At 39.8% G+C, this 68795-nt stretch overlaps 9 protein-coding genes across 13 annotated transcripts in view; 4 read left to right on the plus strand and 5 right to left on the minus strand.

Annotated features, from left to right (window-relative positions):
* Positions 1-326: 326 nt before the first annotated feature.
* Positions 327-3211, minus strand: LOC104918703 (lipopolysaccharide-induced tumor necrosis factor-alpha factor). Its single transcript, XM_019260441.2, has 5 exons — positions 3007-3211; positions 2792-2917; positions 2610-2699; positions 1351-1498; positions 327-1209 (listed from the first exon to the last, which is right to left on the minus strand). Exons 1-5 carry the CDS (start codon positions 3146-3148, stop codon positions 1101-1103), a joined length of 615 nt encoding a protein of 204 aa, XP_019115986.2. The 5' UTR covers positions 3149-3211; the 3' UTR covers positions 327-1100.
* Positions 3212-4315: 1104 nt separating this feature from the next.
* On the minus strand, positions 4316-6411 carry snrnp25 (small nuclear ribonucleoprotein 25). The gene is made up of 5 exons (XM_010730534.3): positions 6005-6411; positions 5114-5204; positions 4872-4977; positions 4699-4773; positions 4316-4600 (listed from the first exon to the last, which is right to left on the minus strand). Exons 1-5 carry the CDS (start codon positions 6233-6235, stop codon positions 4543-4545), a joined length of 561 nt encoding a protein of 186 aa, XP_010728836.3. The 5' UTR covers positions 6236-6411; the 3' UTR covers positions 4316-4542.
* A 208-nt stretch (positions 6412-6619) lies between these two features.
* Positions 6620-9493, plus strand: polr3k (polymerase (RNA) III (DNA directed) polypeptide K). The gene is made up of 3 exons (XM_010730533.3): positions 6620-6845; positions 6970-7057; positions 7906-9493. Exons 1-3 carry the CDS (start codon positions 6735-6737, stop codon positions 8031-8033), a joined length of 327 nt encoding a protein of 108 aa, XP_010728835.1. The 5' UTR covers positions 6620-6734; the 3' UTR covers positions 8034-9493.
* On the minus strand, positions 8261-15264 carry cdip1 (cell death-inducing p53 target 1). The gene is made up of 7 exons (XM_010730531.3): positions 15247-15264; positions 14624-14714; positions 13696-13742; positions 12409-12558; positions 12010-12147; positions 11279-11555; positions 8261-10156 (listed from the first exon to the last, which is right to left on the minus strand). The coding sequence occupies exons 4-7, from the start codon at positions 12482-12484 to the stop codon at positions 10045-10047; spliced, it is 603 nt and encodes a 200-aa protein (XP_010728833.1). The 5' UTR covers positions 12485-12558; positions 13696-13742; positions 14624-14714; positions 15247-15264; the 3' UTR covers positions 8261-10044.
* Positions 15265-17275: 2011 nt separating this feature from the next.
* Positions 17276-25159, plus strand: mgrn1b (mahogunin, ring finger 1b). 2 transcript variants are annotated; one of them, XM_010730530.3, is made up of 17 exons: positions 17276-17604; positions 18450-18568; positions 18736-18824; positions 18940-19086; positions 19665-19782; positions 19868-19934; positions 20124-20167; positions 20273-20320; positions 20773-20841; positions 20944-21103; positions 21203-21312; positions 21698-21912; positions 22102-22213; positions 22312-22357; positions 22478-22582; positions 22988-23033; positions 23286-25159. In XM_010730530.3, exons 1-16 carry the CDS (start codon positions 17517-17519, stop codon positions 23026-23028), a joined length of 1578 nt encoding a protein of 525 aa, XP_010728832.1. In that variant the 5' UTR covers positions 17276-17516; the 3' UTR covers positions 23029-23033; positions 23286-25159. The 2 variants fall into 2 exon arrangements, with proteins under 2 accessions (XP_010728832.1, XP_010728831.1); XM_010730529.3 differs by lacking the exon at positions 22988-23033 and having other exon boundaries at positions 17277-17604.
* A 3207-nt stretch (positions 25160-28366) lies between these two features.
* aanat2 (arylalkylamine N-acetyltransferase 2) lies at positions 28367-29883 on the plus strand. Its single transcript, XM_010730528.3, has 3 exons — positions 28367-28745; positions 28991-29145; positions 29285-29883. The coding sequence occupies exons 1-3, from the start codon at positions 28580-28582 to the stop codon at positions 29588-29590; spliced, it is 627 nt and encodes a 208-aa protein (XP_010728830.1). The 5' UTR covers positions 28367-28579; the 3' UTR covers positions 29591-29883.
* A 351-nt stretch (positions 29884-30234) lies between these two features.
* rhbdf1a (rhomboid 5 homolog 1a (Drosophila)) lies at positions 30235-55614 on the minus strand. Of its 3 annotated transcripts, none has more exons than XM_019260386.2 (19): positions 55226-55614; positions 38574-38718; positions 38328-38467; positions 37648-37755; positions 36138-36351; positions 35587-35793; positions 35301-35423; positions 35038-35201; positions 34648-34899; positions 34420-34531; positions 34249-34323; positions 33987-34148; positions 33799-33899; positions 33632-33695; positions 33071-33165; positions 32898-32973; positions 32582-32682; positions 31490-31643; positions 30235-31310 (listed from the first exon to the last, which is right to left on the minus strand). In XM_019260386.2, exons 2-19 carry the CDS (start codon positions 38688-38690, stop codon positions 30891-30893), a joined length of 2685 nt encoding a protein of 894 aa, XP_019115931.1. In that variant the 5' UTR covers positions 38691-38718; positions 55226-55614; the 3' UTR covers positions 30235-30890. The 3 variants fall into 3 exon arrangements, with proteins under 3 accessions (XP_019115931.1, XP_019115938.1, XP_010728828.1); XM_019260393.2 differs by lacking the exon at positions 55226-55614 and adding an exon at positions 55065-55208; XM_010730526.3 differs by lacking the exon at positions 37648-37755 and having other exon boundaries at positions 55226-55613.
* Positions 55615-62726: 7112 nt separating this feature from the next.
* Positions 62727-65357, plus strand: mpg (N-methylpurine DNA glycosylase). The gene is made up of 3 exons (XM_010730525.3): positions 62727-63119; positions 63884-64088; positions 64277-65357. Exons 1-3 carry the CDS (start codon positions 62898-62900, stop codon positions 64726-64728), a joined length of 879 nt encoding a protein of 292 aa, XP_010728827.3. The 5' UTR covers positions 62727-62897; the 3' UTR covers positions 64729-65357.
* Positions 65358-65468: 111 nt separating this feature from the next.
* Positions 65469-68795, minus strand: part of nprl3 (NPR3-like, GATOR1 complex subunit) — a 10943-nt gene continuing 7616 nt past the window's right edge. For both annotated transcript variants that reach the window (XM_027285586.1, XM_027285585.1), the window contains 6 exons: positions 68553-68709; positions 67985-68091; positions 67618-67747; positions 66746-66935; positions 66471-66663; positions 65469-65849 (listed from right to left, as the gene is read on the minus strand). In XM_027285586.1, the coding sequence (XP_027141387.1) occupies positions 65684-65849; positions 66471-66663; positions 66746-66935; positions 67618-67747; positions 67985-68091; positions 68553-68709 (943 nt within the window). In that variant the 3' untranslated portion in view covers positions 65469-65683. The remainder of the gene's footprint in view (positions 65850-66470; positions 66664-66745; positions 66936-67617; positions 67748-67984; positions 68092-68552; positions 68710-68795) is intronic.

The raw sequence follows: 68795 nt of genomic DNA on the forward strand, positions 1-68795 counted from the left end.
CAGTCATCTGCTGTACTTGGTCAATCCAAACATGAATGAATTGTGATGAACTGCTTTTGGCAGATTGACTCAAACGTTGAAAAGATATTGAATTAAGGTCCGCCTGGTTTTGTTTAGTTTATTCAAAAGGTGTAAGCATGGTAAAGTATACCAGAACACAATCTCTGTGTACAACATTACAGTACAACAACAAACATACAGACAGAAAAATAACATTATCCATCAGTACATCAGAATAAACCACTGCTCATTTATGTTATTCGCTCACTTCATACTGAATGCACAACAGTTGATTTGTATTCTAGTGACATCTGCTGGCTATATCCAAATCTAATCACAAGCAAGTAAAGTATGTGGTTTGACTGGTTTTCCCTTTTAGCTAATTGCCAAAGATGACTTCTGATATGAAGAAAATAAAATACAGTGTCAAAAAAAATATTATAGATAACACGATCCAGCACAGCAGAACAGTTTCTGGGCAGTGTGTGTTTGAGCATAATGATCGTATTGTTGAAGTATTAGGGATGCACTGTCAGGTTATCTGGAGCAGTGCTGACAAACTCATATGAATGTTGATGTAACTGTTATGGAAAAAGACTTATGAGATTAGTATTTTTTCTCATCATATGTAGATACTTGTATAACTCAACACCAAGACATATTGTAGTGCATACCTTGGAGAATAATGTAAATGTTTACTTAAGATCTCTGGCCATCTACAATGCTGAATATTGTTAATGTGTCACTTACAAGTAGCACTGTCTCCACTAGTTTTAAGACTGCTGTGACTTAAGACCTTAAGATCACACCTTACATCCTACAAATATAAAATAATGTACATTTACACTCAGGCTGACTATTAGTCAACACCACATGGTTCTCCTGAAGTGTACTCCATTAAAGTGATATCGTCTGAATGTTTGAGTTGACAAACATTGTCCCTCATCCTATATTCATTCAACATCCTGCACAATGGAGAGTATCATGACAGTGAATGCTAACAAAACTCTTCAAACAAGCCATGCTGCTTCACCATTGGGTCGATGTGTGATGCTCTTTCAGTCTGAGCTCTCACCGAGTTCTCACCTGCTGCTTTTCTCTCAGAGCTTTTTAACAGTGCTGATTGATGACCGACACTTAGGACATCTGTGTATGGTAGATTTGAACGTATCGAGGCAGAAGGGAATTAGGCAACAACCAGCCACACAGCTGTAAAAGAAGGAACAGGAACAAAATAAAATGTTGATAAGCACTGGAAGTTTATCCCACACTGTAACACACAACAAGGTCTGATTATAGTCCATCATAATCTATGCAAATATTTAACATGATAAGGAAATGGTTTCATACCCCATCACGACTGACATGAAACACACTAGCCAGGTCATACTGTTGACAGAGGTTTTTGTCTCTGTCACAACAAACTGCCGACACTCTGGACACTGTGTCCTACATGGACTTGTTGGAAGTTTTTCCAAGTCCAGAATCACTGTAGGGGCTGTTAAGAAAAGTAAGAATTCATTGTTATTTTTCCAATCAACAATTTCATTTCTCATAGAAAATAGTGAGTACACTTTATTAGCAACTACCTCCACTTATTGTCACTAACATAAATAGTGTACAGTATCTGTGGATTTAGAAGAATCAGCTGAAATGATTCTGGTCAAATCGCTTAAGGGCAGCAGGGGCAAGACATGATTACAGATATGAAATGAAAACACACAGTACTAATACCACATTGTAAACATATTATGAAGTAAAAGTTCTTCACTGAAAATCAAGTAAGAGTATGTAAGTATTTCACATCACTTCATTGTACGTCAAGTATCAAAAGTGAAATACTCAAATGTCAAATCTACTCTGTATCAGTTATATTATTTACATTTACATTAAGTCATTTATCTGATGCTTTTATCCAAAGCAACTTACAAAAAAGGGGAAACATATATACTATATATCATTAGATTATACTCATGCATTAATGTAAAGCTGATTCTACTGTTGTAGTTCTTGAACTCTTTTATATAGTATTGTGTCTAATGATTATTTTCATCTACTGATTATTTTGTCAATTTTCAGAATTGTAAAACATTTGACAATAGTTAGAAATGCTAGCACGTTGCCCAGAGCCCAAAGTGACATAGTGACACTTGACACATGATTACAAATTAAGTAAAACTATTAAAATTAAATGACAAGGAAAAACAAGTTCTATTTCAAAAGCTGGCACCATGAAATGTCTTTGTATGAAAAATTATGTTAATTGACTAATTGATTAGTCAATTAATCATTTCAGCTGTTCATGTATATAGGGTACTTGTATGTATAACAAAACATCATATAATATCAGCAAATTTTTTCTGAGCTTTTTATATGTTTTGTTTGTAAAATCTTAATTTGTATAGTAACTAGTAACTAAAGCGATCAGATAATTAATGTGAAAAGTACATTACTTAAAGTAGTGTGAAAAGTCACCAGTAAAATAGTTTGAATTTGAGCAGTACTTGAATAATTGGACTTAGTTACATTTCACCACTGCTTTCTGGGGTGTTGGTTTCACTAGACAAAAAAACAAAATTCAGTTGCGACAATGAGTATTTATGACTCACCAGGGATAGTTGGCGGGGCCTCAACAAAGAAAACATTTGAGCCAGGAAGTTCACCTGTGACAGTATTCTGATCAGGGGCGGAACTAACCTCTAACAACAAAAAAAAATAAAAATAAAGGTGGTTACAAAACCAAAGCATGGTGGAGTAAATGGAGTAGTAGCTGTAGTAAATTTGGACTCACCTTCCTTCTTACAATCGTTGCCACTGAGGAGGTTTTTGTGGGATTTTTGTAGTTCAGAAATCCTCTCATTTAGTTCTTTCAGTTTTTCATCATTGCTGTCAATCTCATCCTGAGTTGGGGCCTCCTCTGGCAGAAATAAATAACATACTCTGCACTAAGCAATGGCTTTCTTTGTTTGATATATAATATGCAAAATACTCTCTTATAAATGTTACCTGGTTGTCCAAATTCAATACGACCCCTCAACTCCTGAATTATGCACTGGATTTTTTTCCTTTCCAGAAGTTGTTGCCTCTTGAGTGAAAGATTATTCAACTCTGTAGTGATCCTCTTTAGCTCACTGTCTGAAGAACTCATGGTAGATGCTAAAAAGATACGGAATTGTTAAATAGTTTTTAGCCTGATATCATATAATATCAGCATATTTTATGAGCTCTTTATGTTTTGTCTATAAAATCTTAATTTGTATAGTATCTAGTGACTAAAGCGATCAGATAATTGACATATAAAGTACAATATTTAAAGTAGAAAGTAGTGTAAAAAGACACTAGTAAAATAGTTCAAATTTAAACAGCACTTGAGTAATTGGACTTAAATTACATTACGTTACATTTCAGCACTGCTTTCTGGAGTGCTGGTTTCACTATGTGAAGACAAAAACCCCAAATTCAATAGCTACAATGTGTATTTCTGACTCACCAGGGATAGTTGATGGGGCCTCAACATAGAAAATATTTGAGCCAGGAACAGGTTCAGTGAGAATACAAAATGTAACCACCAAAGATAAATTCTTATGTAACCGTTTTGTTTTTTGTTTTTTATATCCCCTCAAAATAATAGCCAATTTTGTATGGATTAAATCTACAGTGGATAAATAATATTGACATAATAAATATAATTTTTAACTATTTTTGGACTATTATTGCCAGAAGTAAGTTTCAGGATTCAAACAAGAAGGCAGACCAAAAGTATTTAATAAGAAGAAGACTTAAAAAAGACCTATTGTTGAAAGGTCAACTGAAACTAAAAAGTGCTCACACATTTTATATCAAGTCCTCAATTAAATTCATACTTCAAGCCACTTCCTGGCGTTTTAAGGTGGTAGGTAATACAGAAATAAAAAAAAAGATTACTCAAAAAATAAATAATAAGACAGTTGGAAAAATAAATCTATAAAACAAAGCAAAAGAAGAATCAAAGAAGAAGAAGAAGAACCAAAAACTCATTTAGACTTAATAATAACAATAATAATAACAACACAAATCCTAGGTCCAGTACTCATTACCGTAACTACATTTATCATATCACATATATCAGAACAATTCATTTAAACGGCATTAAAAGGAAAGATATATTAAAGAGAAAGGTGTATGTTACCTAATACCCAGCTGCTCCCAGTGTATCCTGCACAGGTAACATTAAACTAGGTTAACAAGGGCATAAAGTGTTAGCGTCTATCAGGAAATATTCAAATCATCAGGTTTACAGCTGCCCTCTATGGAAAAATGTTGCTTACTGTTCTGTTGCGCACTCCACAAAACAAACAACGCCCATAAAAACATACTGTAATATATTTTAATATTTGCAAACAATTATACAACCTTACTGTACAGTGCTGAGATATAAAAACTCGAAAAAAAACAAAAAAACAAATCATACAATCATGAACACTTAAAGTTATTTCAAGTCACGCTGAAGTTACTGGTATTTCTTTTCCTGACATATCCAGTGCTGGGCTGGGCTGAGAAATTTTACTTTTTCCTGAGTCTCTTCATGAATGTCACTTCATCTCTGTTCCTGATCCCATAGCTAAAAATATGAGGAAATGCAGACAGGAAAGAAACAGTCAAGCAATGCTGATGATAAAAGTATCATAGGTGAAAGAGGTAATTATTTTATACACTTACTCTTTCAGCCTCATCTTGTCATCTTCAAGCTTTTCTCCTTGAAATACTATATGGTAAGTTCTCCAAACATATCTCCTGTAAAAGAAAAGAGGCAAATAGTTGGAATGTAACAAATTAAACATTTGGCCTTTTTTATTTTATATGACATCCCCTTTATGTCTATGTGTTTTTACCAGCTGACATGTTTCACTCCGCCTTCACGCTGTTGTTTCAGCTCCATGAATCTGCAAATGGCCTTCTTCAGATCAAGGACCGTGGCATTTTGCACCACCACTATGGCTTAGAAAAGAATGGATAAAAAAAATACTACTAATTATAAAATAAATGAATAATACAAAAGTTCACAAGATAAGAAAATGTATACTGTATATTCAACTACTGTTTTGCTTAAAAAAAAAACAATCTCAACACTTACGCATTATTTCACCATCTGCCTTTAAAACCCTCACAGTCATCGCTTGACCATACTCCAAAGCAATCTGAGAATTTACCTCCTCCAGAGTCACCTAAAGATAAAGATGATCATGTTTCAGTAATATTAACAGGACTTCTTTTATCTACTAGTACAGATTCTGATGAAATCTTTTTTCCTTTTCCCAAAACACATCACGTTCAGTGAGTGCTAACTTCCTCAAGGAGTTAGCTCAAACACAATGTGTCAGACAGAATAAGACACATTGGTAGAAAACAAGTAAAACTTTGACCTTCAAAAATTGTGAATAGTGTGATAGTTTTTACTGATCCACAGAAAATTGATTGTAAAACGATTTTGATAATTAGGCATCAGAGTAATCATTATTATCTTGAGCTCTGGGAACTTGTAATATTATGCGACATTTTAATGGTTTAGCCATTAATAAAAATATTGACAGAGTAATCATTAAAAAATAAACATTAGCTGCAACCCTAAATGCAACTGAATGCAACAATAATAATGATAATAATAATAATAATAATAATAATAATAATAATAATAATAATAATAGGAGTAATCTCAAGAGTGGCCAGCTTTAAATTCATCAGGTAGCAGTCTTAATGAGTTTTACTATGTGGCAACTTTCTTTCTGTATTTTGATACCATTCACCTGATCTGTCTGTACACAGGTATTTCTCAGTAGTTAAAGCTGAATATCTCTGGCTTGTTTTTGCTCTGGCATTCTTTGAAAGGGTGGAAACTTAACCAAGTGTGAGAATTAAATTTCAACCAGTGGTTTAAAGATATTTTTAAGGAAAGATCCAAGGATGCACTTGTTTACAAAATAGCTTCAGTGCGTTAATAAAGTGCATCGAGGACAGATCTGACAACCTGAATTGGCAGATCACAGAGTAAAGGGTCCTGCACAAGTCGAGCCAGCCCCTCCTCGAAAATATCCAGGATCTCTGAGTGAGGAAGAGCCTCCTCGTCTTCCTCATCTGCGCCTGCAGCTGCCATCTCTGTCAGGTTCTCCTTTTCCACCTCCTCATCCTTTACAGACTCTCCTCCTGCTCCTGCTCCTCCTGCTCCTCCAACAGTGTCCTGACTTTGCTCCTCCATCATCAGGAACTATCTTTGTACCAAACAGTCGGTGGAGAAATGTTAAAACTCTGCTTCACATCGTCAAAGGACGGGAGGACAAATAAAAGCTTTAACACTTTAAATACTTTTAACTGAAACTATTCTGCGGCATGAAGTAAACAAACAATGTGTGCAGTAGAAAATGTATACCGAGAGGAAACCTTAAGATAGGTGTAAATGGTTCCGCTTTGAAAATTTTAATTTAGACGCCACGAGTTTAGCATTTTCCCGAACAGCTAAATATTGACATTATTCAACATTATTATTGTCAGTGGTAGTATTTTGGCTTGTTGAGTTAATATAAAACCACTCCCTCCTCTTATTTTGTATCCCACCGAGCAATATAAAGTGTGGCACCTTTCCGCTCTTCCGCTGCTCCACATGCGCCTGCAGACAGTTTCTAAAACACAAAGTGTTTGTGTGACAGCTGTGCGCTCTTATTTAGTCTGTAGCTGTCAGTCACACACATCTGTCGGCTAACATGCTTCTTTTTTGTCCAACCTGCGGAAATGTTTTAATTGTGGAGGAGGGACAGAAGTGTATGAGATTCGCCTGTAACACCTGTCCGTATGTACACAACATCACCAGAAAGGTCAGAGAGATCAGCCTGTGTTTTAATCAGTGTTACTGTCTGTGGACTAATGAGATGCATCTAGATTCAGGCTTTACTTTCTGTGAGTTGACTTTTGTTGTTGTTGTTGTTTGTTTTCCTACAGGTAAATAACAGAAAGTATCCAAAACTCAAAGAGGTGGATGATGTGCTTGGTGGTGCTGCAGCTTGGGAAAACGTGGATTCAACTCCTGGTAAGTGTAAAACAACTCACATGTAGGCCTGATGTTACCACTGCACCAGAGGCAAGCAGTAAGAAATCCTGGCTCCCTTGTCATGATAAACCCCACAGTCACCTGTGCTGTATATTATTATTATTATTATTATTATTATTATTATTATTATTGCACAGCTGCCTACCCAGTGTCGCCCTTACAAATGTGAACAGCATTTAATTTCTCTTGTGGTTGCGACAGGTGATATGCAAAACAATAACCCTCAGTGTTTTGTTTATCTGACATCTCTATGGTGCTGCATTAAAACTGGAGTCAGTGTTTACATCTATCAATCACAAATTAAAAAAAAAAATAGGACATGGGTCACAGTGAGAAATATCAAAGGACATGCGGTTAGTGTTTTCCTGCGTAGTGGAAGGGGAAATGTTTGTTTATTTAAACTATCCTCCTCCCTAAAATCTACAGACGTTCATTATATGTCTTCAATCGGAAAAATTGAGTTTGTTTTAATAGTTCAAAACTTGAAACAGAAAATGTGAAAATCTGTTAAAAGTTTCTGAGAAAGAAACCCTGATGTTAAAGGGGGTGTGTATTATTCTGCATGTGCTGTTTCTTAACTTATTATTTTATGACTGTGCTGGAACACATAAGATCATTTTATAGCACCAGAAGTCATGGTGTGTCCATTTTTTTACAGTACTGCATATATCCATTGTATTTATAAGCAATCTTTAAGCCTTTATTAGAGTAAATAAAGAACATACATATAACAAGCTAAATTAGTTTTTCTTGGAGTCGACTCTTTTGCAGATGTATTGTTTCATACGTGCCATCTTCTGAGACTGAGTGCTTGTATCTGTTCACAGAAACTTGTCCCAAGTGTGGGCACCTTCGGGCGTATTTCATGCAGATTCAGACCAGATCAGCTGATGAACCAATGACAACGTTCTACAAATGCTGTAACGCCCAATGTGGACACCGATGGAGAGACTAGAACCTGAACTTTGTGTGTGGCATAGATTATGTTTCCTTATTTTTCAACCTATATATTTATTGTTAACAGGCTCTGCTAGCGTCGGATACTCTTTCTGATGATTTCCACTGTGTGCAGTTTCTGTTCTGTGTGCAGGCCTCGTCCTTGGAGCTGATTTGCATAAAAGTATTCACTTTACATGCACCATTTATTTCCCAAATGACATTAAAGTGAATTTCAATGAAAAATCATGTTCTGATTTTTATTGATAAAATAGTACCTGTATACAACAGTCAAACAAATTTTTGACTTACATAGTTATACATATCACAGACATTTAGAGAGCAATGCAGACCGGCATTATTCACAACAATGGCATACAGTACTTTGTATTAAAACTTCAATGCAATCCTTCAACTCAAAATTCACTTTCTTGCACAGCTTAGCTAGCCTCAAGGAAAGAAAAAAATCAAATGCATATAGAAGTCAAGGAACTAGCGAGTGAGAATTATTCAGTTTGTGTGGCTCATGCAGACGAACTCTGCACTGGGTGGGCGAATGTGAATGGCTGTTTGGGCATGCTGTGGTGGAACGATGGTTGTTTCATTGTTAGTAATCTTAATGGAATCACAATGTCATTTTTTTCAAGATGTCTATTACAGTCATTTATTTGAAGCTTATTCCTAGCGGTCACTATTTAGCTTTAGTCAAAGAGGACATCTTTATTATCTAACATGCATCTGACCAATGCAGTACTCTTTAAGGGCTGTCGCCGTATTAGGAGGGTTACAAGCTGAACAGTGTTAGGTGATGATGGTGCCACTGCTGCCATTTGTTTGCCAACATACTTTTCCTATTTTAAACTAGCTAACGGTTTACTGTGGCACCAATAAACAGCCAGCAGTATCAGGGAGAAGATAACCTAGTGTGGAGCGGTGCATTATACTGACAAATGGGCCAGAGAGAGGACACAAGGTAACAGGTGTCATGCAGTGTGTCTCCATCACTAACAGTAAAATTCGCCAGTCTGCCAGCTCTACTTTGAGTCTACTATAGTCTGAATAAGTGCAGGTATTGTGGGATTCACTCAGCGAACAACAAACCCAAGTAAAAGCCAAAAGTACACACTGCTTTTACAAGTTTTTTTTTCCCCTTAAGCCAAAACTTCTAAAAGACTACGGACAGCTGAGGTTTGTAGTTTCGAATGCATCAGAGGGGGAAAATGTAACTTCAAACTTAAAGTGCAAATCCTTATTATCAAACTTAAGTACATTGCGGACAGAGGGCACTAATGCGTTAAGAGCTTAAATCACTGAACATTTTGTGCCTTCTGACTGACGCCCAGAAGATTAATACATATACAAGTCAACGCTAGGCATTCCCAAACTAGCATAAACATCAGTTAGAAATGGTTCATTTGTTTGCTCACATTCTAAAAGGGATAGTGATAAATAAAAAAGAAAAAAAAAAGAAAAACCAGGTCTGTTAGAACAAAATTATCAGACATGGACAAACACAGTTCTCTATTAACCTGTTAAAACAGTGGCTAAAATATTCAAAATAAATAAGAAAAAAACAAAGTTAACCCAGCATGTGTGACCTCAATAGATTTCTTGTTTCTCAGCAACATTCACAGATGATTTCAAATAAATAAAGTGACCTTTTTTTTTTCCACAGCTTTTCTCTAACTGAGGCTGTTTATCCATTAACATTTGTAACTTCACAGGTCTTTTTCTCCCAATTTCCATACAGGATCAGATGTCTGCTGGGCGTTTTAGTGCCCTACATTTCCTGTAGTTCAGTGTAGAGCTTTGTACATTTCAAATGCATGTTTATACATGAAAGAATTATGCAGAAAGATATATACAGTAATATTCTGTGAACTAATGAGAAAACTGCACTTACAATTTAGGAGGGCTACACAACACTTTGCAAAAATGTGGAGGGGGGAAAGCCTGTCACTACCAGCAGGAGGAGCTGTGACTTTATGTGTGTGCATGTACATGTCTCTGTAGCATACAGCTGTCGGTGGTTAGCATATACGCTTGTATGTGTAAATGTAGCCCTTACAGTAAGGGCAAGTGTGTGTCACATCCTTGAGGTCATCAATCAAGCAAGGGATCAGGCAACAGCCGAGATCACACCTAGAAGTGAGAAACAGACAGACAAAATATTATGTCGCATATGCAAACACCTGCACATGGTTACACACATGCCAAGAGTCCAGGAAAGAGGAAGTGGGAAGTTCAAAAGAAGAACGAAATACTTCTGTCTGAACATGCAGACATGCAGAGTCTTTATAGTCATCACCTTGTGATGAAAGCAACAAGTTACAGCCAGAGTATTCCAGGTTTGGAGACTGGAAACATCTGATTTCTCTGATTTTAAATCAAGTGCAGACAACTATGGTCACATCCAGCTCTGTATGAAAACATACAAGGATATGAGACAAGCTAGAGAAGAGGAACACACAGACTTAATCACGAACATCATGGTGAAACTCCAGATGTCGGCATATTCTGAGCATACTTCTCCACTTTACCTTCTCATTTGCATGTTACATTATCAACAGGTGCACTTGTTTTGCATAGAACAACTTTTCTGAGCCCAGGCTGTGTGAGCTGACAGACGGTTAAAAAAGGTGTGATTGAGTCGGGTTCTATTTTCTGGTACTATTTTAGATTTGAATATATTAAAACATGTTTAAAAAAAGTTTCCTGAATGAATGATCAAATTGTACCAACATTCTAAATTTCCTTAATTTCTTTTTTAATTTTATGTTTGCCTGGAGTGTAGGAGAAGTTAGATTGGTGGAGTTATTCAGGCTGAACCAACAAAGGGGTCAATGCAATGGACAAATGTGTACGCAAACAGTGAAGGTCATCGCTCCAGATGACTAAATGTCTCGACCTGAAAAGAAGAAGTCTGGAGGTGCCAGTTTGAAGTTCTGGCTGCAGATAAGCCTCAATTATTGTTCTACCATTTTCGAGAGAGAATATATATATAATTTATGGAAAATGTACAATATGACACATTTAAAGCTCAGCCTTGAAACCCTCAATTCCCTTCTACCTGCTCTGGGAACTCTATATACTGTACAGCCTGCTGTCATTTCAAGGTGTTACTTTCTTTAGTCTCATGCTACTTATTTATAAATCAGAGGGTGTGAGGCCGACAAAAATCTTACACAATTCAACAAAACCCAACAACTATTTGCTGCTATCAGACCTATTTTCTGCTTGACTACCGATCTGTGATCTGCTTACCCAACAAAGAAGCAGAAGAGGCAGAAGAGTGTGTTCATGAGGCCGACATCGTGGGAGATGCGGGTGATGATTGCCTGCTGGCAGTGCGGACACACAGTCTGCACCGGTGAGGTCTGGAACATTTCCCCCTGCAGCACAGTCACAGTGGTGGCTGCTCCTGGAGGAGCCAGGACGGTCGCTGTGTGACCTCCCATGTGGACAAAGTGGCTTGGACCGGGACCCATCTGTCCTGGCATTGGGTGAGGAAAGTGACCAGGAGGAGGTGGGTAGGCACCACCTGTACAGAAGGATATGACACTTAATTTAGTGTACTGAATTCAGGCCGGATGAACTGATATGGTCGATTTACAATTAAGTTATTTATCATTCAGGCAAAGGGGCTTAAAGTGATAAAGCTCTAACTAACAGAAACAAATCAATGTTTGTACAACCTTAAAGCTCCAATAAGTGATATTTAATAAATCTCTCAACTGATATTCCTGTCACTGGTACTGCCAAACCCTTTTAGTCATTTTTTAATCTCTGGTTTGGTTTTCTGGCTCCTACAAACTGGAACTGAAACTGAGCCTGAGTAAACAAGTGACTGGTAAAGATTGGGAAGAAGTTATCAGATATCTTTCTGAGGACTGACATAGAAGCTGAATAAATATTAAACATGACTCCAAATGACAGGTATTGTTTTGCTGCTTTGTGTGTGTGCTGATGTATTATGTGCAGCCTGTCTGCATCACCTGGGGGTGGGGGCATTGGCATTGGCATGGGCCCTTCTCCAGGGACATGTGGGGGAAGGAAGCCTGGCTGTGGGGCCTCATAGGGTGGAGGACCGTAGTCTGGAGGTAACGGCTGTCCCTGTATAGGAGCAGTTCTTACTGTTTGACACATAAAGGAGACAAAAAGAGACAAAAGAAGACGTTGAAGACAGGTGTAAACATACTGCAAGGTTTCCATGGTGAGCAAAGAGATTAACATAGAATCTAAATATAAACTTTAATTTGCAACACTGGATGAATTTGCTTTCACACAGCCTCAACTTTACAACATGTTGAATTCATCTCACATTAAAAGTAATGAAAACACTACCACTACATCATCTGTCAGTAACTATTAACATTCACGTTTAGTTTTATTACCGGGCTGTCCATTCTTCTCCTCAATGAGAGGGGCACTGGGACCTCCAGGGTACGGAGGAGGAGGGTCACTGGACATACTGGCCGGATGTCTGTATAGGGAAAGGGGTTGGACACGGAGCTCCACTCACAGCTCTCCTGTAGACTTTTATTCTATGTGGGGGGAAGAAAAAATGCACAGTTTGACTCTCATGGCTCGTTACTCTCTGACATAAGCTTTTCCCAAGTCATAAAATGTTCCAACGACAGCCAGAGAGGCTAATGAAGTACTTTGATGTCAGAGAAAAATACAGCAGAGTTTTAAGCAACTTTAACATGACGTGAAGACGATTTTATGTTCTTTTTGTTGCCCTGGTTCATCGCAGCGCTGCCTGATATTAATGAAAAAATCTAAACAAGGACATGGAGCTTTTCAAGGCTGCTCTTGTAAAATGAAAACAGGCAGATAGTGTGTTCGATTAAAGGATTAAGTGAGTCGTACCAAATCCAAAATGAACAGTTATTAACATTGATGAAATGTGGAGTCAATATAACACCGGGCGAGCAGTAATAAAAAGCAACACCATCTCTGTGTCCGGATCAATTTAACCTTGGACGAGTGCTACACTGAAAAACAAAGGTTACATTTTCACAGTAGTGCTTTTAGTGTGTAGTGAAACATTAACAAAGTGTGACAGCTTACATGTGTTGCATTTAAAATTAAAGAGCAATAAGTGGGTAGCTATATGACCATCAGCATATTAAAGACAACATTAACAGAAGGATCTTCCAGATAAAAACGTTCCTGCTTCAGAGGACAGAGTGAGAAGAAGACAGAAATAACAACAACGTGAAATCTCACGGCTGAAGTTTCAGCAGGAAGCACGACTTTCTCTCTGACTAAATAATGCATGCCGTGGTTGAATGCAACGTTCAACAAATGTCTCTTAGAAACCACACTGGAATTTGTTGGGTTTTTATAGTGACTGTAAAGAGCTGCAGGGACTTTTGCACACAGCAAAACAGAGCATTGTGCAACTGCATGTCCTGTGGTTAAAAATTTGAATTGTGAAAGTGTTTTTTTTTTTATATACACGAAACAGAATGAGGTTCTTTCTATCTGGTAAACCAAACGAGGGATTAAAAAAGCGAGTCTTGCAGATGTAGGTCGTACCTTCACATCTAAATTATGATGGGGTGTTGGTGACAACATACATATTAGAAATGGATCCTGACAAATATTAAAATGTGTAACAGTAAGCATATTTACAAAGAGCTGCTTAAGCATATAAAATAATATAAAATAATTACCTGCTCGTGGGAAAAGAAAGATTCCTCCTGAGGGACTGTGCCACAACCTGTAAACATGTAATGTATCATCAAAAGTTAGTTTGACAATCTGCAACGATGGACAACATTAGAACAAATAAAATGACACAAGTATGAGTAATAATAATTATTATGTGACCACAGGGACTGTAGCTCAGCCTGAGATCTACTTTCAGTTTTCAGAGCACTTCCTCCTGAGCTCATGTGACTAAAGCCAGAAGTGACACCAAACGGGAAAACTTAAACACAAATAAAACACATCATTGTGATATCAAGCCTCAGTGCCTGTCAGGAAATAAACCAACCCTCATAAAATAAATTAAATCCCTGCTAGCGCTGCTCAGCTAACCAGCTCGCTGATGTTTGTCTAAATCCTTCAGATAATCCAGCTCAAAGCTACTGTACTTGCACAGCTAACCGCGAATAACTTAGTTACGTAATGCAGGATGGCGGACAGCACCGCCGACGTTAATTTCACATTATTATTATTACTATATATAATTATTATTATTATTGACATTAACTGACACGGAGGCTAACGCAGGACGACACGGTGACTGTCGGCTAACTAACTAGCAGGTCGCTGAGACTCCATCCTACGTGTCTCTCGTAAATAAGTTGAGAAACGACTGACAGCGAGTGTTTCTTTGTGCTCGGCTGGTTAGGAGACTTGAAAAACAACAACAACATGTTTGTTTGTTTGTTTGTTTGTTTGTTCAGATGAAGCAATAAAGCAGCTGCTAGCTGTCGTTAGCGAGCTAACGTTAGCGTCGCCATTCTCGGCACAGAAACAACAGACTGAAGAAAGAGACTTCAGGTGAATGGACTGAATATCCAGAGAGCTGCGTGATGCTGTTAGCGGCGATGACCGTAACGATGCAGCTGTCAGTGCGCTGAGAGACTAAATTACCTGGTTTTGTGAGGAAACAGCCTGCCCGCGGTGTGAACTGAAGTTGTTTGACGTTAGCAGCTCCGACCCTCCTGACGACAGTCAACATCCGCTGAGACGGATTTACACACGACGTCATTAATTATGATTTACACAGCCACATAATGTATTTTAAAATGTGACACGTATATATTATGACATAATATTACACAATGAAGCAATTAATACAATAAAAACAAACATAAATACAAAAAATTTGGTGCATTTATTTTGGAAGTAATAACCGGAAGTGTTAGTGATAATAATCGGGTCTGCCTTGACGCTAGCGTCAAGATTTCTGCTTAATTATTACAATTATTAGAATACTGATGCTACTATTAAGCGCATCGGTAGCTATACTGGATTCTATAATATTCACACTAATAATACGATGTACACACTGATGTAAATAGCGATTATTTAAATAGCAACACTGTGTGTTAGTCTGTTGCAGTTACTGTGGTGGTAGTAAACGCCCATTATTCTAAATACAGTCAGGTCAGCTGTCTTCTCCACCAGGCGGAGGACATAACACCATCTTAAATATTAAATATTAAATATTAACGAATTGAGGAATTGTACATATTGATATAAAGGTAACATACAGCAGGTCCGGTGTTTCGATTTAACGAGTGACCATGTTAACTGGTGACCGTTAGCCGAATGCATCTGTGGTTGCCGTAGTTACGACAGCGGTTGAAACACGATGAGAATACGTAGCTGTTTTTTTTTTTGTTTTTTGATAATGTAACGTTAAAAAAACAAATAGAAAAAGAAAAGAAGGCATTCGTGTACATTTAGATACGTGTCTTGTTTCAACACCCGTCGTAACTACGGCAACCACAGACGCATTCAGCTAATCGTCACCAGTTAACATGGTCGCTCGTTAAAACGAAACACCGGTGTGGCGATCAATCCGTTTACCAGACGATACTACGTGGCGATGACAATCGACTTGTGCCCCCTAGTGGCCACGGTGAGGAACTGCAGCATTACATTAAATTCGTCGCTAATGTGCAGTGTCATTATTTGTTATTTAACATAACAACAAAATGTAAATGTTATTGATAGATTTGTTTTAATAACAATTTAATGTAGAGAACAGTCTAGCCTTTTTTGCCCTCCAATGGTCACAATGAGTAACTGCAACAGTTTTTAATAGTGATATATGGGATAGTCAAATCTAAAATAAAATAAATCTCTAAAATAGATGTGCAACACAGTATTAGTGTATACCAGTAGCGCCTGCATTAGTTATAACTGTGTTAACAACATAACTGTTTATTTTTCATGTGGAGTCATTTAGTGTGCTGCCCTCTAGCGGCCACAACGAGGAACTGCAAGATTAAATAATGAAAGTAGCGTCAATGCTAACGTGAAACAATGCTAATACTTCCGGCGAGTACTTTCAAAATAATGTGACCGATACTAAAACAAGAGAGACATTAGCATCGAGTTATACATTTTATTTGTTCATTGTCGTTAGAAAGTGTTTTGTTTTGTGTTTCATAACGTAGCTGGTGAAGGTGAAAGGAGCTGGAACATTAACACTTCCAGATGGCATAACATTCAGTGTTCATACATCAGCACATAATCATAACATGGACTGCTCTCGTTATCTCAGCACAGTCAAACTCAATAGACTGATGAGAGTTCACTGCTCTCCAGTGGTCACAGTGATGAACTACACCACAGTGAAGCTGAAGCTGATGATCACCAAAAACTGTTGTTATTATTTATAAAAATCACACTAGTAATGAGTTTTAATTAATATAAATCTTTATAAATATTTTGTATTAAAAAATACATTATTTTCTTTCTATAATCTTCATAAACATTGTTGTACATTTTTTTTTATTTCTACAGAGCTCAGATCTATCCAAGCTGTCATATCTATCATCTATCTAATAACATTAATAATAACAAATATACAGATATTAACTGTGTGTAAGCCGCCTATTTGTTGAAAGAACGTGTTCAGCACAGAGTTGATGTTATGTTATCTATCTTAATGACACTAATAATGAGTTGAACATATTGATAATATAAATGTGATATTAATAAAGATATTATTCTCGTTTTAACTTCTATTATTATAGTTATTATATAACAAATATAGATATTAGCGCTGTGTGCAATGTGTTTAATGCTTCAGTGTTATCGTCGGTTTGTTTTTGTTTCATTACTTTATTTTGAAACCGGAAGTCCTGCGTCTTCTACATCTGCATTGACGCCGACTTCACGTCTCTAACGTGTTGTAGTTGCTCCGTGTGACCACCAGAGGGCAGCAAATCCCAGCATACAGATTAAAACGTCTAGTAGAGGATAGTTAACGCCACAAAAACAATATTTATCTTAATTACAGTAAGTTGGATATAATATATTGATAATGACACTTTAAGTTAAATGTGAAGTTTAGTTAGTATTTTTAATTTATTGTGTATAAGATATTGATTTCTTATTTATTTATTTTTCAAGTACATTTTAAAACGAAGGAAACAGCTCCAACATTATTCGGATTTCGCTCTCCTTTTATTATTATTTTTTTTATCTTTGTCTGTGTTATCCTTGCGTTGACCCCCGTCCCCTCCTGATCTCCTCCCCGCCGGGCAGCCCCGTCACGCAGAGCGAACGCCCTGACCGAGGCAGCCAATCAGGAGGCCTCCCTGCTGCGCCAGCAGAACAACAACAGCCCGTCTCACTTTGTTTCCTGTTAGCATTTAGCACCGCAGGAGAAAAACGGGTCGTGTAAAATGTTGATGTAACCAAAGCGTCCGTCTCTCGGTCGATGTGATCTTTGTTTTCGGCGTCAGTGTGCTGAAGGCGGAGCTGATCGGAGCTGCTAGCTGACTGGAGCTAACGTCGGCAGAGGAAGATGGGGTCCATCCTGAGTCGCAGGATCGCTGGTGTGGAGGATATCGATATCCAGGCCAACTCGGCCTATCGGTTTCCACCGAAATCTGGTGAGTAATCAGCTAAATCTGACTCAGATCTGACACAATGATCTGTTAAGGGAGCAAAACGTCAAGGCGCCGACCGCAAACGAGCTAATTAGCTCCTAATTATATTTTATTTATCAGCAGAAAGTGAAGATGGGAAACATGTATGAGCAAAGAGGTGACACGATATTCATAACATCCTGCGATATTTGCAATATTACGTATGGACGTCGTGCTGTTGAGGATTGTCAGATGCTTTATTATTATTATTATTATTATTGAGCTGCAGCAGCAGCATCCCGATCATAACACGTGCATCATATGTCAGCACAGACCTTTAGCCACATTAAACTGATGGAGACACATGACAACAGATGATTTTCTGCTGGTCTTTAGTCTGACCTTTTTATTACACGTGCACTGTGATATCAAGATATTTTATTCAAACTCACTTACTCAGTGTTAAACCCATAAAAGCCGCCAGATGTTTTATTGTCAGCCGCTCATGTCATCATGATGACTTGATGTGGTGATAATGAAGTTACTGCAAATCTTATTTTCTTGTTTACGGCTGGTTTCAAACCGCTGCACTATCTGGACTATTTACTACTTGATTTAAGCTGAATTATAGATCCACATTAAAAGGAAAAAAATAGCAGAAAATGTGACGTTTTGAGGTTTACTGGAATAAATTATGAATCATATTCTGCTAAATTAACAGCACTAAGCTAAACCGTTTTATTTTTACAGACAGATCGCTCTGCAGAAGTTGTTTAGAGGTTCCCGATTGAAGAAATGTAAAAGCATCAGTGTCGTTTTATTGTATCGCCCGCGGTGCCTTTATTATTCTTTGCTCCTCTCGTCCTCAGGGAATTATTTTGCGAGCCACTTCTTCATGGGAGGAGAGAAGTTTGACACACCGCATCCTGAGGGATACCTTTTCGGAGAAAACATGGACCTGAACTTTCTTGGAAATAGGCCAGTGCAGGTGAGGAGGGATGTCTCTTCATCTCAGTTGATTTAATCCCCCGAGAATTCAGTGCTGTATATTTTCCCACTTTTCCCACTACTCGAAATGTCAGTGGCAAGATTAATGAAACCATGTTGCTAAATTTCCATATCATTATTCATATTGTTGTTTTCACATTTCACTAGTTTCCGTATGTGACACCTGCACCGCACGAGCCTGTGAAAACCCTGAGGAGTCTGGTCAACATCAGGAAGGACTCCCTGCGTTTGGTCAGGTAAAAATAGCGCAGCGATATTACAATAGAAAGTGAAGAAGAAAGTTAGGATCCGTTATAAGGAAAAGAGTTTGTATTGTGCTGACCTAAAGTCTGTCAAACCTCCTGACTGTAGGTACAAAGATGACTCTGACACTCCGGTGGAGGAAGGTGGAAAGCCAAAGGTTCAGTATGGTGTGGAGTTCACCTTTGATGCTGACGCTCGGGTGGCCATCACCCTCTACTGCCAAGCATTTGAGGAGTTCTCCAATGGGATGGCAGTGTAAGAATTTCATTTTAAAACAGCTGTAACTGTTCAGCCAGAGCCCAGTCCTTTCATTAAAATGTCATAAATGTCAATTATTCAGTTAATTTAAATGTCGTATCTAAATTCTGTCTGAATTGAACAAACATCTCTCTGTCTGTGAGGCGATCGCTTTGAATCTAACTCGCACGGCACACATCATTTGTGTGCCACAGACATTTAAACTCTGTTTTGGGAAGTGAGATTCAAGCCTTGGAGCACAAAGACTAGAATAGATACGGTGGGTCCTTAGCAACCACCAGTCACCATGGATACAGTAGATAAGACTTAGAAGAAGATCAAAATAATAGTTCAATACTGAAGTCATTATGTTATGATGAGACTGAAAGGATGATTCATCTGTCCAGACTCACAAAGATGAGATATTTCTGCTCTTCAGCCTTCTTTATTTTCATTTAGTCACAGACATCAATGAATGTATTGACTATTTAAGATGACATCCATACTCATAAATGTCCAAATGATCCATGAATGAATCGATCTTCATTCATCTTCCTGCACACTGACCATTTTTCCTCGTTACGTGCTGCGTTCAGGTACAGCCCAAAGAATCCATCACTGGTCTCTGAAACGGTGCATTACAAGCGAGGGGTGAGCCAGCAGTTCTCCATGCCATCTTTCAAAATAGATTTCTGCGAGTGGAAAGAGGAAGATGTAAGTATCCGCAGCAGTTGGTGAAGTTTGTTATTTGGATCGGGCGTTTGTGAATTCTAAAATATTTGTATCGTTTCCCTTCAAGCTGAACTTTGACCTTGACAGAGGAGTGTTTCCTATGGTCATCCAAGCTGTGGTTGATGAAGGAGACGGTAGGTTACTAGAGCTGCATAACAAACAGGACCACATAGATAGACCGAAAGATCTTCACTTCACTGAGACTGCCTGTACAAATGTCAAACACACATTTATGACGTGGGGAAATAAAGTAACATAAAACAGTAGTTCAGAATCGTAAGCTTAAACACACACTAACCTGGATGCTGTGTTTTCTTTTCCAGATTGCCTCGGACACGCTCATGTACTTTTGGCAGCCTTTGAAAGAGTATGTACGAATGGAAATAAAAGTAGTTAATTTAATTTAATTGTGTATAAAGCAAGTGTTTATATGAGCTGAAACTTGTTTGTTTGTTTGTTTGTTTACCTTCAGCATGTGGATGGCAGCTTCTCCGTCAAGCCTCTGAAGCAGAAGCAAATTGTAGGTTTTTCTTTCAGTATTGACTTTTTTGAAAATGTATTTAGATTATTAAATAAATTATGCAAAGCATGTACAGCATGTTGTTAATGCAGCGCGGGGTGTTTTATGCAAAGCATCAGTGACCTTCATAGTCATCTGCAGCTTTTGAAGAATCCGTGCCGAGACCCATGGGTGTCTGAGCTCTCTGTAATCTAAGTTTAAATTGGATGTCAAGTGTAGAGCTCTGTGTCAGTGGCAAAGCACTTTCACATAGACTCACTTGATTCTTGTGTATTTTCTTTTAAATGTGAAACATTACACAGATTTTTACCGAGTAAATAACATTCAGTGAAATACATGAATCACTTTCATCACTGCTCTTGTTCTCTAAAATAAAATAGAAAATAGTGTGAAAGTATGTGGACGTGTGTTTCGAACATAAATGTCAAATTCCTGTTCCTGTATCTTTGTAGGTGGACCGTGTCAGCTACCTCTTGCAGGAGATCTATGGCATTGAGAACAAAAACAACCAAGAAACCAAGGTTTCAGTGGAAATATTATTTTATACATTATTCACAATGCTGCAAAAGTCATTTAATGTTTTATTTCTGTGACGTTTGATTTGATTTGTTCTCTTTTTCCAGCCATCGGATGACGAGAACAGTGACAACAGCAACGAGTGTGTTGTCTGTCTGTCGGACCTGCGAGATACACTCATCCTGCCCTGCAGACATCTGTGTCTCTGCAACTCCTGTGCAGACACGCTGCGTTACCAAGCCAACAACTGTCCCATCTGCAGGCTGCGTAAGAAGTGCCACATCATTTTAACAAACTTGTGATCTGAGAGATAACGAATGTCCATTATTGTTCAGTTTTAATTTGACCCTCTGTTTTTCCTACCAGCCTTCAGAGCCTTGTTGCAGATCAGAGCTGTGAGGAAAAAGCCCGGTGCTCTTTCCCCCGTGTCCTTCAGTCCTGTTCTGGCTCAGACAATGGACCATGACGAGCACTCGGTAAGTCTTATGCACATACATCTGTGTATAATCAGTTCAAATCTGCTAAAATTGGCTGAGATGTGTAGCAACATCAAGAGGAAACTTGGAGCTGCATGACATATTTTTATGCTTTATTGCCCTATGAAGCCGCGCAGTAAAAACATTGCAGTGCGATATTTGAACAGCTGAAACTCACAGTCCTGCTTTAACATGTGAAAGAGTCAAAAAGGAAAAATGTGATCTAGTTATATTTTATTGAACAGTACGTTGGTGTATAGTGGCTAACTCAACACTTCATGTATAATCTGAGTTAAAGTCTAGTAGTAATCCATCTCTATATATGAACTGCTTGTACATCAACTGATCATTTTCACCACCGGTCCATATTCATGTGTCTTTGCAGAGCACAGACTCGGTTCCTCCCGGCTTTGAACCCATCTCACTGTTGGAGGCTCTGAATGGTCTGCGGTCAGTGTCTCCCGCCATCCCGTCTGCCCCCCTCTATGATGAAATCAACTTCTCAGGAGGTCTAGGAGGTGACAGCAGACAGCTGAGCTCCCCAGAGCATTTAAGTGACGGGAGTCTGCAAAAGGGCAAAGTCAGCAAGTCACCTGACAGGTACTCTATATTTTCACATGTACATGCACACTGAAACGTTACTGTTTGGACACCTGAAAATGTGTTTGCATGTGTAACATTAGTTGAAAACATCATTTTACATCAGTTTTGGTCTCAACTCCTTCCATACAAGGAGGTGGAGGAGGTTATTCATTCATTTTTTTTGCCTCTGACTGTCTCCCCCTCCAGCACCCTTAGGTCTCCATCTTCTCCCATCCAAGAGGAAGATGAGGAGAAGCTGTCTGAGATGTCTGATGCTCAGCCACACACAATGCTGTCCAGCAGCCCCGCCCCCACAGACGTAAGCCGTCCACTTTCAAACTGACATTTAAACTTTGACTCTGCTGCGAACAAAAGCTTTAACAAGATCCTTTTTTTCTTCTTCTTCTTTTTTTCCAGGCTACTGCAACTGAGGATGTGGCAGAATCTCTGTCCCCAGATGATGGTGAGTTTTCTCATTTGGCACTCAGCCGAACACTTAAATATGTGACACTGGCACAGAAACACAGATCTGTTATCTTGGAGAGTTAGATTCATTGATATTTTATTCTCCTGGTTGATCCAGAGGACAGGATGCATGTTGGAGGAGACATCCTACAGGACTGCAGCAGTGAACACAGCAGTTTGACCAAAACAGAGAGCGACCCACCGGGCGATTTGTCCCTGCCAGGTGAGAAATCCTCCGCCAGGAACGAAGGAGAAACACCAGACGGTCAAGGAAAATCTTTAAGCCTCTTCAAACATCAAGTGGAATATTCCTTTTTGTTACTGTGTAAATAATCTCTGTATGTAGATACAGACCTTTTAGATTCTGATGACAGCATTTGATCAAGTCAGTTGATCAAGCATTGACAGCAGCTCCTTAAATTTATGGAACTGTCAACGACAAATTGTCTTGCCTATTTTTGACTTCTGTTCTGGTTCTCTAACATTTCTCTTCTTAAATCCAAGACTCAAGGCTGTGATTTCCTGTGCTTTGCATCTAACCTGTGTGCTTTTTGTGCTTCTCTTATTTCCTAACACTCTGTTCTGTTCCCTGACATCCTGTCCCTTCGTGTCACCTCACTTTGGGCAGCTCTCGGTCCTGATGCCTGCTCTATTGGTATGGAGGAATAACTGTGGTATGTAGGCTTTCCTGTCTGCTCTGCTTCTCAGTCTGTGACCTCTACTGCTCTCACTGAATCCCATTTTCCATAAATAGATCTGTTGTCATCTGTCACAGCTAGAAAAAGAACAGATCCAGCAGGAATTATCAAGCAAATTTCCTGTGATAAGGGATTTTCTTTTAGGCCCATGTTATTTTAGTTTCCAAAGTCAGGCTGTAAAGTTCACTTTGAAGCTTTGTTGCTTATCTGTTGCTTCTTCCTGTCCAGGGTCATCAGAGTCAACAGAAAGCCTGAAAAGTCAGAGCACAAACTGCTCCAGCCAGCCTCTCCTGTGTCCCACGAGCAGCCTTCATATGGAGGATGAGCACCTCAACCCCTGACTATAATCCAGCCTTTTCCTTTGCATCCATCAGAACAGATTTATGCTTTACAAAGACCATCCAGCCCCTCTATTTTTTTTTTTTTTTTACCCTCCTGCCCAGTCTTCTGCACCTGTAATCGAGTCGATGACGGCCCCTGAAAGGAAATCCACCAGGACGAGGGAAGAGTCTGATTATTCCATCAATGTCTCTGACATTAGAAAAGAAATTTGACTTCTGCAAAGATGCTCGTGGTACCTTACTCTATGACTGATGCTTAAAAAAAAAAAAAGATATTGTTCCCCCAGCTTTGAAAACATTTCATTAACTGTCAGATGGTGTTCAGTGTGTCTTGGCCAGAGTTGTGGTCTAGTAATATGGATTCCAGAGATATTTCACTACCTGTCATGGTGGTGCTTTTAAGCACACTTACTTTAAATTAACTCAGTTTGTTTGACACTAAATTCAGAAGAATTTATAAATACGGTTTGTGTTTAGATATTGTATTCTTCAGTGAAATACATTAATGACTTGTTTTTCCAGTCAGGTTGATTTTGGTTATGAGACATAAAAAAAAGAAAGAAAAAGAAATATATCACTTATGTATCTGTATGTCCATCTGAAGTGATTTTACACTCGTTGATAATCCATTCCTCATAACAAGAGTTTATGATGAGTCATGTTTAAGTTTATGCAGTCTTAAATATCTACCTGTCACTTTTTATTATTTCAAATTATGTGATATCTCTGTATCATAACTGTACTAGAATCCTGTGTAGTTACTTCCAAAATTGTATACTTGCATATTACATAGAAGAAAAAAAAAATCCTGATATTGAAGTAATAGAACTAGATTCAGTTAACTTGCACATTATTTAAGACTTGGATAATCGATAAGAGCTACAGATTAACATCCTAACAGCTGAACTCAAAGATAGCTAAAGCCTGCAACAAGCATAGACGCTTCAGATATACGTATGCTGACTCAGTATGGCACAGTAAGTGTGCTTGTTGTCGATATGGCACATGTCTGTACAGTCTCTCTTTGTGGCAATGCCAGTGTCCGCTTATGTGACGTAGCTGCAAATTAAGGGGGTCGGGTGTTTGTGTGGCTGCAATGCCGTCACTTACCTTGGTCCTGTACGTGTAGCGCCATGCATATAGATCTATGTGCCTTGAATTGATATGGCTGCCTGCTTGTTGCATTGGACATTAGTGTTCTTATAAATGCTACATTATACAAATTTTCAGCCTGTAGACAGGATTTTTGACGCTGATGTACAGAGCCTTTTTTTCTATCGCAAACTTCACGCTACTGCAGAAATGTATCTTGTTATTGTTACTGCAATATTAAATTGTTCATTTACTATGTTATGGCCATGTATCATTTATACATGGGCAATCATATTATGCATTTAATCTTAGTATTTAGGTTCAAGTGGATTCTCTTAATGTACATTTGATTGGAAGGAACACATCCGATGCAATAAATGCAAACATTGCATTTTAATAAACGGGCTAGCATTTGCATGTGAATTTGTAGAGACACAAACCTCTCATTGCTTTTAAGTAACATGGTTATTTTGTCTTTCCCCCTCCTCTTTCTGTGCCATTTCAACTTGACACTGTGCCTTCCTGTTCCTGTTCTGACCACTATTGACCTGGTATCCAGGATAACTCCACAGTAGGTGGTTTGTGGCTCTCTGTAAAATCAATACCTGTCTTTCCTTGTGTGTATAGCAGCATGTGTACAACAATAAAGAACAAACATTCAGTATTTCATCTATGGTTGTTGTATTTTTTTTCTGATTCTGCAAATTAGAGCCTACTGTCAGTGCAATAGTTAAAAGTTATTTATGTGTATGTAATGACAAGAGGGCCACTGAGATTAATTGCCAGTGTAATAATAGTGTATGTGTGTTAAATGTTGGTAAATTTGCCTGAAAGTTAAAAGAAAGTATTACATGGTATGTGAAAAGTATCATGCTATGTCATTTTAAGGAGTATACATAACAGTTCAGGCCACAAAAAAATATTTGTTGCCAGTTTATGATCAGTTTAAATATCCTACCATACATTTGCAGACTGATTTTTAATGAACTGTCACTCTCTCTGTGAAGTCGCAACACTTTTTCTCTCTTTGTGCAACAACAAGGAGTCTGTTGATATAAGAGGTGTGAGATAACATTTCCCTCTTTGACGCATAGATACTACACAGACATCATCATATATTTGAACATTTAAATCTAATTTATCATTCTAAGCTATTCTAAGGCATGTCTTTTGAGCCATGTTGTGTCTAAATGTGGTGTAAACCACAGACTGTATAAAAACAGCCGTAAACCTGTCAAAGATGAATCCTCTATCTGGATAAGCAGTGCCCTCTGCTGACAAAGCAGCCACAAAACTGTCCTGGATTATGGATTTTGGTTACAATATTGTTTTGCATATCAGGCACATGGACACATGGACACATGGACTGCTGTAAAAACAGGCTCTCAGTTAATCTTCCACCTGAAAGTCTTTATGGACCTCTGAGTTTCTGATTAACACATTAGGATTTCTGTTCAGACCTGTCTGTCAAAAAAAACAAAAAAACATCTGTAACAAAGATGATCATAAAATGCCATGTGTGAAAGTATTGCTTTTTTTACTACAGTCAGCTTGGGCTCACAATAAAAACCTTGTGAGAGTTTCAGTTGGTTAATTTGAGAGCAGAGCTGCTGGTAAATAAACCACGTACCTGAAGGCTGAAGGATAAAACAGCACAATCTGCATCAACAAATTAATTAGGCTGAGTCAGAGCCAAGTGGATGAATACTAACACACACAGACACACAGACACACACACACAGACACACACACACACACACACATACACACTAAGCTCATGTAATAACAATCTTTGTCTCTAGACAAAATAGTAAAGACTTCATGTTAAAAAACGAATAAAATTGAATCTTACAGTCTGTATTCTACCACCAGCTTTTAGCGGAAGTGTTTTTTGCCCACTGTATGCATGGCTGTGTAACAGTACACAGATATTGAGGGAATCTGTTATAATAATAAAAAAATAAAAATAAAAAAAAAGGTTGCCCAAAACACAAGAAAACATGTGTTATATTGGTGGTCATGATGCTGTTCAGTGTTTGTTTACATCAAAAAACTTATTGGAAAAACAACAGTATATTCCAATATGATCAGCTGTGACACATACCAAATGCTGGTTTTCCTTCCAGCTATAATGAAAACTCTCACCCTCACTCAGCAAATTATAAATTGGCCCTTTTTCTGTGTTATTTAAAAATAGGTTATACTTGTAAGTATATATATTTTTTGTAAGTATCAAAAAATTAAAGGCTGTTCTATCTACGCTATAGTAGTTCTCACCTTGAAACGAGTACATACATGCTTTATTTTGAAAGTTTTTGAGATGTCAAACATAATGACATATCTCTGCAGTGCTGGTTAACTGTTACTCTGCTCAGCTGGAACAACAGGTGGATGCCTGTCTAAAGTTTAATGAGGATTCAGTTACAGAGTGGCCTCAAGCCTGCCTGTAAAAACATAATACACTGACGTGATGAGAGTGTATGTGTATGAGGGTTTTTTTGTACACAGAGTTAAATCTTAAACCTCTCATATGTTGCATTCACAGTCTACAAAGTCCTATCTCCTTTCTTTTTACATTTATTAGTTTGTCTGAAACGCTGAAACATGTGTCTGGGATTCTCAAAACTCAACTTTGTCATTCAGTTGGCTATAACAGGCTGTTTTAAGAGGCTATGAGGAATTATTACAGACTGCCACTCCCCTCACAGGCCACACAGACTGACAGAGTTGCATGTCAGAAAAGGTCATTTCATCTCTGGACAACCATGTATTCGAACATCTCACAGTGTGATTGGGCCAGCTGTCCAGATGACGTGGGACATTTCCCATTCATCACTGTAGTGAGGGCCAACAGGAAGCAATAATCCTTAAATTAATTCTATTTTGGTTTGATCTGTTCAGGCTATATTAAACAATATTAAGGTTAAGCCTCAAGCCAGGCGATTGTGGCATAAAGCCTTTTTCTGCAGAGAAGTAAAACTATAAAAACAGGCTTTTATCATTTACAGATGCTTGAAATTCAATCAAATAAGACATAAGACTATAAGACATTTGTGTAACCATAATAAATTCTAAAGACTAAATGCAACAAAACAACTATATGTCCTTTAATTTATAATATAGCTTTATAGGATTCTCATTCTATAAAAAATAATTTATAGACAACTTAAAGCATTCATCTGTGTTTTCACAGTCCAACAAATATGTTTAAATAGGTTCACCCTAGGGCAGTCAAAGCAAGAACTCTCTTAATTAATTAGTTTGTGCTAAACCTCTTTGAGTGATGAAATCATCCCGGCAATCCACGCAAATCTCTCGCCTCACTCAGTAAAGTTAAATTAGCCCACATCAGCTCACACCACGTCTATCAGTCACACCACGTCTCTGTCTCACTCATTCCCGTCCTGAAAAACACATACCCGAATATATGCAAGTGCATGTAATAAAACCTAATCCTAATCTGTCATCACATCTCAACAACAGTTTTGTCCCTGCTGAAGGTGAACAGTGATATAATTAATCTGGCATAAAATGTCATCATCACAAAAATATACTTCATACTATATACTTATACCACACAGTTAATATCTAAAAATAAGTTTTTTCTAATATTCAAATGATTGCTGTCAACGCAGTGAGCTGAGGCCAATCCAAAAAAGTTTCTGATCATAATATGTGCAATGAAAAGCTGCACCTACAAAATTGTCTGTCTCTGAACTGGGCTGTTTAAAAAAAGAAATACCCGAAGAACAAAACGTTTGTCATTTGAGAGCAGGGGATTTAGAGACTTTGGAGACACGTGCACAGACAGCTATCCTACTTTGAGGTGACCACTTTCTGGTATGAGATCAGAGAGAAGGAGGAGGTGGAGGAGAAGAGAGCAGAAGAGACACGAAAGTCAGAATCTCGCCTGCTGAAGACAGTTACATTACAGTCAGAGCTGTAGGACAAACAGAGAACACCGAAGGTTTTGTTGGCAGGGTCTGGCTTACTTTGACCACATCAGTGATAGCATCAGTGTAAAATTTATATAGCAAAAGGCTGGAAAAGAAGAAAACAGAACCTCTTCTCTTGAATCATTGGGGCATCATGACACAGCAAGTCAGTGGCTCGCCATTCCTCAAGCCCTTCTTTCTGAAGACGCCTGTCAGAGTGGTCAGGCCCCTACAACAGAGACGACATACACTCCCCGCCAGCGAGTTCAGGAACCTCACGCCACAGGACGCCATCAGTGTGTTTGAAATTGAGAGAGAAGGTAAGTCAAGTTTCTGCTACTGACAAACAGAAACTTGTCATATAACAAACCTGATATGTGTTTTAGAGAATATACTGTACTTTCCATTCTGTCATTATCATATCTTAAATACTGTGTTTGGAGGTTCAGTATTATTTTAGTGGCAATTTTAGGCTTAAAGAGAACACATTTAAATCCTGCAGTCTTTTTCTGATCTTCATCATTACTCCCAGTGACTGTATGAACTGATTTTTTCATCCCCTCAGCATTTGTCTCTGTGTCTGGAGAGTGTCCACTTACCCTTGATGAAGTGCTTAACTTCCTGGGTCAGTGCCCGGAGCTGTCGCTGGGTTGGTTTGAGGAAGGACAATTGGTGGCTTTCATTATTGGCTCTGGATGGGATAAGGAGAGGCTTTCACAGGTATGAAAACATAGAAACTATGTGAAGAAGTTGCTTTTCTGTGCAAATTAGTGATTTTGACAAATTTGTTCTGATGCATATTAATTTTGGCCCATGAGTGCTTGGACATTAATGCTTCTATGTAATATATTTCCTCTAGGAGGCAATGACTCAGCATGTCCCAGGCACCCCCACTGTGCACATCCATGTGCTGTCTGTGCACCGTCACTGTCGCCAGCAAGGCAAGGGCTCCATCCTGTTGTGGCGCTACTTGCAATATCTGCGCTGTATACCTGGTCTCCGCAGAGCTCTACTGATTTGCGAGGACTTCCTGGTACCCTTCTACCTCAAGGCTGGCTTCAAGGAGAAAGGGTCATCAGCCATCTCTGTATCCAGCATGCAGTTCCAAGAGATGGAGTACATGCTCGGTGGGCAGGCGTATGCAAGGCGGAACAGCGGCTGCTAGTCCATCAGCTGCTACCCCACCCTCCTCCCACTTACTCACGTCTAACATGGACTCAGGGCAGAAGAGATTAACAAAACACAGCAGACAGATGGACAGATAGAGGTGCAGAGCCAGTATGCACCAGTGGACTGGGTTCAGTAAAAAGATCTTACTGGACCTCCTAGTGTCAGTACCTCACAGTATCGCACTGAAGAAGAAGGACTGTGTAAGGACAAGTGTGGATTCATGCACAAAAAGGAAAGGGCAGTTGATAATTGGACTTATCAGACATCAAATTATATCCCTTGTGTTACCAGTAGCATCTTAATTTGTGAGCTTAATGTTGTTTTTTGATTTATTTATTATAAAAAAATCACCATTTATAATGTAATCAAGGCAATTAATTGAAAATTTAGAGCATTACATCTGGCGTTGTATTCTATTTTGGTAAATCATGTATATATCAAAAGGATGAAGTCAGTGTCATCACTGTAAAAAGTGAGTTACTTAGTTACATGCTGCCATTAAAAAATGCTTGGATTGAGTTACTTAGTTACATGCTGCCATTAAAAAATGCTTGGATTGTCGATTGAAAATTCTTTGTTGCATAAATTTGAATAAAATGTACAACAACCTACCCAAATGAGCATTTTTGTGGCAATTGAAAGAAAGTCATGGAACATTTTAATTTGTAGATTTTTTTTACTGTTGTTTTCAGTTACATGTGAGTAGACAGGTAGCTAAAACACTACCGTGTTCAAAACAATCATCACTTCTTGAGAAGCAATAAACAAATAAAAGAAAACATTCGAGTGCTCAGCATAATGTAACAAAAATATGGCAGTAGTTGGTACATTTATCAACAAGGCACCAAAGGTATCAATATTTAATTTTTGTCCCTGCTTCTGTATGAGGTTGCCTCAATAATAATAAAACTTTAGTTTGAAGTGTGAATGTAAAAAAAAAAAAATCCTTCTCTCTGTACCAGCACGGGCATCTCTAATTCCTGCCCCACACATAAAGGGCAGCTGGGAGCTTTGATGAGGTTCAGAAGTGCCATACCTTTGTTTCACTGGACAGTGAAGGAGTGACAATGATTGCCAGTGAACAGGAAGGTGATTAAAGGAAGTCCTAAAGACGAGTGGCATAGATATTCATACAGACAGAGTAAAAAACACAAGTATACTGTCATTGTTCACAGAGAAGAGGACAGTCCCTCAGTCACACAGGCGCAGAGTGGAGACACAGACTGGCTGATATCATCCGTGAGTCCACATCTTTTGACCTGATGCCTTCCTGTTGTGCTCACACTGTCCACGCTTCAGTGAAGGTGAGCATTGAGGTCGTACTTCTCGCAGAATTTGTCCGTGAAAGGGATGCAGGTCAGCAACTCGCACCATTCACACTTGATTGGGTAGACATAGAAGAGCACCACAAGGCCTGAAAAAAGTCCGACAAACACCAGCAGGAAAACAATGATCTGGCAGCGTTTGCGGTACAGGTCCATGCGGCCAAAGCTGATGTAGGGTAAGAAGGCGAAGGACAGGAAGAAGCCAGAGATGAAGCCACAAATGTGGGCGAAATTGTCGATCCAGGGCAACAACCCAAAGGCAAAAAGGAAGAGCACCACACACAGAAGTTTGGTGAAGGCCCTCCAGGGCTGGGCAAGGATCTGCCAGCTCTGAAACAACTCAACAAACAGGCAGGCCAGGATCCCAAACTGAGAACCAGCTGGCCCCACCTGAGACAAAGAGAGCAGAGAGAGGGATGTAAGCCTACAAAAATCTGTTCACAAACATTTCTAAAATGATTTTAAAGCTATTTACATTATATAACGTTTTTAGTCAAATCTGATGAAGAGGAAATCTCTATGACACATAAATGCATTGTGACATTTCTACACTGATATTTCATTATCACCTCTGCTCTGTAGGGCAGGAAGATGGCTGAGGCCAAGTTGCCAGTGATGCCACTGAGGATGTAAATGATTGAGATGCGGAGCCAACCCGCCAGCTTCTCCAGGTCCCTCAGGATGGTCATCTGGAAAGCCACTGACACCAGGCAGTGAAGGATCCTGGGAGGACAGATGGACAAAGTGCTCATGTGTTTGTTATGTGACGTATGTGTGTATGTAGGTGAAAAGCAGCACGTGTTGGGAAGATAATCCCTCTGTGTGTAGAAAAGCCAACCCCTCAACAGCCCAACATGACTTTGCCCATCAACAAAATCGGCCTCTATCCCATTGAGGTTTAATGAGTTTATGTAGCAAGGGCACTTTAATTACCCAGGAGACAGATAACAGACAGCTAGAAGGTGAAGCACGCTTAACAGTGAGGTTGGCTCTTTGTGTTGACTGGCTTTACTGACTAATGTACATATGACCACCCTGTATAGTTTTATTGTACTACCCTTACACTGTTTATTCCAACATTTCTTGAATTTCTTATACATATAGTTAAGGACCAGTAACCTCATCTGTAGCTGCTGTATACTTTTTCATAAATCATTTATTCATCTTTTGCATATCATCTTAATGTCTCTTTATCTTTCTTTGCATTTGTTTTGTTGTGACTTTAGTACACCAAGAGCTACTGACAACTAAAGTCAATTTCCTTGTAGGTGCCAAACATGTTTTGCCAATAACCCTGACCGACAGATTCTGATCTATTAATCATCCAGTTTTTCACCACTGGGTGCAAACATGGTCCTTGAAAACACTCCAGTATATTATGCCAGACAAAGCTATATTACAGTTTTGTTTGGGCTGACTTTATCTGCTAAATTGCACTCCTGACAAACAAGATTAGCTTTTATTTTTTGGTGGTAAGTCCTTTATACATGTAGAGTTTATTATCCTCCTCCTTTCTTATCCTATTCATATTGAAGCCAACGCAACTACACAAAATAAATCTACATAAATATACATCCCATCCCTTTTTTTTTTAATTTCGCCAGGCAAATCTTCAGAATAAGTCAAACTTCTTTCCATGATCCTGACAGTTACTGACTCACCCAGCATGCAGGAAAAGTGAGAGCCAGAGCCTGTAAAACTGATCTGGGATCTCTGGGTTAAGGAAAGGCAACAGGCCACATACATCATCCATGCAGTGCACCTAGAGAAGAACATAGGAAAGGAAACATATGACACATACTATTCATTTGACAATCAAAGAATACTTTGGTATTCAGTACACAAAAAACAGTGGACTATTAAAAATAGCAATAGATGCAGCACAAATTAAGTTTTGCATTAAATAGCTTCTCTTTTTTTTCCCCATGAGAGATTAAAATGTCCCGTTAGTGTATAATAAGGTTATAAGTTGCTTACTTGAGAGCAGAGTGTAGCCTCCTCATGAAAGTAGCCCTTCATGAAGTCACAATATTCCCGGGATGTGATTTCACACCTTGAAGCAAACAAGCAGCAATTACTATATTAGTAAATTAGTCATGTATAATGTGTCTTACCAGGTAAATGGATAAATGTTCATAAGCTCTTCTCACCTCCCTTTGGTTCCAATGCAGCAGGGGCGGCCTGTGATGGTACAGTCTATATGAGGCAGGTTGGTGTGGTTCCCTGTGTTGTACCTGGTACAAATCTAAAAGCCAGAACAGTTCAGCAGTGATTGTGAAGCAGTGAAGTTCTAAATCTTCATTAGAAAACAGTTATCCTGTCCAGACTAATTCAAAATGAAAAGAGATTTTACAACCCAAACAAGGGGATTTGTGTGGTTTCATTACTATACAACTCTGCAACTCCCCTCACAAGGTGGTATTTTATTGAGAAAGAAGACTATCCTGCCTGTGCTGTTAAATAATCGTACTACTGGATTAAACTGCGAAAGAAGACTGAAATATGCTGTTGTTATGTGAGCCTGAAAAACATTTGCATATTTGTCAGCACCAATGATTAGTTTTTTTTTTTTTTACCTTTAGTGTGTTCCTTTAAACAAATCAAAGCTATTTGTCAATGAAGATAATAAATTCCTCTGAGCATTTCATCATGGTCAGATGATATATCCCCACTTTATGTCTAAGTACTATACAGTGTTTTAGTGTACTCACTGGCCACTTGGTGATGTCATCGGGCCATTCATGAGGTGATACTGAGGCAGGCTCTAGACATATCCTGTAATGACACAATCAATAACAACTCTAGTTATAATATTTACTAACCTGTATCAGTCAATTTATATTGTGCACTGTGAAAAGGTTATGCTCTTATATCTTACCTGGGATCCTGATGGCACACAGAGCCATACTGTCTGTCTTTACCGTTTAACTGGGGAGTGCTGGAATGCCTCGGCCACTTTACCCACACAGCTAGAGTACTCTAGAAATAAAACCACAAACAGATGGGGTTAGAATTGCCTACAGCTTCTAAGTGAAACACAAATAAGAATTTGATTTATTTACAGACCGAGCATTCCTCCTCTGAGGTTTGGACACAGCCGGAGCGATCGTTCCGCACACAACAGGCAGAGTTGCGTTCAATAGCTCTCTTTTCCCTGATAAGATCATGCACCTGCTTGTCCTGCCGCATGCATGGAGAGTATTTGGCCCCCAAGTGGATCAGATATTCCTAACAACGTATAGATAAAAAATATTTGAAGACATTTACACATTATTATTGTTGTATTCTTTTTTTCTCTGTGAAAAACAATCTAGAGAACAACGCTTACCGAACCCGGCCCGATCCAAAAGTTCTCCTGCTGTACAAACTTGACATTTTCATACACACCTTTGTTTCTTAAAACCTAAATCATAAGACAGAACAGAGAGTACCTTCAATATAAAATATTGCGATGGTGTGTTAATAACAATGCTTTTATCACAACAGAGCTGTTACTCACAGAATCAACCGTTTCATGCTGGGAGAAGCCCACTGGTGCAATACCATAGATGCATACAGCCAGGATAGTGATGAGCAAATGGACAAAGGTGATCCAGTATGTAAAAAAAGGCCTAGAAGAGGCAGAAGTACATATATTAAAAAAAAAAACTCTGTTCATCATCCATCAGTGAGGGAAGCACAGAGAAAGTGCTCATTGGTCAGATGTGTTCTGTATGTTGTGCAGTACCTATGGTCATCCATGTCCTCTATCTGCCTCTTGACGTAGCTGTCAATGCGCTTACGGTAGGTGCGGTTTGTGAGCTTCCCTACCATGCCCAATCCATAAGGCCTCTTCTCTCGGGCAAAAAGCTTCTTGACAGGTACGACGATGCGCTGCCCACGCCGCTGTCCGGTAACACTCACCACCTCCTGCCGCAAGGGCACCTTTGGTGGTCCTGGAGTTCCTTCTTTGACCTTACGCCACCCTCGTTCCAGAGGTCTGGAAGAGGTAACAGAGGACATGAAAGGGGGAGATTTTATTATGTGCAAAGCTTACAGTGAAAACAGTGTTCCAGTACACAAATCAGCACAGCTTGAATGACTGAATGAACACTGTAGCTACAGGACAGTAACTTACAGCATGAGGTGACTTCTCTCCAGCTCTGTCTTATCTAGGGCACTGCCTGTCCGCTCAGTCTCATCTTTCTTGCTGTTGGGCTCTGCCTCTTTCATGGCTGCCTCAGATGGAGACTCGAACACCTCATCTGCGTACGTGGATAACTCCTCCTGCATCAGAATATCCTTGAAAGAACATAGTGTTATTATCACCATATTATTAAATTATAAATAAACATGTACACAGAGTAACAACATAATAACATTGTTGTATTCCTGCCTTACTCTGGCAAAGAAAGATGTGTCCAGTTCATCAGGAAAGTCAACCATGTCCTCCTCCATGAAGCTGGCAGGGGTGAAGCTGCGTCTTTGGGCTCGTCTTAGAGTGCTCTCCCGAAATGAGCGTCCCTAAGCAACACAGATACGAAGATATTTGCATTAATAATGGTAAGTTTTCATCACAGCAGTACACTATGCTTAATTTCCTTTTTATTTATACTTTATATGTTTTCTTTTGCATTGTACAAATTTGTATTTTATCTGTTGAGTGGATCTCATCCCTCTGACTCACCTTTACCAGTGCTGCTGCAGCCCTGAAGCTCATCTTTGCCACAGACTCCCTCTTACGCCTGCGAGGCAGTCGGTTGAGACCTGAACGGGAGCTGGTGAAAGAGCAAAGCGAGGCCGCTCCAGGTGTGATGGGAGTCTGAGGCACACTGTATCCATCCACCTCCTCCACCATACGAAAGGCTCGTCCTCGCGCCAATGGGTCCACAATCTGGAGAACAATGGGTTCAACAAGTTGTAGTTATAAAGAGCCAAACAACATGAATTATCAAGAGATTTTACTTTACAGACACACATGCTGTAAATAAGACCAATTTAACACAAAGGACATTTTTTTTTGGTCATAATGCACAATATACAGTATTCAAGAACAATAGTTAAAGAATAATCAATTGTGAAAAGTTTGTGAAGAAAATCTCTAATTGGTTTCTTGCTTCAGGTTAAAGTACATCATTGTACATGATCTGCATGACATATTTTCATAAAATAAATATGGACTCAAATAAGAGCAGCATTTATCAAAGCAACCCCTCATATGTATGTATATACCTTTACCTTTTGCATGCCATGCTGTGAGGAGGGGACATAGAGAGGAGGCGGTGTCTCAGTGCTGGTTAAGGAGATGTTGTCCTGGCTGGGTAGATCCATCTCCCGGATCACCTGTGCTTTCAGCTTTCCATAGCGCAGGCTGCAATGGCGCAGGCTTTTCCTCTGCCATTTCTGTGTGGCGTCTCCATCCTTACTGACCCCAAACCAGTCTGCTGTCCCCCTAACACCATAAACATTGACTTTTCAGCTCTGGGTCACAAAACGTACACACATTTCATTTCTCGCAGAGAGATTAAATTCAATCCGGCATGGTGAGACTTGCCAAAGAGATATTGAGGCACTCATTGATAACACTAAAGAACCCTATATATGGAGGAGCAGGCTGGCAAACATGTGAGGGACTGATAAGACTGCACTTCCTGGGATGTAAAAAAGTGCCCTAGATAGTGCAAGTAATAGGACAGTAGAGGAAACAAGTCTGGGCATGTTTATGTCCAGACACATGGAAAGACAGGCAGCCAGGTACACACACACTCTCTCACACACACTGAATACATAGAGAGTCAATATTCAAAAAAAGAGCATGAGAGCAAGAGAGAGATTTACTGGAGTTCTGATGCTGCAAAAAAAAAAATCCAATTTATTCAGATTTTCCTAATCTTAACTGACACAAGCAGAAATCACACTGAGGTTTTAAGTGTCCTACTCCACTTCCCACATACATGCAATCACGCTGTTGTAGTTGAAGACTAATAAGTACCAGAACAAACAATGTTACTGCACCCTGAGGGCCGGAAGCAGAAGTGGAAACACTCTTCAAAGGAAAGTTAGCTGTTTTCTACACTAATTACCAGCTGCAGAGTGAACGCTCAATGAAGTTCAGTTAAAATCTATCTCTCACTAGTTCAGTCCTTCTTTCATTGAATATTCTCTGCTGGTTGCCTGGGCCTCTGGTTTTCAATTGTACTGCTATTATTCTCGTGTATGTGTGCCTTTTTTTTGCAGCAGTGGACATTCAATCGCTAACCTTGGTTTCTTGGCGCAGACTTAATCAGCGTCCACTGAAAAAGCCATCAGACCTGGTATTTCCGCTTTAAAATTCAGGCTCACCAATAAGTACCACTCAGTGGAACAAATTCATACAATGAATGCTATTTGACAAACATATATGGAAATGTGTGGTCCCTGTCACTGCCCAGCTGGGTCATTTCTGTAACTCAGAAACAGGAAAGAGCTTTAGGTTTCAAGTCCTCTTCTGACTAATTTAAAAAGAAGTGTTTGTGGTAACTACACACAGCTGCAACAGCGAGAGCCTTAGTGAGTAATAACAATTCTTGTAAATTTTGTGACGTGTGTCTCATATGTAACACTATCAAAAATCAAAGTTTTTGGAAAAAACATTGTAGGCTAAACATACATACAGTATACTTACTTGTTTCCTCATGATGAATAAATAAAAACACATCTAACTCATGATCCTAACACACGCAGTCATGTGAGGGACATCCTGCCGTACCTGAGCAGGGTTCTGGAGAGTGAATGGTGTTTCCTGGTACTGCGGCGAGCAGCCCGCTGCCCCTTAATGGGCACCGTGTTAATCCGCTCAAAGTGCACCCTTCTGCTGCTGTGACCAGGCAGAGTAGGGCCGGAAGGTGGCAAGAAGGAACAGAAGGAAGGAGAAGGAAAGAGAAAAGACAACAACAGGCAGTGAGAAGGTAAAGTGCAGCTGGAGAGTGCTGTAGCCATCATGCAGAGAGAGCAAAGCAGACTTGCTGTTTATAGACTTACAACATAGGACGAACAAAAGTTAATACCAGGCAGATGATATCAAGATTTCTAATCAGAAACAGCCATGCATTCTGGAAAAAGGTGAGGAAAGCAGGGAGACACAAGCTGCAAACATCCTCCATTTAAATCTTACATAAGCATGTGCTGTTCATGTTACACATAGCATTTCATTCCATAATCTGCAAACTTGAGACACATACTGTAGCCTACCAGATGTAAAAAAAAAACAACATTAACATGCTTCTTTCCTCACATTATAATGAAGTTTCAAGTTTATTTTATTATTACAGGGTTAACAATACAATGAAATGTGTTGGACGGGAGGAACTGATGGTTCTGAAGCATGCTACAACCCACAGAAACCAAGATGTCAATATATAAATCCAGTGCAATGCTAACTGCCTTTACCTCTTTATGGTCTGAGTGATGGATGACTGGCGTTGTAGGACAGGCCGCCGGGTCTCAAAAAAGTCACGGGGTGGAGACTGGAGATGAGACGTCTCCACTGGCATGCTGATACTGCGCAGGAACCCCTGCCTCTTTACCGGCTACATGGGGAAGTCACATAAAAAATAAAAAAAGTCAAACCAAATCATGAGAAAAAATGACAAAGGTGACAAAAAAGGAGAAAGGGGACTCAATGAGAACGAGCACCTGAACAAATGTGGGAGGCTCGTCTAGCGACATCTGAGCCGTGGGAATGTCCAGTCTGAGCCAGGGAGGTTTCTTCCTCTGAAGGCTGCTGGTGCTCTCCCGCCGTGGTTCAGCCATGTTCTCTGTCCCACCCCAGGCCTGCCAGCTAACAAGGAGACAAGGAGAAGATAACGTTATTATAGTATTCTACATTAATAAATCACATGTAATCTTAAGTAACTTGCATTAAAACATATTTTCTGAAAGGGTACCGTTGGCAGCTATGAACATGATGACGATGATGTGAAAAATGTGCTAAAAAATTGTTTCACAAGAGGGTGCTAAGGCCCCTCGGTTTCAAGCATGGGCGTTCACATTTATCTGTTCATTACATAGTAAAGGGGAAACAACTGAGAACAGTCTACAGCTGTTTACACCTTCCCAAAACAGTTCACAGAGCCATTTAAAAAGAGCAATAAATGTTTGTAATGGAGAGTGTTTGCAGTCTTAAAAGGAATCTCTTAATTCTACAGATAAAAATCAAACGTAATCCCCATTTGTGGTTAAAAGTTGTTGTGCTTCGAGCAGCCATCTATCAGAGTCTAATGACTATGTACTGTATGCATTCCCATGACGAGGCCTGTGGGCCTAAGGGGGTACACAATAAACCTCACCATCAGACAGCCTGCCTGTAGCTCCAACCTTGTTATCACCAGGCCCTCTTTTTACTGTCCCACCACTAACCTCACTTCTCTGAACCTGGTGGTTCATTTCCTGTCATTTTCTTAATTCCCATTATTCCCACACAAAACTGAAGTGATATCCCACAAGAATGTGCATATGCATTCATTATTATTCATTCATGATTAAGTCTGCACACTGCAAGAGGAAAGTACAAAATAATGGACGTCTTTCTGCCTAGTCTAAATGTGTAAACTTGCGAAAGAGGGTGTCTCCTCAGCTATGGAGCTGTTACAAAACCAAATGAATTTGAAAAATGTCTTTCCTGTCCTTAAGTAATTGCTGTTTCTGAGTCGTATTTAGTTAAAATGCCTCTCAAGATGGCATCATCACCCACTCATTCCTGTTGTCACATCAGGGACTTTGAGCACAACAGGTCACGTCCTTGCTTCTCCTGTTACAGATTCAGCTCTCTGAAAAAAGTCTACGGCTTCTAGTGACCACATCTGCTTCGCATTGGCATTTTAACGCACCACAGGCTTCTGTTTTAGCCCATGTGATGATGGGAAGTGTTGTCAGTGGATCTCAGTAGAGACGGAAGGAAAACCTCAGACTGAGGGCAGCAGGGGTCATCACCAATGTGTTAATATTTAAACACAGCTCTAGCTCTCGTTGTCAGATATTTCTCAATTCACCAGTTCACAAAAGGACACTGGTATAGTTTCTTTATCATAGGATGACATTTCTGCCACAATAAAATGATGGGAGTGCTACACGGTGTATAAAAAAAAACAGATGGGATGTTTATAAAACAGCAATTTGCATTTTAAGTTCTTATGGAGTTTCATCTTTCATTCACTGTCCGTCAAAAAGGATTTGGCCTTGTGCAAGTATTAGGCTTTTATACTGAATGCTGTTTCACCTCCAGTGACATTGTCTGGATTTTGATACCAGATTAGCAAGGCAGACTGGACCAAAGCTGGCTGGTGCAGAGTCAGGGACTCTTGAGTGTGGGACATAAAGAGACATGGGTGAATGGGGACCAGTAAAAGAGAGAGAAAGGACACAACAACGTGACTTCACTTGTGCTTTTTATTACTAAAGAAAGACTGCAACGTTTGCGTTGCTAATCTGCCTGAATCATCACAGACTTCATTTCTCTCATGGAGCAGCTACTAACATTAGGGAAATGCAAATCTGACAGTGTCTCTGCTTATGTGCAACAGTCCTCTCTCTTGCCCCAGGCAGAACACCCAACATTAAATTACTTTCGCCATTAGTTCAAACAACAGGGATCCTGATATAGAGCAGATCATTGAGAGGAGGGGCCATCAGCTTCAGGGTTGCAGAATGGAACAGACTGTGACTGAACTGAAAGCAGGCAGCAAGGAAACCTAATTTTCCTTCATGCTAAATATTATTTGATTGCTTGAGCTTTGGCCTGCTTTAATACAGTGTTGTCTGAATGTGTTGATGCGGCTCTGAATGCAGGAGGGATGGAAACAAACCTAACAACTCTAATTGTTCCCGCTCTGTGCTTCTCCTCCTACTTTAGTCTTTATCCCGCCTACTGTCTCCCACTCTTCTCATTCTTACTTGCATGTGGTCTCTGTGTGAGTGATTGCAATTTACAGGCAATTACTGCTTCACTACTGTCTGCTTGCTAGCCAGATTAAACCCTGAAAGAAAGACTTAAAAAACAGTCAAATGAAGAAAATTAGTGTAGCTAAAATATCAGACAGGTTTAAATAAAAGACAGCAAGACCAGAGGCATTAAACATCTGTGTCTCACACAGCAGCACAATGTTTTCTGATCATGCCAAATAGATGTTTCAATATTTGGACATGTAAAAGCCAGCAAAACACCAGCTATTGTTATGGTTTTGCATTAGCCTGCTGATCAGTGGGTTGTAAGAGCATTTGGTAACAGCCCAAGGTAAACCTCCAACGTTCGTCAGACATCCCAAGCCAAGTGCCTTGAAAGCCTGTCTGCCTCTCGCTCGTCCTCCTCGAAAGTCAACATGGCAGCTGAACTGTCATAGGCCTGCGACTTGTGTCTCAGGAGGAGTGTAGCTGGAACAGTTGGCATAGTCACTGTTCAGACCCAAGCATGGCTACGTCAGCCACCAACTCATTTCTCACAGCGAGGGAGCAAACTGAAAATGGCAGTCATGTTTCTCCATCAAGTGAGAATTAGAAATCACTGCACAGAGAAGGTAGACTTAACGAGGCTGCTTCTAGTCTAAGAAAGATGGGTCTTCATAGACAGGATGTCCTTCAGAAGAAGAGATATCCTTGAGAGAAGGAGGGTTGATTGAACTCTGTGCTTGGCAATTATCCAGGCTGGAGGATTAGACCTCCCTTGACAGTGCATGTTATCTGTTCATGGTCAAGTTCTGTGGTAAAAGAAAATTAGCTGTAAAGCAATGGCTCAGTGAGGCAAGACTATACTTTTGAATGCATGCAACCAGACCACTTGTCTTATCTTACTCTCAAGATGATTATGCTTTTTTTAAATGGTTGAGATGTTGTATGGCAACAGTTCAAAATGTGTAATAGTTTCCCTCAATGTTTACATTCCCAGCACTGATTTGAGGCTCACATTCTTGAGACCACTATGATTTAATCTAGTTTCTCAAAAAGATTTGTTATGACTTCAAGATTCACATCTAAAGAGGGAAAACACCCACACCCATAACTTTACACTGTGTCTTGAAAGATTGGCTTCCTGCCGTCGTTCTGTCCTTGCGCAAATCTAACACTTCCTACTCAATCACGAGCCCATGACAACCCTGCATGGATTGTTTTTAATTCTGGGGCTTGCATTGCCTCTCCAGACCACTTCTGCTATACTTCTCTCCATTAGGCAGGGGAAGACAGACAGGCGGACAAAACACAGAGGACAAGCTGACGTCTCTCCAGGTGCAGGGACGTCCAGCAGACCATAATGACCAGGGCTGACAGGCATAACTAGCACTCTCTTTCTCTGTCTCAGGAGCTGCAAGCTATTGTAATACGTTATGCATACAAACTCAAGCCCAGTGAAGTTTTCCATGCCATCATTTAATATAATCACTTGGTAATGGTCTCCAGTCATGCAGAGAAAGGCACTGACTTCTGACAATAGAGGCCCAGCTGTCACAGGTGAGGCTTAAAGTCAAACAGAAGACTGGCTCGTGAGGGTGGGGGCTATGCCACTGCTTCATTTTGTACTTCTTTGTGCACAACATAACCAGTTTTCTCCAACCACAAATGCACACAGTCTTCCAAGACAACATTGCCCCCCTGTTTCACATTTGTCATAAATAAAATAGTAATCTGGCCATGGCCTCTTTTATATTAGATTTATTTTCTGCAGATGCTTCGTTTAAAATTTGCTGTTCCTCTTCGCTGTACATGAAGAAAAATAATGGACACGGCTTTTTAAAGTAAATATACATTATCTACAAAGCGCACTTGGAGTACCGTGTTTAAGAAAAATTATTTAGCAATTAAACATTTCTAAAATAGTCTAGAGAAATACTTGTACATTCTTGAAATCTTCTCTTTCCAGGGCCATTTCTAAATCTCAGTGCATGCCTTACCCACATTCCTCAAGATCTTTGGCTGAAACTGAACCAAGCTGAAATGGCAGAGAAGAAAAACCACATGAAGTCTAACCATTATGGACAGGAGCTGGCTGGTTTCCGGGTACTGTGTGTACTCTACTGCTATGCGCCACTCTACAGGAGGCAGGCTTGCTGCAGCCACACTAAGGGTGGCTGACAGAGCTGTGTCACTGAGACTGAGAGAGCCTCGAATGGCTGGCCAGGTAGGGCCTTGCTTGCTCCCAGCAGGGATTATATAGTCAGGGTGGACAGTAGACAGAAGGAATTGCCGCCTAGTATGCATGGGAGGCGCCATGATGGATGACCTCATTAATCTGAGTAGTGAGAAGGCCGGATACCTCATTCTGGAGAACTGCAGCGCTTCCTGGCCTCAGGCCTTAGTTCCTCCTTCATCCTCTTTCTCTTCCTACAAGTTGCATCTGCTTCTTTTCCCACTACAGGTCAACTTTTTTGACCGCTTAGGCTCAAATTATTATTGTGGCTTTACATTTACAAAACATTTTTCCATGTATTAGCAAGCTTTACTAGATTGATTAACTGAAATATTTTACTATAAACCCAATAGCACAAGTGGTTGTGTTTGGTTTTCCCCATGCCCTAATAGTTAGTCATTCACTAGAAATGCTCTTACTATCCATTGTTTCTTATGTTTCACTTCATGCTGGAGGCAATATTTAACACTGGAAACAATGAGGGGAAACTAGGCTATTCAGGGAGTCACTCTCCCCAAGTTATTCCTTCAATAATACAATAAGAAACATTCTTGGTAAAGGCTCTTCTTAATATAAGAAGACATACAAAGCAAAATGTAATGCCATTTAGATTAGACACACTTAACAATGTCATTGTGAAATCAACCTCAATATACAGTAGCTGTAGTTCCCTTAAATGAGATTTCGTAATTACAAGCAGACACTCATGACCACATAGACATTCTGACTGGGTGGAGGCATGGGGGAAACAATATGAGGAAGCAACAGATCTGGCAATTCACCCCGACAGACAATCTAAACATAAATCATTTGCACTTAATAACACTGCAGGCATCTGAGGCCCATCTGCGCACTGATTGCAGAAGGACGCTTTTGATCTTTATATAGAAACTTGTGCTTCCAAGATGAATTAAGAAGCTGAAAAACTACAAAGCAACTGATATTTCATTTGGTGAGAAGAACAGCAAGAGAGTACAAAGACTGGCACTAAAATAAACATGTTATACTGCAGAGCAGACAGTTGTAGAAGCTGATTTCAATACAGTTACATACTTTATATTATATAACCAAGGGTGTGAGAATTATTCCTATAAAGTGTCTCTTTATTTCTGGCTGATCTGGCGCCTATGAACAGTGTGACTTTAACACATGGCTTCCTCACACAATTTGCTCCTCAACAAAAATAAAAATTGAGCTGTATTTCATAGCCCAGGCTTAAAGCCTCTCTCTATTGCTCTTTCTGCCCATCTTACAGGGAAGAAAATACACCAGAACAGCCGCAGGCCAGAGAGTGAAGTGCAACTGAGCACCAGTAAAGCTGCAGTCATCTGAATTGACCCTAGTGACATGTGACAGGCTGTCACATCAAACTAGCCCTTACGACATTAAAAAACACACAGCAGAAATATCCGTCGCAGCTGACCCTGAGATCAAGTGTCACAGCTAGCTGAGGGGTAGGCTTGGTGGGCAGGCGGGGCTGCTGTGACTGGGAAGGTGGGTGGTTGAGGGTGAGCATGGCTGACAGGCCCAGCCAAGAAGGGTGGAGCGGCTCATGCCTTTTCTCATGTTTTTCACAGATCTGTAGCTCAGGCTGTCAGCACTAAGTAGGATTAAACAATGGAACCTCAACCTTTTACTCTCAGTGTTTTCAGTATGGAGTGACAGATTTGTATCAGGTCCATTGCCAGGCTCCCTCACTGTCATAACAGTGTTTACTAAATGACAGGATCGAGTGCCAGGGATATGAATAGCTCATCAAAGTATAAATGGCCTTCTAACAGCGGGCTACGTGCGTGTGGTGTATTTATAGAGCTCAATTGCAAATGTACGTCTGGATGAAACTGTAGACCAACATAAAAAACATCCTGCTCCAGATCTCTGCGCAGTGGGCTGTTTTCTGTCAAAAGCAAACATGACTAGAACTCTTTAAAGCTGTGCACTAGTTTGATGGAACTGGATGTGTCTATTTATCTTTGTGCAAGAAATGACCACCACCAAGAGCAATATCTGTATTCCACATCATACTCCCTGCACCGCTTCCCGTTCTCTCTATATATTGCCAGGCGAATGCAGGTCCTAGAAAATTACGCTTGGTTGTTTTATCAGTACAGGACCCAGCCCTTTTATATGCAGCAATATCCTGCACAGGAAATCAATATGAAGGGGAGCTGAGATGTGTTAACAGAACACAGAAACCAGGATATACAATTACTTTAATCTCAGTGTGTTTAGCAGAATATAGCAACTGAATATCATCTTTGCTTGCTTAGCTATGTTTTCTTTTTGCTACTCAGATAAAACATCATTACATGTGTGGCTAATTCAGCACTTGAATTATTTAGTCATTCTGCACAGGTGAATTATTTACTACTTCCATCCTACTGAAGCTGCTGTGGACTTGGCATAGTCCCCTTAGCTACAGCAACTCTTTCCTCAGGATTGTTAACAGGTCTGTTACAGCTCACAGCAGATAGTAAAGGCCTGTCTTCACCTCAGTGGAAAAATAAAGCACATTTTGTACATCTATATCATGCCCCAGTCCAGAGCTGTGTTTGTGCCCCTATTCTTGAGGAAAAAGCTGACAGTAAAAACTCCCTTGGCATGGGCTACATATACACCTCACAGGCCAAGACAACTAGAAATAGTTCAATACAAAAAACAACAGAGCTGTGTGTATACTCTATATGACCACTTCAGTTAGATCAAGTAACACCCTGTTGAATCAGCTCACAGTGAAACAACCTTCACCACTTTGGGATAAAGCGTTTGATAAGCAGTTAGTTTTAGGCTGGGATTCCAGCTGCCAGACCTGAAACCTCTTTGTTTACCCTAGAAGCTTATCTTCAACTTACTGTATCTCCAGCTGTACCCTACAAGGAAACTCAGTGCCTACCACAGAGTGAGAAAATCCAGCAGCTCCCAAAACCTACTGCACAACTCCACACTGGGGGAAAGACAGCATGCACATGGCAAACGTGGAAAGTTAATGAAATTCAATGAGACTTAGATACTCCAGAGTACCCACAGGCTAACATAAGGCTGTGGTAGATGAAAAAAAAACAACAGCTACAGCGACCAAATCAAAATATGACTGCAGCTGCACATCTGGCTCTGAAATGAACCAGCATGTCTAATGTATAACACTATAGTTTATTTTTCTCACAGGGTTGAGAGGGATGAGCCAATTAGATTACACTAAGATTCTGCCTGCATATCACAAGTAATGAATGAAATATGAAATGAATCTAATTTGATTCAAAATGTTTTTCGAAAAAAGGCATCTTGCATAATTTGTAATTTTACAGAGAATGACATAGAGACTTATAAATCTGAATGCATTTTCCAAAGTATGGAAATACTTTCATTATTTCCAGATTAAATCTGAAAAATTCCAAAGGGCTGTGAAACCAGACCAAAACATATGTCTGATTTGACAACTCAGAAGGTATAAATGTCAAAGATCTCCATTTGCATTACTCACCAGACATAATGAGAAGACTGATAGGATGAGCATCACAATTTCTGACAAGATTGTAGCGCATTTCTCACCTCTTGACCTTTGACATATCTTAGATTCATGACTTATTAAAAGAATACACTTTGGACTACAAAGGAAAGTAAGCCATCTTTCGTGCAGCGCCCAGTCCTCCTAAATGTGTCCTGAGAGTGGAAACAAGCACCTCATTGTCTACAGGAGGTTTGACATTCTCTTGTTAAGTGAGTAAGAGGAGAATCTCAGAAACAGCGTGCCCTAACAACATGTGATCCCCATCTAAATAGTTTCCAGCATGATATCAGCCTGAATCAAGTCTACAAAAGGCTGCATTGTATGGCCTGATGTGGACTGGGCTGAACAACGGTCATTGTGCAGCCTGATCGTAGTCAAAAAAAGCAAGAGCAGGCTAAAGTTTTCATTCGGCATCAATGGAAATGGCCCACTAAGCAAATTCCCAGCTAAGATAATTACTCAGGGTGAGGCACAAGACGAATTAACTCCATTATGCTTCAGTAAAAACATCTTATTGGGTGCATGTTTAAGTGGCAAAAGCTATATCTGAGATAAACTTATTAAGTCATAAAAACATGGGAAACACAGCAGTGTCATGTTACTTTCACAACTGTTTAGGTTTATCTTTTTGATGTAATCAATCAACAGGATTAAAAATACTTCACAAAGGCGAGCCATCAACTCTGTCATCTCACATCCTCTGTGGGAGACCACCAGCATGGAGTGAGGTCAGGTTACTGCTTATTTTATCAAAGAGTGCTGGTAGGAAGGAAGTGCAAAACTGAGGAGGGGGAGTCGTCCAAATGAAGGCAGGAAACACACTGCAGACCAGACACATTCCCTGTGTCCGGTCCACACAACCACGGAAACAACATACGTTTGCTCACATGCACAGGAACACATCCACATTGTAAACATACTCATCCCATTTCTGCCCATGATGAAACACGCGTCACTATACGGTGATAATAGGCCGTGGTTGAGTCAGGCCTGCCGCCCACTAGGGCCTGATGCAGAGTGGTCAGAGAGTGAGATCTCAGTGTAGTGTGACATAGAAGCTGACACGTCTATTAAGGAGAGCAGATGACTTGCGGCCTGTAGAACTGGGACAATGGGATTTAGTTATATTAGCATGCATTCAAGCAAAGAAGAGAATAGAGGCTGTCTAGTTCATCATGACACAGAACCTTTCAAAGTCAACCTCTAAGTAGGAGTTTCTAAAGGCAATCAACAATGACTGGTTAAAATGGATTCTTACTGAATTATAACTTTACTTAAAATGTAACTTGGTGATGACAAAGGATTTTAAAGGGCTAAACACAATGAAAATCAGACATATTGGCCATGATTACATATTGATTCTTCAGTTGTTCTGGGATTTGAGAAACGCTCATTGTGGACTATTGATTTTGTTTCTAAAATATTGTAATTAGCAGTTGTTTTCTTTTTCCTTTGAAGCAGCTGTTGGCCTTCCACGCTCCTAAATTTCTATGAAAGCACACCAAAGTGAACCTGAATCAACAAAAGAGGAGGAACACCTGTGCCAGGGATGTGAGATAAAAAACGTATGTGTGATAAAATGTTAAGGACAGCTAACATGAACACAGCATACAATCATTCAATCTAACATCTAATTATTTTTCAAAATGAATCAGCTTCAACTGTATTAGAAATCTTATTTAAAGCTTCTATATTTTTTCATAGATTGGCTCATTGGTCTAATTAAATTTTAAGTACTTTACCCTTTCAATCTTTTAAACATTTCATTTCATAGATTTGCTGAAATGCCTAAAATGCCTCTGACTGATGCAACATTCACAGGCAATTTCAGAAAATGTCTCCTTGAAAGATTTGCCAACCTATTACAGCACAGAGTACAGATCATTGACTGCATTGATTTTCACCACTGCCGACTGTGAATATATGTACGTGCGCACATGTGGGTGGGTGAGCATGTGCATGAGTGTCTATGAGCGTGCATGTGTGTGTACGTGTAGATGTGCAGCGCCTGAGTTAAGTCAAGTGAAGGACGGGGAATATCAATTGAGGCCAGCAGCCTCCTTCTGCACCAAAACACATTTAGTGTCACAAATCACTGTCAAATATAGCCAGATTTCCTGTTTGGGATGAAAGTAAAAATTTGATTCTGTCACAGGTAGGAGGGGTTTCATTGTGTTTTTGTAGAGACAACAGCTGCAGAAACCTATTTAATCTTCAGGATCCCCTCTGGAATGGAGGGAGGGGAAACCATTTTTGTTCCACACATAATAACTAGGTCATTTTGATAAAGTTCCCATATTTGAATCTCTCTCATCTGTTAGACAGGCAAATATGTGGATGAAAGAGAAGCAGAAGAGGCAGAGAGCCATCAGTAAAACAAGCCTTGCACGCACAAAGTTCTTCTGGTTGGACATGATTTAGGGACTTTAAAGCAGTTTGACCAACAGATAAGTGCTTATTCACAGCTTCAGTATGTGCTGTAGTTCCCAGCACTGCATGCGGTGGGAAGAGCATAAACTACAACACGTCCTGTGCTCAAACTATTGTGTAAAAAAGGAATAAAACTAACTTTATAAGCAGTGTGTTTCTGATATATTCTCTGACATTTGGAGAAATCGGTGAGTCTGATGCTTACTCAGTCACCGCGGTGTGACACAAATGTAGGTCAAAATGCATTTTGTCAGAAGCTGTGAACAATGTAGATCACGGAGCAATGACTCAGATGAATGAGAGGTGAGATTTAGGTCTGTGTGTCAAAACAAATGAGAATCACTTATCAAAAATAACCCTTTCTGTGTCTCTTCTGCCAAGAGGATACTATAAAAACATAATCTGTGGACCACTTCATTCATATCATTTAGGATGTTATTTGGAGTTTTCTACTGCAGTAACTGTCTAGCTAATTTCCAAGATTTTCAGTTCTTTGACATCCACCCACTGCTGCATTTCACCCAAGACATTGTCATTTTATGCATTTACTAGATCATTATTTAGACTAACATAGGCTACTCTGAGGAAATGAGGGGGCATTCAGGGGAACACCCAGAGGGGAAGCCAGAGTCCTCAAGCTGGGATCAGGGAGATATAAAAGTGAGGATGATGGGGAGGAAGAAGGAAGAATGAAACCATGCAGCTGGGACAAGAGATCTGTGGAAAACTCCCGACAAAGGCACAGGAAAACTGGGAAGGCTGGGTCAGGTCCTCTGGGACAGCCATAGGCCCAGTGAGGGGGAGGCCTCATTGGTCCTGACTTAACTGAAGAAAAGGCAGACTCTTTGTCCATGGAAATAAAGTCATTTTTCCCACACCAGGTCACAGAGCACACATGTAAGGACACGTCCTTACTGTGCTTACGGTTTGACAAGATGCAAATAGTGTCATGCAGGAGCGACAAATTTTCAGCAAATGCAATATTGGTGTAGAGACAGAATGTCTAATTCAGTCAAGATGAGAGAAATGAAACTAACACGGTGAGAATACAAGCCCTGAGAGCCTCCAGGAATAAATTATTTTTGATTTGTATTCCTGTTCTTGTTTGTTTTTGCCTAGTTCTGAGTGAATATGCTTCACCACTTATTAGGCTTCAAGCGTGATGCCTTCACTATAACTGGGCGTGATCGACTGGGCACCATAAATGAGAGGCTTTACATCATTTTCCCTGGCACACGGCATTACAAGCTCCGTCGACTGACAAATGGAAGGGAAAGTTGGCACAAGTGGGAAGAGAAGCAGCGGCAGTAGACAAGGAAAGTTGAGAGTTACAGGATCAGGTACTTGTTCAAATATGCCAACGGCTCCCGGCTTGATGCCATGTCAATTCAGCTGACTGCCTAACATTAAACACAGTCCAACAGATTAACTAAAATGTATTTGTATCATAAAAGTATAACTTAATAATAAAACAGAAATTAAGATGTGTGATAGGCACACTTTAGTAACCTCTAAACACAGTGGTATTTCAGCACTTAAATGTTCTGTCAAAAGAAAAGAACATTTAAACTCACTAAGATCCACCTCTTCTGAAAACCCCCCCCAGTAAAAGACAAGTCACAGAGGAGTCCAAAACACACCCTCATTTCTGGGAAAGCTGCTGGAGTGAGTTTGGTGCATGGTATGTGATGTTGGTGGGACTGTTCAAGGAAAAATCAACTTGAGTTAAGCAGTCTGGTACACAATGAGGATTCACAGCCTCTGGCTGTGACGACTGACTGTGCCAAAGATAGAGGGCTGGGGGGTGAAGGGGTCTGGGGTAAGGCTATCCTATTTAAAACTGCACTCTCATCGCCACTGTAACAGTGCTGGGATACTCTATCAGTTAGGGTGTTCCTTGAGTAGGTCCTCTAGACAATGATCTGAGAGAGAGCAAACAGACACATCACATTGCTGTCAAAACAACAGTTGGGGCTTGTGCTGGATGCATTGCACTACAGTCTCCAACATGGATTAGTAACACACAAAAACTGAATTCAAAGGTTGTACTTAATGGTTTTGTGGATTAACTCATCTATTAACAATCGAAAAAGTATTAATCATACATTAATTTGAGTAACCTTTGAAAATCCCTGCTGCATATCCACCTCTAGCATAACTTGCACTGGTAACTTTTTAAAAAAGAATCAGTGATAAACAGTCCTTCACAAAAAAAAAAAATTGAGACTGCACTTATTTTTAACAAGTTGACCATCAGGTTTTACTTCTGTCAATGTAAGCATGAGTAAGCTTTGAAACAAAAGCCTCAGTCACAGGATTTCACACAGGTAAAACTACGCTATTGCAACATACCTGAGGTATATATTTCTGTCTCGAGGCACCTGGAAAAGAAAGATATTTATTGGTTTCTCTGCAGACACGCCCTCTGGAAGCTCTTCACACTTAAAGAGGAAGATCAAAGTTCAAGGAGCCTTTGCTACTTGTCTGCAACCACCAGCCTTCTGAGAAAACACACGGAATTCCCACAGCCCTGAAAATGAGCTTTGTCCTGAGGTTAACCAGCCTCAGACACCGTGTCAGTGAGAACACAAGCGTCAGGAATGAAAACACCCTGTAACTACCAACCCCAAATTAGATGTTTTCATCTCTGCTGCAGCCTAATGTTGGCCTAAACTAAATAACTGTAAAAACAATTCATAGTAACCTGTATTTTCAATTCAGTCACGCCTCCGACTTTTCTCCAAACCTGTGCATCAAAGGTTTCTAGTAAATTCTGTGAATGCCAGTTCATGTATGACTGTCTGACTTATGACAGATGAGGTGCTGACTGAGAGAAGGGCAGGGTGGCATGCTGGCAGAAGCAGGCCTTGGAGGCTCAGAGGTAGACCTGAAATAGCCCTGCTGCTGCATTACAGCATTACATCACAACTGACTTCACCATCATGGCTGTCGCTGCATCATGCCACCACCAAGATGTCATGGGACGAGAACAATTGAATGCAATGGCTGTGAGTCACACAAACAAGCCATCAGGGGAAGGGGAAGAGATCATGCAATACTGTATTTCCAGGCAGACAAACAAGCAGCCACGGGATGATGATCTGTACAAGCAACAAACGCTACACTTCCTGTGTAATCAAAATCAATGCACCACAACCAATACATGTTCTTTTGTTTTTGCTTTTTTCTCTGATAACAAAGCAAAATATATCTGCTGCATACAATCCTTTTTACATTGCATGGCAGACACGACTCAGTTTCAGTTTTTCCACAAATACCACATTATTTGACACTTCCTGCTCTTGACATCTTAGTCAAAACCGTAACCACATCAAACGTCAAAAAGGTACGAGATAAGTGAGTACCAGCAAGGACTAGATCAAACACTGCCTGTAGGCTCCCTCACCATCAGTCCTCGTGTAAAAGTGTTTTACTCTTTTACCCGTCAAATCTGACATGCTTTTTAAGCATGTCAGGTTTGAGCTCAGTAGTAAAAACTGTTGTAACCAATATATATTTAGCAGGAACACATGCGTATTGTCTCTAAAGTAGCAGAACAAGTCTGTTAACATGTTTGACCTCTCTAGATACTGTTGCCATGTCCTACATTCACCAACCAACCCAGGAAACAAATCTTCACTTGTAGCAGTTTTCCCACAAAGCAGACACCTGCTGTGATGACAGATACATAATAGAAAAATATGTAATTTAGCTCTGTAATACTTAAACTCATTAAGCTTTTACAAACACGGCATGATGTTAACCTTTTCAACACCATACACTCACATTGACTAGGACAATCTTTACAAACCTAGGATGAGTAAACAGGCAATATTTAAACCCATTGAAATATATTTAACATTTTAGCCCCCAAAGATTTAAAATATTCTGAGATGACATTTAAAAGGGAGTATAAATTGATTAGAACTTCTGTAATGACTCTCTGCGGAGCTTAAGTGCAGACATAAAAAAAACACAGTGTCTTCAATTTGAATAATTTGACAGAGTATTAAGTAATATTGTTGAAGAGTATTTTTAAAAAGCTGCTCAAGGGAACTTTATGGGGAAAACCCTGTCAAGGTTTCACAGTGACCGTGAACATGTGAAATGAAAAGCATGCAGAATTATCAGATTATCTGGACAGCATTGGTGGATTCCTTTAAGAAATACATGACCATTAGATATTACACAAAGTTATAGATAGACCTAATATAGTATGTTATACTACTTCTACTATTTAAAATATGGTCAGAGCCCATTTTTACCTGAGGTCACCTGGTAAATAGGATTTTCAAGTGAACAAATTTTTTGACTTGTGATACAGATGTGTTTGTCAGTGAAACAGCCTGAGGTTATTTAGAGAAGCATGTGTTTAGCACACATGGGACTGTTCAGCCCAGTGACGCTCATTTCATCTGCACTCAGAGACAGCTCTCTCCAGAGACTGAAGAAAATGACCAACAATCACAGAGAGTACACCCATGTTCGGGTTTTAAGATGGCTTCTACCAGGAAAATCTACAAAGAGAGCCCACTCTGATTGAGAAAAAAAAAACTGTGTCCTGCTTGTGGATGCATCATCTTGAAGTGATTAGGCCACATATGAAAACTATCACTATGGTGCTACTGCATAGTGATGCCTGCTTCGAAATGTATGGAAAGTAATGTCTATTGAAAAAGAAAGAAGAAGAAAGGTATTACATAACCACTAAGTGTAAAACCCTGCTCTTTAGCTCTATCGATAGCCACACCATGAAGCCGTTGTACAGGACTGTGCACTTGGCCAGACTGACAGACAGACAGATACCGCGCCATGAGTCATGCAGGCAGTGTGGCCCCCTCAGCAGCCCCCTGAAAAAAAAAAATAAAAAAATCACATACCAGCCAGTCAACACAGGCCAGCCTGAATGGTCCACCTGCCTCAACAGAGCAACTCCCAGCTCCCTCCAAGTATCACATACCCACATGCATCCACATAAACATTCAAACCTACAAACACATTGGGAATATTCTCTGCAGAGTCCAATTGGAGTAGAGGATGAGCATGACTGCCACTATCACACATCAGGGGCCTGCTTTATCGGTGTGATTACATCACCTCGTGCCATGATCCCCCCTCCCTCCATGTGATAAGGTTTCAGGAACACTGGGCACACAAACCAGGCCATGTGCTCCTATGTCCTGTCTGCCAAAATAACTCAGCAGTTTCTAATACAGTATGTCTATGGTTTCACTTCAGTCTGCCCAGGTATTGTAGGACACTGAAGCGCGTAACCTTTCTGATGTCAACAAGTTTGCAGTTTGTTAATATAAGCACTGCCATCCTTGAGCTTTCACCCTCTGATGAGTCAAACCAAGACATTAAGGTGGCCCCTCCATCCGTATGATTTTGTGAAATGTGTGCCCTTTTGTGACTGCTATGAGTCACTTCGAGTCATTGTGTTCTAAGGAAGATATAACGCTCTCAGGTTCAAAGGGGTGAGTGCAGGGAAATGATACGAGAAGCATGCACAGCTTGCTGCTCCTTTCATCCACATTTTCATAGTAAATTATGTAACACTTGTGAGCAGCCATCTATTTTATAGATACGTGTCTGGGGAAGGTGATGGTGATGGTGACCAGGAGAGGAGAAGAAGAAGGAGGAGGAGGAGGAGTGGGAGGAGGATGACAACGATGAGTGAGGTCATGGTGTGACTTTGTATGTGCATGATTATTCAACAACACAGTCATTTAGGTGCATTCCTTTGTGGAAAATCACAATTCGGCCGAGCTATCTTTCATCAGCCCCCATTCACATAGTGTCCCATGAAGCCTTTGGTTCAGACAGTGTGATATTAATCCTAATTTGGCCAAGTTTAAGTAAAAATTTTGAATATGAGGCTAATTTCACACCCAATTCAGTCCACTTCAACATCACTTCAATGTGTTTCACTTTTTAAAAAGGTGACTGGGCCTAAAGGTAGATCCAATTATACTACACGAGCACTTTAAATAGCCCACTTTCGGTATGAAAACTCCACCAAAAGCAGCACTAATGGCACAGCAGCCCATAACCTAAATGATGCTCTGCTTACTATGTAAAGTATTCCCACGTCGACCGATTGACCAGTAATTCAATCGACTAGTATAAGCTCACGTATCCTCCTCGATCACGACGCGTGAGCGCTTCCTCCGGCTGCTACCTACTGTACGGGCGACCAGAGGAGACAGTCATGAAAAAAATGACACAACTTACCCTTATAACAACCACTTCAGTTGATCTCCAGCAGTGGAAAAAAAAAAATCCGGTTTCACAGATTTTTGTCCCAGGCAGCAGATGAGTGATTTGTCACATCATCCTGATAGCGGCGCAGGAATAAACGCGCTTATTTTTTTTTCCACCCGCGGATGTTTTTAAGCCGAGCCCGGTGCCGTGGTGTTAAATCTGGTCACTCTGGATCACACCAGCAGCAGGGGCAGTCCACGGTGATGTGGCCGAAATGTGGCTGCCCGTCCGGTCCTCTGATTCCCACCTACGGAAACAGCATTCCGACACTGCTCCATGGATCGACCCGGGGTAAGTTTTCTTCTGCCGGTTGTAGCCTAATTCAGTTTGGCGGAGAGTCAGCCCCGCCCTGGATTGGAGACGGTCTGTGGAGAAGGCAAGCCCGTCAAAGATCACCAACCAATCGCTGTGTACACAGGGAGGCGCTGCTTCTCCTGGTTACAGCGGTGACTAAGCGATATCATCAGCCAGAGTGGCTTCCAGAGACTGAAACCTAGGTTTCGCTCTCTCCATCTACAGTGATTCACTCCACTGATGTCTAATTCAACCAGTACACTTAGATTTTACACTTAGATTTTTGTCTAATAAATGTCTGAGCACACCAGCACATCCTCATTAGCTGCAAGTACTGTAAACAAAGATCAAAATAAGTTGTTACTGTTGTTTTCATAAAATGTTTCCATAAATGTGAGGTTGATTACTATATATGCCACATTCAACGCATTTCCTATCAACAGAGCAGTGAAATATACCATATATAAATATACCATACTATGACTGTTCATTAATGACTTAATTCTTCACATATGAAGATTTTAGACTCAAGTCATGGATTTTCTAATAACTCATGAGAATCATGTAGTCTATCTTCATCTTTAGACAAACCATGCAATGTTTTCCACATGACAGGATGATGATCATGACATCACATGATCAGTGGACAACCGCCCATGAAGCCCATGCTCACAGTACATTTCAGTTGAACTATACAGTCTTGCTTCATTACTGAGCCAGTGAAGAAACCCACTCATTTTCTTCAAATCAATGAGCATACACATACTGGATATTAGGCCAGTGTCATATGACCCTGGGATTTGGGTCTGGCTGAGTGTTAGTCAAGAATTGTGAACACACAAACATACAAAGTAAACCAAAGGGTGTTATTATAGATTGTTGTAGGAGGCCCCAGGGCTGATCCTCTGTTTGAACTGACCTAACGTTTCTTGTTGTAGAGTCACAGAACTCAGATAAGACTATCCTGATCGTCTCTCTATGTTCCTGACTTTCCTGCTAACCAAATACAAATCTATCCAGAGATAGACAGATATGGATGAATGAATCCACCATGCACACAAAAATGAGATTTACATGTGCGGCATGCCGTTATTTTCACATCATTTTTGCTGACATCCCTTCCATACTTGCCGCATTCTGCAGCCACATCTTAATCATTAATTCACACAGACCTCATGGGCATTTCCAAGTGTGAGACAGTTTACTGAAACCAGGTCTAAGGCATTTTCACAGCAATTATCTGTGAGACTGCATATCTGTAGAATGTGAATTTTTTATTTTTTAAACTTCCACCAGTTAGACAGACTGTGTTATTCTCGCTTCAGTTTAGGGGTTGATATATTGAATCGCTGGTTGTTTTTTTAGAGGTTTTTTTTGTTGTTGTTGTTTTTAGCAAAACAGCAACAATTCAGAACGTCAGCAACTTCAGAAACACATTGTTTTGTACTGTAAAAGATGTTGAAGCCCTTCTACTGCATCAGATAAATGCTCACTGCTACTCCTCTCTGCACGATTTTAGTACATTATGGTTTTAGTGAAAGCTCAGATCCACCTGGGAATATTCCCCAGGAGAGAGATGGATGTTAGGAAGCAGAAGGTTTCTGAGGTGCTGACAAGGGGCACCAAGTATGTGGTTCTCCTCAGATGAGGTTTCGGGTCACAAGCGGCTCAGGTTCTTGGAAAAGTCTCCTTCATGGTTGCTTTGATGTACTTCTCGATTAAGCCACTCTCCAATAAATGTGGTGGCCAGTGTTGCTGACCTTTCTGCTATTAAAATAAAAAAAGACATAATATGATCCCATTTTTATGCTGACAGGGCAGACAGTTTGTTTGCATTACTAGAACATGGGATCATAAGACTGCTTTATGTAGTATTCTTTACAGATCTACTGGAAATAGCAGACTAATAAAGCTTTCTTCCAATGGCGGAGGACCAACACACTATAAAAATATTCCATGATAAAAACCTGCATTATCCAGAATCCATATTACTGAAGTAAAGGCACACTAGCAAAATATACAAAAAAACACTTAAAGGTTAAAATGTTCCTCAGACAGCAGTGTTATATTATTGTATACAGTATTATGTTACTTGTCTTGGTGCATTAATCCTGAGCTAATTAGATTTTTTTGAATAATGTATGGAGATTTACTTACCACAGTTTTTTCAGTAAATGATGTTGATGTTAATGTTGATCTTGTGTTTCCCAGGAGCCAATCCTTGTTCAGCAGCTTTACATTTGTTAGACATTTGTTGTTGTACATACAAACACTAACAGGATTCTCACTTCAGGAAATATAAATGTCTAAAGTGTGGTTTTGAAAATTACACCTCCTCCACAGTTTCTCCACTGCTCAACACTATCGGCAGCTCTCCCCCTATACACTAAGTAAGATCTGTAGCAAGAAACATCCTGTTCCTTTTTTACAATCTGATACACTAAGATTATATCTAAACAGTTAAAAGGGTGAGGGTAAACTAAAATATACAACAGACAGGCACACAGCAGACAGTACTTACAACTGGTACTGTATGTATTTCACAGTCACAGTATGAAGAGCTAGAGCTCCTTCTCAGCCCATGTCTTCCTCTCAGTCTTGCACCCACGGGTCTCGTCCCTGCCAACATGACTGATAGCCACACTGAAAATTAAGCTGATCCAGAGACATGCTCCTAAATTGGGCAAAATATAGTATTACCACTACATGAATGTGTTTGTTGAACTTCATCAATTCTTTTACGTTTACTTGTCATGTAAGGACTGTTCAGCAGCCTACTGGGAGTCTCTGATTGATATACCATGAAGCTGTAGTAATTAATGCTAAAGTTTCCCCTGGGATAGAGGAGGGTTGAAGCTGGGGCAACGGCAGCAATTAGGAAGCGACGCAGGACCTGTAGGAGCACTCATGGGCCCCAAAAGGCCCATCAGTCAAACACAGATAAAAGGGTTGAGTGCAAGAGTAATGTTTAACCAAAATGACATCGTCAGACGGTCAATAAATGGTTTCCTCTTTCTTCAACCAGGCAGAAGAGTGGAGGGAAGACCATGATTTCTGGGTTAAGACCACAGAAGTTTTTCTTCAAACATGGGTGACATGGTTTACCACATCAAAGAAATATTCAGAAAAGCCCAAATACTTTTTACAAGCATGTGACTATGTATTTTTGTGTCTATTGATTTAGCTATAGCAAAAAATGTCAATCTATATTGTCAGTGTTAATGGCATTTCAGAGATTTATAGGCCTACTTGAAAGACATTTTAATCTCCAATGAAATAGGGTGTTATCTTAAGGTTTTGTTTGCAATTAGCAGTGATCACACAATCAATAGAGCGGTAGAAGCTGAAGTATGTGAAACCACATACTTTGTATTTTGGCAAAAGGGAACCTATTGTACTACTGCAAAATACCACAGCAGAATGAATCTGGCTTTCACTGTGTGATCGTGTTAAGCAGATTTATACTCCCTTGTTTTCGTGATAAGACCAGTAAAATCCTGCAGACAACCCTCCTCCTGCCTGCCTGACTCAACGGTTGTTCACAGAGCCACAGGTGTGAGCTGAGACAAGGAAACTGTTATCGGAGTAGACCGAGAAATGTCAGGGGGCTGGAGATTTTAGAGCACGCTCAATCAATAAACCAAACAGCTGGAAGGCTGAGTTTCTGTCTTTTAATGATCTACTAAAACAGCCCTCAATCTGTCACTGAATCTTTCATTTATGTTTGAAACTGCTATATGGTATAACAAAACTACTACTGGTTTATTTACTGTACTGTAAAAGTAGATCTGCAGAGTTGTTTTTCTTTCTCACATGTCTCTGCTCAATAGGTGGAGACTAAACTCTCTGAACTTGACTTTCTATTTGACTAAATCATCATTCATTTTAATAATGCAGAACAGAACACAACTATGTGGTCTGGACAAATACAAGGAATGTGTTGCATGCAAATTCCCTAACCTGTGTTTATATACCAGTGGTTTTGTTAAAACTGTGAGCATGACTTCCCAGATGTGGAAAAGGGCAACCCTGTTTCTACATGACAATGTCTCTGTTGTGCAGGTGTATGAACTGGATCTCACATGGAATAATCCTCCTACTTCCCCCTCCCTTCAGTGCAAGACACACCACATGTCTACAGCAAACAAGTAAAGGGACTCATGAATCATTAATTGTCAACATCAATTAATAGTTAATCCCATAAAACACTGAGAATGCAGATGACTAACAGGTTCTGCCACTGGAGACGTTTCGTGGAAGCTATTGTAGAGGCTGATGGACAGTATTTGTATTAGAAGTAGCATGCAGAAAACTGATCTTATGTTAAAACATAATTGAATCAATCTGGGTTTTTTTCTTCTGACAGGTGGCCCACAGAAGAAAATGATTAAATGGGAAGAAGATAAAAGAATAAAATGATATGTAATATAAAAAAGGCATTATGCAGCAGCTCATGGTGAAAATGCCTGAAAGATTATTTGGACTATCAGATAACAGAAGAAGACTCTTCACTGCCACACCTTGTAATGGAATGAGGATTGCTAACACTAAAATCAGTTATAAATATGTTGATGTCATATAAGCAATTACAAATTTAATCACAGTATAAAACAAGAGGTTATCTCAGCAGCTCAAAAGCTGTGACACATTGCCACTAATAGTTTGCCGTGTTTATTTACAACAAGGAACATCAGCGATGTCCTTTTTTGAATCATGACTCTCATATAAAAGAGATGCAGTAAAGTCTCACAGTTACAATTGCAACACAGTACCCACTGCTGAAACACTACCGCTGTACTACGTGATTTGTTTATATGCCATATGTGACAGTTTATGTTTGAGGGCATTCATGCTGCACTAATGTGGGTAACTATTAAATTGGAAACCCTGATGTTACTAGCATTCAGATCTAAGATATCATAAACATGACAGGAAAAAATAGTTGTATTATTTTTGGCCAATCCATTTCAGTCATGTATTGGATGTAATGTTTTCATACAGCCAGATATAAACCACATATGCCAGTCTGTCGTGGTACTGAAACTATGTACAGAACATCATTATATAAATTAATAAATATTTACAGATTTGTGAAAAGTTAGAGCAAATGTAAACACTTCATTTTATTCATGAATTTGAATAAAAAGGATCATAACTTGTATCAAAAAGAAATATTATTTATTAGTTATATAGTTATTCTTTCTAAACACTGCATGATGTGAGGAAATTTTACCATGCAGATCAAGCCCATTTCTTCATAGGATTCTGTGACTCACAGTGTAGTAAGATATTTTCAGTCTGCCTACATTCTGCTCGTCCATCTGCACACACAGATGAGTCTCTGGCGTCGATGCTCAGCGTCACTATCACTGCAGTGACTGCTGGAGTTGAAAGTGGTCCAGAATTCAATGCTACAGCCAAGCTGTGGCTGCTAAGATTATCAGTGGCAGCAACAATGAAAGCTGCCTGACCCAGACCTCACCATCACTGCTGACAGGCAGTGGAAACACAGTCAAAGCAAACAATGGCCTCCACCGGTTCACCAGCTATGACAAAATCAACAACCCATGCCAGGACCTTTTCTGCTGAACATAGCAGAGCAGATTTCTGTCTGGATCATATCCTGGTTTAATAAATCAGTCCAGGTCTTTATGACCAGAATTATTGCTGGTTCCAACTGGTTCAACTGGATAGCATGTCGTGCTGGCTATTATCGAATAAGCAATAACACAAAAAAAAGGCCCCAATATGAAAAAAAAATGTTGTGCTCCAGGCGCGATCACCTGCGTGAAGTCCATAACTAAAATAAACATGAAAAACAGCTCTGTGGCACTGATGCACATAATATAGCCTATTTTAGAATCATAGCTTGTTTTTCATTGTATAACACACTGAGTAGACTAGTCAGCATTGATTATATAATATAATTTAATGTAATCATCAATGAAAAGGTGTAATTACAACTGAGGCACAAACTAAACTGTAATATATATATTTTGTGTGATGATTCTTGGTCATTCTTATAGGGTTCAATTTCAATTGGTACTTCTTACAGATACGATTATTGTAGATAGGGTGAACAAAGCACCAACCCAGCTACAGCAGGACAGAAAAAGTCAAACCAGTCAAATCACAAAGGCTTTTCAGATCACACTGCAGCTGAAGAAAGCTCTGCAGGCTCTGCAGAACTGCACTGTCAAAGTTGAGTCCAGCAGACGAACAAGCCTGAGCAATTAAATGACCATGCTGGAAATAAAGACAGTGTATCTACCCTATTTTGTTTTCCTTAGTTTGTCTTCATCTCCCAGCAGACTCGCTCTGCACAAGCTGCAGAAACAGATAAGGTCAATCTCCAGCTGAAAAGAAAAGTCTCAAATCCAAATTAAAACCTCAGGGAAGGAGAAAAAGACCCCCTCAAATTACCAGTGGTGCAAAACACATGAGAATAAAGACACGAGAAAAAAAACTTCAGCAGGGTGTCTAATGTTGTTCTTTACTTCACTGCATTAATCTGATGGCTGTTAAGTAACTGGCAGCAACATATAAGTGAACAAAAAGCAAAATTTGTCATCTGTTAGCTATACATCTCAAAAATAAAAACTTCAGTGTATCCAACTATTTCACAGAGATACATCTATTTCATAACATAACACTTATCTAATCTATTTTAAATATGTATTCATTCATCCTATGCATTTACCTATCTATCTAGCAGTCACCCATCATTCTTATATCAGTCAATGTCAATCCTAAATAAGTCATGAGCTTTAGGATCAGCGGAGTGCTTTGAGTACTGCAAACTCATACTTTTCCTGATAAAGTTGTAGTCTGTGGAATGGCACCATGTCACACACTGTTAGTCTTCCAGAAAACCACATGGACCCACAGTGCCTGGGGCCAAACTGGCGCCACCCACTTCCTGGGCACAGGCAGGCATGAACACACCAGCTCTATTTATAACCTCTTATTAGAATGGTCTGTTTTCAAATGAGGTTGAAAAGATAAGAGAGCAGCAGGAAAAGGCCACACGGTTGGGGGAGGATTTACCTCATCAGTAAATTTGGTTGTTTGTCATGTTTGCATGTTTTGTGGGGGAAGAAAAAAGACATAAGCTGGACATTTCTTCTCACAGCTTGGATAGGAAACAATACATCCCAACATAATTAGTCAGCCTAAAATGGTGCGCGGTCCCTTTAAGAGATCCAAAACAGTAGTCAGTAACTACTTCCTGTAGGCTAATGATAACATTAGCCTACAGGAGAAGTAGTTAAATGGTTTTAAAATGTCAGTGTTGTAGACATGAAGGGATAGTGTCATTTTGTAGTCTGAAGTGTTTCTCGGTAACGTTATGGCGGGAAGAAAAAGAAAGCTGCTAGCATTAGCAGCAGGAGCAGCGCCCGAAAAAGCAGCAAATAAAAATAAACACGGTGTTTTTGATCTGATGGAGTCACCTGCTGAGCTGAAGAAGCCCGCTGACTGTGAAAGTCATTATTTCACCAAGAAGGACAGACTGGGAGAGGATTTCTTCCAACAACCTTGCCTCAGTTTGTCGAAAGCATTCCTCGGCAAGGTAATGCTGCCATCTCACGTTAATAATGTTACATCCATTCATCCATTAGCATGGGTAATGATATCTATGCAGCATTCAGGGTAAACAATTAAAAACAAGGCAAAACAGTCTGTATATGAAAGTCCAAAAGTGGTGTGTGAATGTGTATGGGTCGTATGTAATGTGTGTTTTTTTACTTATTTTTTATAATTTTATTGTTGCCTTATTTAATTTATTATTTTATCTTTTTGTCTTATTTTAAAATGATTAATTACTCATTAATTAATTAATTGTCTCATCTTTGAAATGTCCTTTGCCATTACCACATTCTTAAATCTTTTATCTTGCTTTGTTGGTTCTCTGCTATTTCTGCCTGAGTATCCTGTTTGTATCATTATTATTATTATTATTAGTAGTAGTAGTAGTAAAAATACAGTTCAAACACAGTTTAGTGGGTCTGTCTTTAAAGCATCAACAGACCAACAAACCTACATGGTCTTGCAAAATCCCAAACTACAATAAAATACATCTAGACTACTTTCCTTGAATGAAGGGCTGCAAAGATCACTTTCATGAGTAATTGATAAATTACAAGTCCTCATCTTCAGGTGTTTAGTTTTGTGGGTATATAGCAATAAGATATGGAGTTTACTGTCATAGAAGAAAATATTGAACTATTCAACTTTGAATCATAGGAGCTGAGCTTTGTCATTATCATGTGTTGACTACTAAATAATCAGCAAATCATAATGAAGCATAATCTGTCTTTGTTCTTGTCCCTGCAGATCTTGGTCCGCAGGTGTGCGGATGGCACTGAGCTGCGAGGAAGAATAGTGGAAACGGAAGCTTACCTTGGGGGGGAGGACAAAGCCTCACACTCAGCAGGAGGCAAACGCACTGAGAGGAACACAGCCATGTTTATGCAGCCTGGCACAATTTATGTCTATCCGATCTATGGCATCTACTTCTGTATGAACGTGTCTAGTGAAGGTGAAAGCAATTACCCCCAAAGCTGTTCATTGTGATTAATTATGCCACTTTTCCTACTGATGGTGTTTATCATTGATAACATTAAATCTTTATAGGGACGCTTTCTGTTTTCAAAGGGTTAAGGGCAAAAGGAAGGACATTGGGAGAAGCCTTGCTGACTGATGCATATTATGTACTGTTTTTCATAGGGGAGGGTGCTGCCGTGCTGCTACGCTCCCTTGAACCTCTGCAGGGTCAGCCCATCATGAGGCAGCTGAGGGCAGCCAGACGCAAAGAGGGATCCCGCCAACTGAAGGACAAAGAGCTCTGCAACGGACCTTCAAAGCTGTGCCAGGCTCTAGACATACCCCGCTGTTTTGACCGCCGAGACCTAGCCACAGACCCTGAGGTGTGGCTAGAAAGAGACCCCAGTACAAATCCAACAGACCCCAATGATATAGTATCAGCACCACGCATTGGAATTGAGTCCCATGGGGAATGGGCCAGGAAGCCATGGCGGTTTTATCTTCGTGGGCACCCCTGTGTTAGCGTAGTGAATAAAGAGGCAGAAAAACAGTCTCTGCCTGGAAACGTAAAGAACGATTTAGGTCCCTCTGACGTGCAGTCTGACACAGGACAGCACAACGTCAAAAGGACTTAACAGGAATATTCCTGAAACTACTCTACCATCTGTTCACTTTGTGGACTTATTTTTATACAGCCATTTACGGCTGTATAAAATCTTAGACTTTTTGTTTGCTTGCCAAAGTTTACACTACTTCTTGTGTGTATGGTTAATTAATATTTTTGAAATAATTCAAGTATATATTTTTATAATGTGTCAACATGGTAGAGTAACCTCCATTACTGTGTCAAAGTCTAAATTCTAATCTGTATAAATTGTACAAAATGTTCCTCATCCATCTTATAAGGTGCTACTCATGTTAACAGTGTGCTTAAAACGTGCTTATAATACTGATGCAAAGTTGTGCTAAATAAGATTAGAACTTAAGTCAACTAGAGTAAGACTCAATTTATCAGCCCATATTATAATATCTGTTCTGAAATGCATCTTTTCTCACTCATGAGTCTTTTGTTTCATCTGGTTTTAATGCAGATTTATACTCGAAATTCTCTCCTCAGTGATTTCACAGATGTTTGGAACGCTCTGCTTCCCTCAAAGCAAAAACAGCCCGTCTGATGTTTAGAGTCTTCCTTTTCTTGCCGTCTTTTTCTCCCCACCTCTGGGATTCCTGGAGAGGTAGCTGGAGGTCTGGAATGATCATTACAGTGTGCCCCTCTGTAGTCAGGACAGATGATCTAACACATCTGGGACAGGGAGATGAAGGAAAATCCCCACTACACTGATCTTTTCAATATTCAGAGTAAACACCTGAGACATTTCTGGTATGTACAAAATAATTTAATAATGTAAACAAACATTGGCTCATAAAAGAAAAAAACACTTTCTGAATTTTGTAAATCTGCACACATTAATGCAACTGTGTTCAATTTAAAACATCGCTGAGCAATAGCACTTAACTGTGAGTACAGCAGTAAATAAACTGCTCTCAAACTGACATATTTTCCAGTTGGTGAGAGCTGTCTCTGCACCACTACTCCATGGGTGACTGAAAGATTGAAATAATGGGATCCTCATGGTTGGTCACCACAAGGACACTGCGGAACTTGTCAAACAGCGTCTTGAGCTGCGAGCGCCTCATGTTCTCGTTGTACATAATCTCTTCCAGGTGGTGATGTCCCCGGAAATAGTGAAGCAGCCTGAAAGCGGTCAAAATAACAAGCAGAAAAATTGGTTTAGCGCTACAGTTTTGCGGAATTATTAGCAGGGTAAATCAACCGTGTGACAGGACTTTTGCAGCTCTGAGGACATTTGTCATTACTGTGCAGTGTGTAACACACAACACTGATTTCTGGATTTAAAAGTTTTCTAGATATTCTATTTTTAACATGAGCACAACTAACACCTGGCAAACTATCTCAAGTCTCCAGCTAATTTTCCAATTAAATGTCCCAATTTTCTGTGAATGCAATGAAAATAACTATTTTCCGAACCACTGCACAAATATCTTATTATTTCCTGAGAAACTTTTAACATCGTCATAAAAATTTGTCCCAGCTGTTAAGGCGCCTTTAGACTGCTAGACAACAGCAATCGTCTAAGTTTACTGTAGGTCACACTGTGCAAGTCCGATAAAATTTTGATTGCCATCTGTGTCAGAGCACAGTGGTGTGTCAGACTGGTTATATTTAGCCATATTTTTTAGTCCCACCAACTGCTTTCTCATGTAGGTTTGTGTGTATGCACAAGAGCTGACCAATTTATTGCACAGAAAGAAAAGCACATTATATACATTAGACTTCTGTTACGAGCTTAATTACCTGGCAAACATCCGCAGATCCTCTGGATTCTGTGCTGCAGGGATGTTAAGAATAACCTGCCTCTCGTGCTCTGACAGACTGGCAAGCAGCGTCTCTGTCATCCTCTTGTTGAGTGGAGAGTCCCCACCGGGCAGTAGCTCTGCACTGGAGTTGTCCATACTGGGACTGGTTAGGGTCATGTCATCACTGCTGGCTACACACAGGAAGCAGACAGATCTATTAGGCTGTTACAACTCTAAGAGTTGGGCACAGGAGAGGGCTTATTGTGGACATACTTGGGGAGCCAAAGCTGAGAGCACTAGGGGTGCTGAGACTGCGGCCTCCCACTCGGGCAGCAAGTGGAGGGTCTTCATCCCTCAACCCAGGCTCATCCTCACTGGGTGGTACCAACAAGCAGACATAAGTGTGCAGCTGGATCAACAGGCGGCGCTGGAGCATCCACACCACCATCTGAATCAGCTGGGCCTGATCAGAAGCAGAGCAGCAAAATGCATCACAGCTGAGCACAGGATTATATTGAACAAGTGAAGCTGAGCACACTCATGACCCTAACCAGGCCAAATGTGTTGTAAATCAGTTGAAGGTAGCGTACAGCCTCAAAATAGAGCCAAAAACAAAGCGCCATGGCTTTGATCTTGTTCTCATGAAAAATGGAGACCGTTGGACACTGGAGCTGATGTCCCTTTCCATTTATAATTCATCAACGCTCAAGTTGCTCTGCCAAAACAAGATGGATTGGAGGAGAACACCAGATGGTTCTACTCTTACAATACAGTATCTAAATTTACAGTAACAGTCCTACTAGGAATTCACTAATTTCACTTTTTTTTTGCTTTTAATTTGCACATAAATTGTATTATTAGAGAAAACTCTTATATGTTTTAGTTAAACTAACTAAAACTAGACTATTTCACTAACATAGGTAAAAAAAAAAATCTAAGAAAAATATATAATTTACGTTGAAAACCAAAAGGGATGTCTCACTTTTCTTTTTACAGTAATTCTTAATATTACTATTATTTATTTCCTGTTCTTTTCTTTTTCTGAAAAACATTTTAGGACCGGCCGGCTTAAGGTACATACAGTATATGTGTAGTGTGCATGCGTTTTAGTGTGAAAGCGTAATGTTATTTGCTGTGTATCCTACCTCCTGTGCAGGAGCTTCCAGGGGGTTTCTGAACTCAGCCAGGGAGACAGGCAGTGAGAACTTGGCTAACATGGAGGGCAGATCATGACCAGGAAACTGCTGGGCAAACTGCTCAGCCAATGGTGAGTATCTATCCAAAGACAGAGAGATGGAACACATTGTTCGAAAACACAGAGTTTTTCCATTAACACAGCTTCTTTGAATGTATTTTCCACAATGTTGTAAAAACGAAAGCTATGCTAAGTGCTGCCAATGGTCCAATCCAACAAATTTACAGGCTTTGGAAATTTGAATTTAATAACAATAAAGAACAGTTTTTGACACGTATATACTATAAGGCAATGGCCTGGCCATCATGAACACTCACAGGCTGATGTTGGCATGAGGAGACAGCATGTAGACGTTGTTTTCACACAGTGGGTAGATGATGATTGCTTTTCCCCAATAAACCAAGTGAGCAGCAATTTGAAAGATCTAAGAGGGAAAATTATTTGAAAACAATGTAAGTGAATAAAACTGGTCTAAATAATGTGCTTTGCAACTAAAAGTTTAAAGGAAGATAAAAAGAAAAAAAGTCATGTACTACTCAGAGTTCTGTTGTGTCAGATAAGCTTTGAATGTATATATCTTGTCCACTAGATGGCAGTAAGAAACCACAAATAACAACCTCTCTGGGTAAGCAGCTTTTACTTTTCTCATTTCAGTCTGTGTAAAATGAAAATTAAATGAAAAAAGTTTCAAATTACAATACAGTCACCAAACTCATTATTTGTGATTTATGAATGAGAAAGATCAATCGTTGTATGCACTTGAATGAAGAAATTTAAAGAAATAATAATAAAAAGTGCTTCAAATTTTAAGATAAATGCCTTTTAAATTCAGAGATTTGGCTTCTGGTGTTGTAAAAAGCAGCGTTGAAGCAGGCAGTGTGATACCTGAAGTAAGGCCAGGTCAGCGTCCTGTGCAAGCTGCTGCAGGTTTTTCACTGCTGAGCAGGTTTTGATGAGGCGCACCATTGCAGGCGAGCAGTCCAGAGGAAGCTGACTCAGCAGTGCCTTCTCACTTTCCAGCAGCAGCAGGGCATGATAGGGTCTGGAGGATCAAACAACATATAATACAGCCTCTGAATCAGCATAACTAATTTTTAGAGATCAAGACTGTGACTTTGAAAGAAGCCA

The sequence above is a fragment of the Larimichthys crocea genome, chromosome XII (genome assembly GCF_000972845.2).
Source record: "Larimichthys crocea isolate SSNF chromosome XII, L_crocea_2.0, whole genome shotgun sequence".
In the NCBI taxonomy this organism is placed as follows: domain Eukaryota; kingdom Metazoa; phylum Chordata; class Actinopteri; family Sciaenidae; genus Larimichthys; species Larimichthys crocea.

Excerpts from the sequence above, each read along its gene's own strand:
- cdip1 (XM_010730531.3), bottom strand. The coding sequence starts at position 12,484 with ATGTCCAGTGACCCTCCTCCTCCGTACCCTGGAGGTCCCAGTGCCCCT. Across the intron at positions 12,148-12,408 it reads GGAGAAGAATGGACAGCCCG|TAAGAACTGCTCCTATACAG; the intron begins GTAATAAAACTA and ends TGTGTCAAACAG. Across the intron at positions 11,556-12,009 it reads GCCAATGCCCCCACCCCCAG|GTGGTGCCTACCCACCTCCT; the intron begins GTGATGCAGACA and ends CCTTCTGTACAG.
- LOC104918703 (XM_019260441.2), bottom strand. The coding sequence starts at position 3,148 with ATGAGTTCTTCAGACAGTGAGCTAAAGAGGATCACTACAGAGTTGAAT. Across the intron at positions 2,918-3,006 it reads TATTGAATTTGGACAACCAG|AGGAGGCCCCAACTCAGGAT; the intron begins GTAACATTTATA and ends TATTTCTGCCAG. Across the intron at positions 1,499-2,609 it reads GGCCCCGCCAACTATCCCTG|CCCCTACAGTGATTCTGGAC; the intron begins GTGAGTCATAAA and ends TTTTCTTAACAG.
- mpg (XM_010730525.3), top strand. The coding sequence starts at position 62,898 with ATGGCGGGAAGAAAAAGAAAGCTGCTAGCATTAGCAGCAGGAGCAGCG. Across the intron at positions 63,120-63,883 it reads CGAAAGCATTCCTCGGCAAG|ATCTTGGTCCGCAGGTGTGC; the intron begins GTAATGCTGCCA and ends TTGTCCCTGCAG. Across the intron at positions 64,089-64,276 it reads TATGAACGTGTCTAGTGAAG|GGGAGGGTGCTGCCGTGCTG; the intron begins GTGAAAGCAATT and ends TGTTTTTCATAG.
- snrnp25 (XM_010730534.3), bottom strand. The coding sequence starts at position 6,235 with ATGATGGAGGAGCAAAGTCAGGACACTGTTGGAGGAGCAGGAGGAGCA. Across the intron at positions 5,205-6,004 it reads TCTGTGATCTGCCAATTCAG|GTGACTCTGGAGGAGGTAAA; the intron begins GTTGTCAGATCT and ends CTTTATCTTTAG. Across the intron at positions 4,601-4,698 it reads GACAAGATGAGGCTGAAAGA|CTATGGGATCAGGAACAGAG; the intron begins GTAAGTGTATAA and ends TCATATTTTTAG.
- mgrn1b (XM_010730529.3), top strand. The coding sequence starts at position 17,517 with ATGGGGTCCATCCTGAGTCGCAGGATCGCTGGTGTGGAGGATATCGAT. Across the intron at positions 17,605-18,449 it reads TCGGTTTCCACCGAAATCTG|GGAATTATTTTGCGAGCCAC; the intron begins GTGAGTAATCAG and ends TCTCGTCCTCAG. Across the intron at positions 19,087-19,664 it reads TTCTCCAATGGGATGGCAGT|GTACAGCCCAAAGAATCCAT; the intron begins GTAAGAATTTCA and ends TGCTGCGTTCAG.
- rhbdf1a (XM_019260386.2), bottom strand. The coding sequence starts at position 38,690 with ATGGCTGAACCACGGCGGGAGAGCACCAGCAGCCTTCAGAGGAAGAAA. Across the intron at positions 32,974-33,070 it reads TGCATTGGAACCAAAGGGAG|GTGTGAAATCACATCCCGGG; the intron begins GTGAGAAGAGCT and ends GTTTGCTTCAAG. Across the intron at positions 31,644-32,581 it reads TCACTTTTCCTGCATGCTGG|GATCCTTCACTGCCTGGTGT; the intron begins GTGAGTCAGTAA and ends CTGTCCTCCCAG.
- aanat2 (XM_010730528.3), top strand. The coding sequence starts at position 28,580 with ATGACACAGCAAGTCAGTGGCTCGCCATTCCTCAAGCCCTTCTTTCTG. Across the intron at positions 28,746-28,990 it reads GTTTGAAATTGAGAGAGAAG|CATTTGTCTCTGTGTCTGGA; the intron begins GTAAGTCAAGTT and ends TCATCCCCTCAG. Across the intron at positions 29,146-29,284 it reads ATAAGGAGAGGCTTTCACAG|GAGGCAATGACTCAGCATGT; the intron begins GTATGAAAACAT and ends TATTTCCTCTAG.
- polr3k (XM_010730533.3), top strand. The coding sequence starts at position 6,735 with ATGCTTCTTTTTTGTCCAACCTGCGGAAATGTTTTAATTGTGGAGGAG. Across the intron at positions 6,846-6,969 it reads TACACAACATCACCAGAAAG|GTAAATAACAGAAAGTATCC; the intron begins GTCAGAGAGATC and ends GTTTTCCTACAG. Across the intron at positions 7,058-7,905 it reads AAACGTGGATTCAACTCCTG|AAACTTGTCCCAAGTGTGGG; the intron begins GTAAGTGTAAAA and ends ATCTGTTCACAG.